This window comes from Silene latifolia, chromosome 3, assembly GCF_048544455.1.
Source record: "Silene latifolia isolate original U9 population chromosome 3, ASM4854445v1, whole genome shotgun sequence".
Lineage (NCBI taxonomy): Eukaryota > Viridiplantae > Streptophyta > Magnoliopsida > Caryophyllales > Caryophyllaceae > Silene > Silene latifolia.
This window is the reverse complement of record NC_133528.1, coordinates 7,262,286-7,334,374: the sequence shown is the minus strand read 5'-3', so window position 1 is coordinate 7,334,374 and position 72,089 is coordinate 7,262,286. Positions and strand designations below refer to the sequence as shown.

Genomic DNA, 72,089 nt, shown 5'->3' with positions numbered 1-72,089 from the left:
TTCAATTAGTGAAATTACTCATGTTGGGTCAAACCGAGCCCTAGTAGAAGACTACTCACTAATCATGGTCCTAATTGCAAAATAAACAATAAAGATGGAAACCTTGGTCATAAACATGGTGAGAAGATAAATCTTACTACTAAACATGCAACAATCCAACAATAGTTGTAAAGGAAGATAATTTAATCTAATAACAAGGTTGGTTAAGCTAAAAGACACAATCTTTAACCCAATCAACTCAAAGATTAAGTCTTTGAGGACAACTATCAAAAGATGAACAAATGAAAGAGAAACAAGGGAAAGATGAACAATGATGAAAACACCAACTACAAACAAACAACAACAACAATTTTAACATAAACAATCAAACAAACATGAAGGAAGAACAAAATGTAAACAAATGAAAATAGGGAGAGAATTAATACCAACTCAATAGCAAAAGAGGAATTTGGATAGAAATAATAAAGAAGGAGAACCTTCAATCTTCTTACAAACCCAAATTCAATTACTAATTAATTGAAGAACTTCTCTAATTAAGGAAAGATTAACAAAGAGATTAACAAAGTTTTAAACTTGAAAGGGTAAATATTCTGAATCTAGGGTTGTGTGTACAAAAGGGTTTAAGAGGGGGTATTTATAGGTTCCACAAGGATTAGGATAGAATTTGGAATGGGCTTTTGAAACACGTATTCGCACTCCCTGTAACACTACGGATTTTATAAGCTAAGTACTCGACCGAGTAGAGCCTACTCGGCCGAGTAGTGTCAGGAGTGTAGTTTGTTTGGGTTCTGCTGAGGAATACTCGGCCGAGTATGGTGAATACTCGACCGAGTAGAGGATACTCGGCCGAGTATACACCTTACTCGACCGAGTATCCGGCCTGACGGGTATTATTTCCGCGATTTTGGTTATAATGATTAGAGGTTATATATCATCGTTAAATCGCTTTCTAAAATCATTTCTCCCCAAAATCATAAACTACGTTCATTATCCTCTAATCATCTTCACCAATTCCAAGTCAAAGGTTGTCGATTGTGGGTTCTAGCATCTCATTCCGTGTCAATCGCCGTAGTAAGTGTCTTATACTTGTTCATCTATTGTCATTCTTATAAGTTAACAAACCCTAATTTGGTTAATTTGGGGATTTAGGGTTTTGGTCATCATATGTCGTTGATTGTTGATTATCGCTGTTGTAGGTGATGATGTGTTACTAGTTGTGCATTTGTATGATTGATTGCAGCGTAGCGGATTGCGAAAAGGTAGGGTTTCTCCTACTCGATCGTTAATTGATTGAGATTGCATATGTTTTATAATTGTTGTTATCTGTTGATCATCGGAGGTTGGGTGTTGTGGTGACGGTATTGGTGTGGTTGTCTTTGTGACGATTGTGGTGTTTGTGACAAACGTGATGCTTGTGTGTGTGATTGTGGTGGAGTCACTTGCGGGAGTGGCTTCACACCCTAGTTCGCCCTCCGTGGAACCCGTCACGGGAGGGGATGTGCACATTAAGGGACGAGGGATTGTTAGTCGCTCGTTGATGAGCCGGGACTAGGTGGGGATGGGCTGCGGTCACCCATCGGCGGCGAGGATTACCTTTGCGATGGGTAATGGCGGGGCTACACACTTCGGTGTGTAGTCGGTTCTTGTGTGAGATCGATGATCAACTGGTTGTATTGTTGTTGTCTTATATTGATTGAGTAGTCGACCCCGTGTTGTTGTTTTGTAAAACTGCGGTGATCCATTCGGGGATGGTGAGCAGATTGTGACAGTAATGCGAGATGTTTAGCTATGGGACAGTCATGGGGAGTCATCACGTCAAGTCTAGCTTCCGTTGTTATGAGTTTAGATGTCTTGGATTTCATTTGTATTGAGACCTTGTACGTTTATTTTGAGTTGGTCTGAGATAATGTAATCTTTAACTTTTATACTTTAATAAATGTTGTTTGGAATTTGTAAGTTTGATATACTAACCTCGGGAAACCGAGATGGTAACAGCCTTTCATGCTAGGGTAGTCCTTGGTAAGGTACCTTGGTATGAGGGGGTGTTACAAAGTGGTATCAGAGCCGACGATTCCGGCACCTAAAACTAATGAACTCAATGAACTTAGGGAGTCTAAATAAAATGAACCCGGGGAGAGTTGTTTGGAGCTACCGCAAAGACTTGGGAGACGTCCCGGAGTCGCACTAAGGCCCTTACGATCTCAAACCGGTCACATGGGGGGAAACTGTTGTATGTTTGAGTTATGTGTGTTTGATATCTATAGTTTGAATCTTGTGCATGGTTGGATTAAATGATGAAAGAAGTGGAATGTGATAGTTGTTGAAAGATGCATCGAGGATTGTTGATGTTAAACTTTGAGCATGAATATGTTGGCATGTTAAGTGTTGGAACATGGTAAAATATGAAAAGTGAATTGTGAAATTGTATCTGGTTGATATTGAGCATGAAGAATGTGATCATGTTACCTGTTTAATACAATGTTGAACATGAAGTATGGTAGTGGTACATGTGCATATGAACATGATGATTTTAATGCTTGATTGTTGGTAGAAGCATGTGATTAAGGTCATGCGTCTATATATGTGAATGTCGTGTTTAATTTTCATGTGAGTATGATAAGAGTTCACTTGTGTACTGGTTTCTTGGAGTTTTGAGTTGTTGCTGTTGCTTTATGCATGTTCAAATTGTTTTGGTTTAGGAAATTTGATTGGTATGAAGATCGATTACAGAAGGGTTGTCTTAAAACTGTCATAAGTCGAGTTCTAGAAAAGATATTGTTGTGATTCCAAGTTGAGGTGTTAGCTTGTCCTCTTACGATTCTAACGATAGGTCACACGCCCAAAATGACCAAGTAACGAGTGAGATATGATTGTTTTATGAAAACTGGACGGTGCTGAGAACTGCGCCGATACTCGACCGAGTAGTCCCTACTCGGCCGAGTATCTTTTATACTCGACCGAGTATCTTTTATACTCGACCGAGTATTCCATATTCGGCCGAGTAATCTCTCTGTGATAATTTTGTTTAGCGTCTGGAGTCGTGAACTCGGCCGAGTAGTCTCATACTCGACCGAGTAAGGTCTACTCGGCCGAGTATTCCCAATACTCGACCGAGTAATCCTTCTGCGACAATTGAGTTTGCTTCTGAGTTGAAAACTCGACCGAGTAATATAGTTACTCGACCGAGTACCTTGTACTCGACCTAGTATGTTATGTACTCGACTGAGTACCTCACTGGGCGGCCACTTTGAGTCGGTGGCTATGTTCTTACTTTTGTTTTGAGTCGGTGACTATGTTTTTACTTTTGTTTTGAGCCGGTGGCTATGTTTTTCATTGTTTTGAGTCGTAGGGTATATACACATGTATGTTTTGAGTCTTAACGCCTTCTTTCATATGTGAGACGGTCTTGATACGTAAGTTACCGGAAGTTATGACATGGAGAATGACGGCTTATGAGGGACATGTGTTGGGTAAGGAAGACATGTGTTAAAGTGGTTGTGAAGGATAGTGGAACAAGAAAAGGGAAGAATGATGAGCTAATCGAGGTAAAGAGCATGTTTTGTGAGATATGATGAGTGATATAGTCGTGCGTTGAATAGTATAAAAGTAAGTGTATATGGGCAAGGGTGATGAGTGTAAAGAAGCATGAGAATGAAAGATTAAGATAAGGGATACGAATAGGAACATTTGGATGTGTAAGGATTTATGGAGGAAGACAGCTAGGATAGGGTTGCTTAAGGATATATGTAATGGAAGGTTGTTGTAAGAAGATAGGAAAGAGAGGTATATAGTGAACTTAAAGGAAGTTATGTCGCGATGTGGATTTGTAGATAGTGGCTAAGTTTGGGAAGTTGGAATATCAAGGGGTGAGCCTAGTGTGTAATTCTTTGGACAAACGGTATGAAGTGAATTTTGGTTTCTGGAGATACGAAAGGGAGATACGACTAATTGAAGAGTAACTGTTAGTGTGTGGACTTGATGGTGACAAGGGAAGTGAGAAGAAAGATAAGAGAGGATAAATGATAAGAAGAATGATAAGATATTGATATGAATTAAGGGAATTAGAGTTGTGGAGCTATGGAAAAATAAACAAATTAGTAAAGAGTTAGGTAGGAAGAGAAAGGAGATGAATTATTAATTGGTATTATTGAGTAAAAAGGGAGAAATAAGGATGGAAGTAAGTTGAGAAAATGTTGACCGGAGTTAATGAGCATGAAGGTAAGAAATTATGGAAATGTACGATAGTCTCACTAGAGGGCGTGAGTTAATGATTATATAAGAGAGTAGGACGACATGTTAGCCGTGAGTTTCGAGGTATTAAGGGAATAAGGAGCTTGTAGAGTGTTTGCACGATCTGAGATTTTGGTGGAGAGTTAGGTAACGATATGATAAAGGATAGAATTGGGAATAGTGTTGAGGTAAATCTTGTTGATGGATTGGATGTTCGTTATTTGGGATGATAACCAAAGAGAGAAAACGGATTGTGATATTAAGAAGTGATAGTAAGAGAGTAGTCACATGAAGGATGTTGGTGCCATAGTATTGTCACTAGTAGTTGAGGATGATGTTACATTAGGGAAGCTAGTTGATCTAATGAGGTTGATTTTGTAGAGACCAGATAGATATGTATGGTTGTGAGAGAGTATAAGATGTGGTTATATGAGGCGGTTGTTAGTAGTTGAGTATTAATGGTATGGTTACATTTGGCAGGGGGTGATGGTTATGCGGATGGGAGAATATGTTATGAGGGGTGTACGAGTTAAGCTCGGGTGAGAGGTAACTTTTAACAGGTGGTAACTTACGTTATCAGGGTTGACTAGTTGGATGTGATTATGGGTCTATGATGTGTATAAATGTTTGTGTGAGGTTCTGACCTCACGAGAAGCGGTATGGTGTGATAGTCATAAAGTTGTTATATGAATGTTTGTGATATATGTTGTGTACGCCAATCTAATGGAATGAGGTTAAAAAGGTAATAATTTGATTGATCTGGCATGGATAGTTAAAATCGTAGGTGTATTGATGATACATGTATATTCCGTGAAAAGGTATGGATGATATGCATGAGATTCTTGTATGTTTATTCCGTATAAAATGTTGTGTTATGGTCGAGTAAAGCAGTTTTGAGTAAGTTCTTTTGTCCGGAGAGTTATACTGAGTCAGTGTTTGTGGGAATTATATGTGGGCGTGATGTTTATCGATGTGGTTGTTGTGCCTCGGGTGGTGATCCGGGCACGGTACTTACTCTTGTGATGCGGGTATTTTCGCACTGCGGTGCGGCTGTTGGTGGCGGTGTTGCGATGCCGCCACCGGTTGTGTGGAGTAGGTGAGATGACTATGATACGAGTTTTCGAAAGTGCATACCAGTTAAACATAGATTGTTGTTTTGTTTGTTGCTGTTCCTTGTGAGTTTTGGTTGAACATAAAGACCGTTGTTTTTTTGTTTGTTGATGTTTCTTACCGTTTCATTTTGGGAATGAGGGTAGAATATGATATGAAAGAGAGTTGTATATGTTTCCGTTGTTATCATGGTATAGTGATATTCTCGTTGATGGGACACATTGTGATAGGTTGTTACTGATAATTTTTATCTTGTTCTAGATGAGGCATTGGTAGACAGGGTAATGGCAAGTGATTCGTAGAACATGTGTGGTAATGATCTGATATATGCAGGTGGTTCATAATCCTTTGTTGAGACAGTGAGTGTAGGGTGTTGGGTAATTAGTGTCGTGTTAAGTTATGTATGAGTCTTGCGGTAATGAAAGAAAGGAACTTGAGGATATAGTATGAGTGTACGTAACAAGTGTGGATCGTGAGTTATGCTTTCGGCGATAAGAGTTTTATATAGCTTATATCGAGAGGTATGTCGTGTTGCGGTAATGTTGAAGAGTTAGAGTGTTTGTTATGATCGGGATTGTGTGGTATTGGTTAGATGGAGTGCGAAATGAGTTGAAGTATGAGAACCTTTTAAGTAAGAGAGCCTTGGATATAGGAATATTAAGTGTTTAGATTATAGGCGGGTATCTTTCACATGTGGTGGTGATGAAGATAATGAGAGGTATAGCTAAGGATCTAGTATTAGTGAGTTACGGGGACGTAACATATGTCTTAAGAGGAGTAGGATGCGGCAAAGAGAGTTGTGAGGGTTGTGCATGTCGTAATATTATTGGACGTAGAGTGTAGTGTAGCATAAGGAATGGATGGGTACATATAGTGTTTGATAGTGTTAAAAGGCCATGGCTGTGCTTGTAGTAGTTCGATGTTTAGGAGTGTGAGAATTTTTCGATAGTGTTGATAAAAGTGGATGATGATATTTATGAGTTCGAGAGTTTTGGCAGCTGGATGATGATGTTGATGAGTGTGAGTAAACTTCGAGGACGAAGTTCCTTTTTAAGAGTGGTAGAATGTAACATTCCGTTTTGATGGTTGATCTTCTTTTGTGGATTGTCTTGGTATTGAGTGCTATTGAGTGTTATGGAAGTGAGACAAGATTGGAAACATTATTTTGTGGTTATTCGATAATGTTATGGAGTCAATATCGAGAGGATATGTTATTTAGTAAGCGTGGTTAGTGGAGCTGGTGTTAGGTGTCCATGTTTTATAGGTTGGGTTGGAACTTCGGGGACGAAGTTCTTTTTAAGGGGGGAAGATTGTAACACTACGGATTTTATAAGCTAAGTACTCGACCGAGTAGAGCCTACTCGGCCGAGTAGTGTCAGGAGTGTAGTTTGTTTGGGTTCTGCTGAGGAATACTCGGCCGAGTATGGTGAATACTCGACCGAGTAGAGGATACTCGGCCGAGTATACACCTTACTCGACCGAGTATCCGGCCTGACGGGTATTATTTCCGCGATTTTGGTTATAATGATTAGAGGTTATATATCATCGTTCGTCAGTTTCTAAAATCATTTCTCCCCAAAATCATAAACTACATTCATTATCCTCTAATCATCTTCACCAATTCCAAGTCAAAGGTTGTCGATTGTGGGTTCTAGCATCTCATTCCGTGTCAATCGCCGTAGTAAGTGTCTTATACTTGTTCATCTATTGTCATTCTTATAAGTTAACAAACCCTAATTTGGTTAATTTGGGGATTTAGGGTTTTGGTCATCATATGTCGTTGATTGTTGATTATCGCTGTTGTAGGTGATGATGTGTTACTAGTTGTGCATTTGTATGATTGATTGCAGCGTAGCGGATTGCGAAAAGGTAGGGTTTCTCCTACTCAGTACTGTTAATTGATTGAGATTGCATATGTTTTATAATTGTTGTTATCTGTTGATCATCGGAGGTTGGGTGTTGTGGTGACGGTATTGGTGTGGTTGTGCTGTGACGATTGTGGTGTTGTGACAATTTGTGATGCTGTGTGTGTGATTGTGGTGGAGTCACTTGCGGGAGTGGCTTCAACCCCTAGTTCGCCCTCCGTGGAACCCGTCACGGGAGGGGATGTGCACATTAAGGGACGAGGGATTGTTAGTCGCTCGTTGATGAGTGGACTAGGTGGGGATGGGCTGCGGTCACCCATCGGCGGCGAGATTACCTGTTGCGATGGGTAATCTGGCGGGGCTACACACTTCGGTGTGTAGTCGGTTCTTCGTGAGATCGATGATCAACTGGTTGTATTGTTGTTGTCTTATATTGATTGAGTAGTATCGACCCCGTGTTGTTGTTTTGTAAAACTGCGGTGATCCATTCGGGGATGGTGAGCGATTGTGACAGTAATGCGGATGTTTAGCTATGGGACAGTCATGGGGAGTCATCACGTCAAGTCTAGCTTCCGTTGTTATGAGTTTAGATGTCTTGGATTTCATTTGTATTGAGACCTTGTACGTTTATTTTGAGTTGGCTGAGATAATGTAATCTTTAACTTTTATACTTTAATAAATGTTGTTTGGAATTTGTAACTTTGATATACTAACCTCGGGAAACCGAGATGGTAACAGCCTTTCATGCTAGGGTAGTCCTTGGTAAGGTACCTTGGTATGAGGGGGTGTTACACTCCCGGCCGGTCAACCGGCCCCCGGTCCTTTGGCCGGCTGGGAGATCTCTGGAAGTTTGAACAGACTTTGGAAGTCATCAGGTAGGCACAGCCGGTCGACCGGCTGCCGGTCACTGACCGGCTGGGACGTCTTGACTTTGGACTTGACTTTTTGCCTTTGGGGGAACTCCCACCGGCTAGCCATTCACGGCATTTGACCTACTGAGATTCTGTAACTTCCTTCAATTCTTGTGTTTTTCAGCTCATGCGTTTTCCCAGTCGGCTGGCCGGCCGCCGGGCCACCGGCTTGGGATACTCCTTCCTTGCTTCTTCCTTCATTTCCATGTATATATGTACTCCCAGCCGGCTGGCCGGCTACTGGCCTACCGGCTGAGAATACTCCTCAGCATCATTTCCTTCATCTTTCATGCGTAGCTTAGTAATCCCGTCTTTCTAGCTTCATTTCGCCCGTTCCCGCCTCAATTTACGCAAGGGGGCCACAGTGTCATAGTAAAGGGAATCGGGACAAGAAACAAGAGGAAAGGGGGTACAAAACCGCCTCAAATGGAGTCGAGTATGCATGAAAATAGAGGGAAAAAGGGTGCAAAATGGTCCTATATCAACCTCCCCACACTTGAGCCTTACTCGTCCCCGAGTAAGTCCCAAAACCAATGTACAAAGCATTATTATGATAGAAATGGAGAGCGGATGCACAATATAAGCATCACTCAACTAAACTACTACTTAAGCCGATCGAGTATTAGCGCACTCAACGCCCCTTCAACTCGCAATTTGACACCCATGAGGGGAGAGTGCCCTATTGCAAGGCAATTTGGGTCTTGCTACAAAAATTTCGACACATTCATCATGAAAGCACGTAATCAACAAATAGAATGCATCTAACAAAATGATCCACTTTCCTCATCTAAGTGGCCGAATTTTTCAAATAACAAAACACGGTCTTGGTTGGGAGTACCGTCTCAGAAGTGCCAATTGAGGTGCCAACCCCCTAAGCGTGACTAAAGCAACCCATGCGTGACCAATGCTCAAGAAACAAATTCAAGAGCGGGGAAAGGGAAGAAAGGACAAGACCGCCGAGAATTACAAAGCCGACACAAGATTCAACCAAAGGACCCATGACTAAGGGGACCAAGGCAACGACATCCTCACGGTTTCACTCGTCACTCAATGAAGAACAAGGTGATTTTTGTGACAAACAGTAACCAAAATCACTCAACTAACTCAACTAGCGAAAATGTGCCCGCAATCTAATGTGTAAGATCGTCCTATGTCCTATGAAATGCAACAATGGAAGAATGCACACGAAATGAAGCAAGGGTTAAAACGGGGCTAAGGAGAAGGTCGAAACGGGATTGGTGCAAGCACCATTTGGACAATTGGGGCTCAAACCAAGAATCGTCGACATATCACATCCCATCTCTTATTGCAACACATGAGACACGTCTATGCCCTAACATAGCAATGATGACCAAAACTATGCAAAAATTGCATAAACCCAACTCAAGTAGGAAAAATTTGATAAAACTCCTTTTATTTCAACAAATGGTAACGTCTACACCGTAACAACGGCTCGATTTTCCAAGCCATGCAAAAAATGTGTAAACCCGACTCATCATTGGAAAAACATCAAATTGCCCTTTTTATTTTGCAACGGCTTTTTCTACCCCATTTAATGATGAGGAGGGGTGTTGCTTGCCTTTTTCTTTTCTTTATGACATATATACAACATGACTCACTATTTTTTTTTTGATTTTTCACGACATTTTCACTTTTCCATTTTGCTTTTCATTACAATTTTACAACCTCTTATTTATATACAAACCAAATGCACATCGAAATCCGACCCAAGTGGACGTGCAAGCCATCCACCGTCATGACCCAAATCACCTCCTACAACACAACACAACTACAAAAACCGACCAATTCTTGATTAAGGAAGGGTGGTTATGGGAATGTAGCTATTGAGGTGGGTTTGCCAAATGAAAAGGCTAAGCTCAAAGGGGGTGAATCAAAAAGGGAAACAATGTAGGGGAGAAAACAAGGCTATTTGGCTATGTGAGGCTCATAAAAACTGATTTTTGCTTCATATCATATGCACAAAAATGTAATGCAATTTCATGGTCTAAGGACGATGCGACACACTTATGCGTAATGATGTGACACGCCTCGCGAGGAGACCTACTCTCGAACCTAGATGAGGGCAGGGTATGAATTTACCCACCCTAGGAGGCTTTACCCTTACCTTTGAGTAGCTAAGTCGAGCCAAAGGTCTAGTCTACGGCCCTAGGTCTCACAAGATCGGTCCAAACTCATTGGTCAAGCCCTCCTTCCTCGGCTAACTAAGAGGCCACGGGTGCGAGTCACGAGGAGGGGAAAGGCACAATTGGGCACATTAGCTCATCATGGGGGTACTTGGTTCCCCTCCTTGACCATGTTCTTCCTTAAAAAAATTATATACAAACTTAATGCAAACCGAAGGAAAAACAACATATATTTACATGTGAACAAATGCATGCGGAAATTTAAACAAACATGAAATGAAACGTGCAACAACTTGGCTAATCCTAGCAGCACATCAACACCAACAATCCAAACGGTCTCCCAATGAGACACCCAAGGCAACAAAATTCCCATTCTCCTTCAAAATATCCAAGATACCAAAAAGAAAGAAAAGTAAAAGGAGTAGTAGATAGGAAGGATTATACAAAGCGTTCTTCTAGCTCCTTTTGCCTCAAGTGGTCAATGCGCCATGCCAAAGGTTAGACAAAACATATACATACAATGCAAAATTTTTTTTGAATTTTTCAGAAATTTTTCAATTTTTAGGCATTTTTTCTAATTATAAGCATTTACAAATATAAACAAATATTCACAAGAGTGGATATTTCCCTCCCCACACTTGAGATGTACATTGTCCTCAATGGACAAAAGCATAGGGAGTGAATAAGAAAAAAGAAAGGAACATATTTTTTTTAATTTTTTAATTTTTTCAAAGGGAAAATGACATATTTTTGTGATTTTTGTTTTTTTGAAAAATTAAAAAGACATGTTTTTGGGTTTTTGATATAAGAACTCCCTCCCCACACTTATTTATTTACATTACTTCCAAATGGAAATAAATGTGTGGAGGGAATTCAAATGAAAAGACATGTTTTTGTTTTTTTAGGCCCTCCCCACACTTATTTATAGACATGGGAGGGCAATTTGGTGAAATAAAATAACATGTTTTGGTGGTTTTTGTTTTAGTTATTTTTCAATTTTTAGTTGGTTTTTTTTTTTTTTTTTTTTTTTTTGGAAATGCAATGCATGCTCTATTCTATATGCAAAATTTAAATGACAATGCAAGTTATGCTAAGTGGATACAATTACTAAATGTGACAATATATTACAAATTTGAAATCTAATGCAATCCTATATGAATGCAACTAAATGAATTATCAACTAAATGCATGCGAAAAATTAAACGTGAAGGAGAGAATTTGGATAAAAGGGAGAGATCGTACTTGTCATTTGGATTGAATATGGGGAGCATACCGAAGGCTTTGGATTGAAAAGGGAAGAAGAAGTGGAGCCCTCATTACTAGGCTTTACTCAAACTCGTCATCACCATCACCGTCTCCATCATCATCTCCATCATCATCATTACCATCACCATCACCTTGAATTGCCCCGAACTCGGACTCACGGATAAAATCGTCCGTGTTCAATTGGGCATCCGAGCTGAAATCCTCCATGCCCGAGCTCATGCCGACAAACATCTCCGGGTGCCCTCCGGCACCACTAGACCCGCCCTTAGTGAAGATCAAAGGGGCACTCCCGAACCACCTCATGTCATGTCCCTCCCCTTAAGTGGTAGGCGGGGTGGGGAAGACCGGGGCGCTATAGTAGTCGGGCCGCAAATTTATATCTCCGTAGCGGATGGTCCCATCTTCCGGATGTCCGCCATCCGGGAATAAATAGTAAGAGGGATGAAGCTTGGAGGGGTGTTTGTATTGGTGCCTCATCATATCATCATAGTCCGGGAATTGACCAAGAGAGTGGTCATAGTAAATCCGATCAAGCCGTTGTTGAAGCCCAAGTCGCTCACTCTCGGCGTTTGCCATATTAATCTTCATTTCCTCCATGAAGGAAATGAGGTCGGCATGTAGAGGGGGTGATTGCATTGGTTGGTGACTAGAGGAGCCCTCTTCTTGTTGGGAGGGCCCGGGAACGAATGGAGTAGATGGTGTAGCATACCGCAAGGTAGACCTCGCGGGAATGATAGGTCGGCCACGAGTATACCGAAGATTTGGGTTAATGTGTTGGGGAATAGAGGGGTCTTCAAGGTTTTCAATTTCAAGCAAATAATACTCCGAGTTAGGCACTACTTTCATCTTGTCGGGGTTGGGAAGAGGGATGGAATTTCTGTCAACACCGTCCACCCGAATTTGCCAATAGTCAAGGCCATCATTCGGGTTGGTCTTCAACCAACCGAGGTTGTGGTGGATATAATTCTTGAACAACATCGTATCACCAATCATATACCGCATCCCACTCAAGTTGACTCTCTGATTGAGTCTCTTTATCAAATGGGTGATGAGTCCACCCACGACAACCGTCGTCGATGAGGCCGGAGAGTTGCTAAGTCTTTGCAAAGTAAGGGCCAAGTGGTGGGCAATGTCAATTTTGAAGGTAGTGGGGTTGGAACGAAGATAAGAGCCGAGAATTTCCAACTCCTCCGTTCGGAAATTGTGATTTTCCTCACGGCCAAAAACAGTCCACCCCATAAACCGATGCCAAAACCGAATAGCCGCGTTATGGACAGTGTTAGCGGCTCTCTTGACCCCCGGAACATCATCTAAACCCGTAATAGCCTTCCATAAGGCCCCATGGTCAAAGGTCTCGGGTGCCTTGTGAGGAGGGCTTGTGTCAAGCCCGAAATGGGAAGCAAAGGTCGCAAGGGTCAAGGAGTAGTCCTTGTTCATCAACCGGAAATGCAAAAAGGCAACCTTTTGGGTTTGGCGATGCTTGTCAAGACGAAGGGAACTCAAAAACTCCCAAGTGAGACGGGCATAGGTTTTCTCATGTATCCCGTACATCAATTTCATTCCCACCCCCTCAAACAAGTCAAGGGTAACTTGGTCTAGCCCTAACTCCCGCATGGATTGTCTATCAATAAATCGGGTGGGGGCAATGAGGCGTCTCTTGAATAAAATAAATTTACCTTTCATTGTGATGGAAACGAAATGGACATCCGGGAAGTCGGGATCGGTGCTCATGTCGGTCGCCGCCTCCGCTTGTTGAAGTGCCAAATCCCCCCTTCTCACTCTTTTCTTAGGGGCCATTTTTGTGTGATTTGATGGAGGGTTAAAGGTAGGAAAGAGGTTGTTGTGGTTTTGTGGGTGGTAGTAGGGGGTGGTGGGAGTGGTTGGTGGTGGGATTGAAGGATGGTGGTTAGGGTTAGAGTGAGAGAGGAGAGATGAGAAGTGTCGAAAAAAATGAGGAAGTTTTGGGTGACTTTGTGTTAAAAACACGATCAGAATACTCCCAGCCGGTCAGGAGACCTGCCGCCGGTCACCCGGCTGGGAGAACGGGTGATTTTCAAAATCCGTAAAAAAGTATCAGAATACTCCCAGCCGGTCAGAAGACCGGCCGCCGGTCACCCGGCTGGGAGGTCACCCAATCTCCAATTTCTTCATAAATGCATTCCCAGCCGGTGGACCGGCTGCCGGCCTGCCGGCTGGGACTTCTCCCAAGGCACAAAATGGCACAACTCCTAAGTATACGTACTCCCAGCCGGAGGACCGGCCGCCGGCCTGCCGGCTGAGACTACTCTTCCTTGTGAATTCGTCAAAATTCTTTTGATTTTACAGGAACTTCCCAGCCGGTCAGAAGACCGGCCGCCGGTCACCCGGCTGGGAATACGCTCCATCACATTTTCTCCAATATACCCCTATTCCATTTCCCATCATCTATTGGCCTCGATTTCCGTGTTTTCGACTTTCAAACCCGACTCGGGATGTCGGATAAAGGCCAATAAATGGTCAAACGCTTGTTCATCATACAAAAACCCCAAATCTTCAACAATTGTGACCGACAACAATCAAAATGACAAGTAGCATCCGTCCAAAATTCCTCAAATTCTACCTAAATGCATGATATTTACAGAGTTGCATGGGTTGCCTCCCATGTAGCGCCCTTGTTTTATGTCGTAGGCTCGACGAAGTTAAGAATCACAATCAATAATTTGGAAGATAGGTGGCGATGGAGCTCACATTCTTGATGATAGGGGTTCCGGCAACATAGTGCTTGAGCCTTTGCCCGTTCACCTTGAAGGATTGATCTCCATCGGATATTTCAATAGCGCCATGTGGAAAGACTCGGACCACGGTGAAGGGTCCCGACCACTTAGACTTGAGCTTCCCCGCAAACAACTTGAACCTTGAGTTAAAGAGGAGAACTAACTCTCCCTCCTTGAACTCTCTCCGAATTATGGCCTTGTCATGGAATCATTTGGTCCTCTCTTTATACAATCTAGAGCTCTCATAGGCCTCTAGCCTAAACTCTTCAAGCTCATTGATGTCAAGTAGTCGCTTCTCTCCGGCGCTCTTCAAGTCAAAGTTAAGGAGCCGGATTGCCCAATGCGCCTTGTGCTCCAACTCGACCGGCAAATGACAAGGCTTCCCGTACACCAACCGGAACGGTGAAGTTCCTATTGGTGTTTTGAAAGCGGTCCGGTAAGCCCACAATGCATCATTGAGCTTGGTTGACCAATATTTCCGTGACCGGCTCACGGTCTTCTCAAGGATCATCTTGATCTCGCGGTTAGAGATTTCGGCTTGGCCGTTAGCTTGTGGGTGGTAGGCGAGACTACGCCTATGTTGCACCCCATGTTTCTTAAGTAGAGCATCAAGAGTCCTTTCCCGAAAATGAGTTCCACGATCACTAATCACAATTCGTGGAACTCCAAACCGCGGGAATATGATCGTCTCCATGAGTTTGGTCACCGACTTTGCATCACAAGTCTTTGTCGGGATAGCTTCAACCCATTTGCTCACGTAGTCCACCGCTACAAGGATGTATATTCCCATTTGATGAGGGGAAAGGGCCTTGATAGTCAATGCCCCATACATCGAATACCTCCACTTCAAGTATGTAGTTCATTGGCATTTCATGCCTCTTTGAAATGTTACCACTTCTTTGGCATTTGTCACACCCCTTGACGTAGGTCGCCACATCATGAAAGAGGGAAGGCCAAAAGAAACCACATTGGAGTACCCTTGCGGCGGTTTTTCGTGAACTACCATGCCCTCCACTTGGCATGTCATGACAATGAGAGATTATGGGTTTTACCTCTTCATTCGGGATGCATCTTCTAATTATCCCATCCGCACAAGACTTGTAAAGGCACGGTTCCTCCCAAAAATATTGCTTAAGATCGTGAAAGAATTTCTTCTTCTTATGGGAGTCATAACCATGTGGGATGACCCCGGATACCAAGTAATTGACATAATCCGCGTACCAAGGGACATCCATCAAAGCAAGTGCGAATAATTGATCATCCGGCAAAGAGTCATCAATAGGCAATCCATCCTTACCCTTGACATGGAGTAGCCGAGAAAGATGATCGGCTACCACATTTTCCACACCCTTCTTGTCTCTAATTTCAATATCAAACTCTTGTAGCAAAAGTATCCACCGAATCAAGCGTGGTTTTGACTCCTTCTTGATTAGCAAGTGCCTCAATGCCGTGTGATCGGTGTGTACAATTACCTTAGAGCCCACCAAGTAAGAACGAAACTTGTTCATGGCATATATGACCGCCAAAAGCTCCTTTTCGGTGGTGGTATAGTGCGATTGAGCTTCATCCAAGGTTTTGCTTGCATAATATATGGCATGAAGTTTACCATTCTTCTTTTGTCCAAGCACCGCTCCCACCGCTACATCACTAGCATCGCACATCAACTCAAAAGGTTCTCCCCAAGTGGGAGGTTGCATAATTGGAGCGGTGATGAGAGCTTCTTTCAACCTATTAAAAGAATCCAAACACTCATTAGTAAATTCAAATGGCACATCTTTTCCAAGCAACAATGTTAAAGGTCGGGCAATCAAAGAAAAATCCTTGATAAATCTCCGGTAAAAACCGGCATGCCCAAGAAAACTTCTAACTCCTTTGACATTAGTGGGAGGGGGCAAAGTTTTAATCACTTCAATCTTGGCTTGATCAACTTCTAAGCCTTTACTTGACACTACATGATCCAAAACAACCCCGGATGTCACCATGAAGTGACATTTCTCCCAATTCAAGACTAGACCGCTCTCTTGACATCTTTTCAATACCTTACCCAAATTAGCTAGACATCCATCAAATGAGGTCCCTACGACGGAGAAATCGTCCATAAACACCTCCATGATATTCTCAACATATTCGGAAAATATAGCTAACATGCATCTTTGAAATGTGGCCGGCGCATTGCAAAGCCCAAAGGGCATGCGCCTATAAGCAAAGGTGCCAAACGGGCACGTGAAGGTGGTCTTTTCTTGGTCATTAGGGTGAATCGGGATTTGGAAAAATCCCGAAAACCCATCAAGGTAGCAAAAATGAGAGTGTTGGGCAAGTCTTTCCAACATTTGGTCAAGGAAAGGGAGGGGGAAATGGTCTTTCCTAGTTGCCTTGTTGAGGCGTCTATAGTCTATACACATTCTCCACCCGGTTGTGACCCTTGTTGGAATTAGCTCATTCTTGTCATTGGTGACTACCGTGACCCCGCCCTTCTTTGGCACAACATGCACCGGGCTCACCCATGCACTATCGGAGATAGGGTAAATTATGCTTGCATCATAGAGCTTCAACACCTCCTTCCTAACCACTTATTTCATAGCGGGGTTAAGGCGGCGTTGAGGCTCAATGGAAGATGCACTCTCAACCTAGATTATATTAGCTTAATCCTTCCATAATTATTAGATTCATCCTTCCACAATTACTTGTTAATCTAGTTTTTGTTATTGGATTTCTTGGGTTTTATATCGAAGGTCGATGACAAAATCTTCATTCTATTTAAGATTTCTTCTTTAATTGTTCATCTATTCCTTAATTAGTTGGTGTTATCTTTAATATCTTTTTAATTACTTGTCAATCTTTGTTTTAATTACTACTTGTCATAATTAATCATGTTTAGTCTTAATTTTTTTCTTTGTTCATCCATGTTTTTTTTTTTGTTTTTTTTTTTTTTATATGGCAAGGAAACTAGATTGATCGGAATCAACCTATAACACCCTTTCGGATGAGAGACATGCAAGAAAATCAATGATTTTCAAAACACCAAGTGAAACATAATAAAAGGACAAAAGAGAGACTCTCAATCGACAAAAGAAAGTCACTGCAAACAAAGTCCCAACAAAGAAATAAAGAGTGATAAAATAAATAAAATAGTCTTCTAAAGAAATAAATGCAAATCACTCTAAAGTAGGGATGTCAATTTCACCCGTACCCGCCTAAACCCGATCCACCCGAGCAATTTAAGTGGATGAAAACCCGAACTAAATGGATGAAAAGTGGGTTCGGGTGATTCGGGTGACGGACCGGGTCGGGTTCGGGTGAAGATTTTTCACCCGTCACCCGATCCATCCACCCGGTAAGAATTAAAAATAAATAACTTTCACCCTCCTTTATATACCCTTCTATCATTATACCAAAACCCTAATCATATAATCTGTCATTTTCTTCTATTTACAGCCCCTCTTCTACTCTCTTTCGCTTTCTCTTTATTTCCGACCAAGGCAAAGCTTCGAAAAAGACGCTCTTCTTTGACCTCCTCCAACTACCACCAGTCACAAACCTCCTTCTAACCCCTCAAACCATCGACCCTCCCCTGGATGTTTACCACCATCGTGCTCCGTGTTTCACCACTCTATTGCCGACATAAGGCGTTCAACCTTGAACTAATACTCCGTTTGTGCAGTCAGTGGTGGAATCAACCACCAGATCTGCTTTTTTAATACAATAAATACTCCGTTTGTGTAATAAAAAAGACAAGTAATCAACTTGTTCATCTTATAATTGGTGAAATTCATGTGTTTAAACAAATTTTTATGCATCTAATTAGTTTGTACAGTACTAGTTGTATTTTTTTTTAATATTTTTCTCATCCGTTTGATCACCCGATTCACCCGACTCACCCGCGGATGACGGATGGGTTGGATTCGGGTGGAGGGTTGGTCGGGTGACGGGTGGGTCGGGTGGACTAGTTGGTGTCGGGTGATGGATTCGGGTGAGGCTCCACCCGATCCGAAACTGACCCGTTGACATCCCTACTCTAAAGGGGAAACAAAGAGATCCCAGAATGAAGAAAACTTCAACAAAAAAAAAAATTCTTTCAGATTTCAGTAGAAATCCAAACATAAAAAAAAAAGCTCCAACCACATTTGTGGCATCACAAATGAAAAAATGCTCCTAAAATCCTTGATTTACTCCTTCTTTGACTAAGATAAACTCTCCTAGGCTAAAATGGAGAGTAAATCAAAATCTAATCTTTAAGAAGAAGAAAACCAAGAAAGAGATTCGAAAATTTTCAATTAAACGGACTTAAAAAACACTAGCAATCTTGATAACCATGGATGTAGATGGAAAATGATTGTTATGAAGGAAGGGACTGAAGAGGAGAGAAGAAAGACTGAGAAGGAGACCAAAATATTTTCTAAATCTCATTTTTCTAAGAATTTGAGAGAGTTTTCTCTCTCAAGATTCTCTCACTACTTTCTTTCGATGATGAGTGATGGTTTAATTAGGAAGGTTTTTGTTCATCCATGTTTGTTATGTTTACCATGGTATAAGTGAGTAGTGATTAGGCTAGGGTTAATGGGGTTATGAGGGTTATTAGAGACTAGTCTATATATGTTGGGTTTAAATGTTGATTAGTAGTTATATTCTCAATACTAACACTCTACATGTTTGTTGAAACGTGTAAATGATTGTTTGCATGTTTTCACCACTTGTTAACCACATTTATAAGATCGCGAGCTCTGAGTGATGCTAGAACCGTGCTTGTATGGGTAGATTGACTCGGTATACGCGAGAGCTAACCCTAGTTATCCAGGTAGGATCATTAGTTCGAGAGACTCGATCCATTTATGTAAATATAAGGAGGAAATTAGGGTATTATTGTCAATTTACAGTCCATTTATAGTATGTTACCTTTGAATTGGTACGGACACTTTATGCAAGTGTTACCTTTGAATTGGTACGGAGGGAGTATCATTTTGTCTCATTGTTTGTAGTGTCTATTAACTAATGGGTAATTTTCTAAATTTGACGAATAAAATACGAATTAATATTTTAATAAAATGTGGTGATTTACTTGTATGTTTTAAAAATTAACTACTTCTATTACCCGTAAATATTAATCGATACGTATATTGCCATATTATGTCGTCAATGTATATGACCATAATTTACTAAGTTTTTGTCACGACTTATTAGTATTTTTTCATGAATATTGTTATGTTTATTAGTATTTTGCCACGGGTATTATTATTGTTGTTGTCATTGAGTTTTTTTTCTTTTATTTTATTATACTTTCTCCGTCTCGGTCATTTTTTAAATTCAACTTAAAAGAAGTTTCCAAAATAGAAATTTCTACATTTTTATTTGCGAATTATAAATCAAGGTAAATTGGACTGCAAGACATTCACTGCTGCAACCTTATTAGCTTCATGTAAGATTACATGTGCATAAACAAGCATATCACTTAGATTCTGAGCCTTTCACTGTTTACTTAAACATCATTATGTGAAAGGTGTCTATTTGTGCTGTTCTGCCAACTGTGGTAGGACGGTTTCTACTGACCGGGTTCGTGATCATGAGCATCAACCTCTAGGGACGATAGTTTACAATCTTGGAGCTTAATTTAGAAAGCCAGCCTAATCAGTTTAAGTTTTCAACATGAATTTTATGCAATGAAATATATGTATGGTTTGGTTTAAAATTTTAAGTGCTATTATGATAAGTGTTCAGTTTAAGTTTTCAACATGAATTTTATGCAATGAAGTATATGTACTGAGATCCTGACATGCAAATGTAATGCCATCTTGTAGAGCGCCAGTAATATAAAGACATTTTGCTTGGTTCCTTCCACAGAAAGATTTAGGTTGAATCTTCTTTCTGCGAAACATACAAACTGCTGACAATCTACAAATGACCATCGTTTCTCTCTCAATTGAAGTAACTAGTTAAGTTGGAAAAAAAAGTAAAATTAATTGGTAAATAAGAGTAGGAACAATCAAGGCCGTATTTGGGCCTGTGCGGCCCCTGCGGCTGCACGAGGTCGCAAAATTTTGGGTCCAGAAATTAGTAAAATGAGTTAAATAAAATGGAGCGCGTAAATAGATCAATGAAAAATGAGTGCCTCAATGATCAGTAGGTAGACTTCCAAGTGCTAATGCGCGGGTTCAATACCCAATACTGACAATTAATTTTTTTTTTTTTTTTTTTTTTTGAGAAAAAGATTGAGCAAGTATAATTGTACTGTCTTGAGCTAAACCCATTTCTCTAATATTTTTACAAGTAAAACTACGCTTAGAACAACACCAAAAATACGGGAAATTACCTCGAGTTTGGGCAGCAAAATTAACTAATTTTATGTTTTTGCGTAGGAGCCACTGCCTTGAAAACTAATTTCCCGTACGACCGTGGTGGCGATCAGCAATTGACCGGTAGTTCCCCAAAGATTTACACTACTGCAATCAGGCACGCCCACTCGAGACTAACAACATTGGAACGACTGAATTATTTCTTTACCCAGAAATTATGAGAGACATAGAAGAAAAGGAGAAGAGAGTTGTGTTATTGTGTATTGTTAACAGTGGTCAGACTCTTATTTATAGCCAAAAACATAAGCAGCAGAAGCAGTTTTGTTAGCAAAACGTGCTCCTAATAAGTTGCAGTCAATGACACAAAACGTGGAGCATAACCCTCACCTGTTAACAGGCACAATTGACTGATTCCGTCTTTTGAACAAAATAAAGAAACAACACACACAAAAACAAACTCGAATGAACCTGCCCCAAAAAAATAGGCACAACCCGCCGCATCCCGAATCACCAATCCGGAATCTCGAGCCAGGCCAGGCCAGGCTGGGTCGGGCTCGGGCACAACGCGCGCGCACGTGTGCGGGCTGAATTAAGCACCTCGCAAGCCCTCCACAAAAGGCTCCCTTGACCCACTAGTGATATGGTAAGGAGAGTGGGTACATATAAACCTACAAAACTCCCTTTTCCTCACCAATGTGGGACAATTGGAAACACTCCAAAGGCAAAAAAGCCCGACCAAGTAGACCTGTAATCGACTGAAGACCCAACAACTAGACCCTAATCTACCCTATATGAACTCATTTTCCCTAGTGTCCTTTCTTATCGATTTTATCTCGTTTAATCTAGTTTATCGTTTTATCTCATTTTATTGCTTTCATTTCTTAGCTTAACTTATAAACCCAAACCCATTTTGTGACAACCATATATAACACAACTAGTTTAGACTTCGTCATTTTTAACACCCGCAATCCTTGAGGATCAACCTCGACTTACTTGATATGCTAAGTTGAAATTATAAATATGTGATAAACGAAACGACACCTACCAAGCATTGCTCGTCGCCGTCTGTTATCGGATGCGAGGAATTGCATGACATGCTTTTGACTGACGAGCCCATGGACCTAGGAATAATGTCGCATCATAGCTTCACCAAGAATTCACAACATATAACCAACATTTGTTCTACCAAATGCCGTCCAAATGTCTTTTTAGGGGTTGTTTGGTTACCCATTCTAAAACATGTGAATTACAATTCATGGGATCTGCAGAATGGATGATCAATTGTTTGTTTGCCCCAAATCACATGAATCGAAGTTTCATAGGAACTCCAATTCCTGTGTGAGGTAAGTGGGAATTCATATGAAATTCACTTTCCACATTCTAACCAAACAACTTTCTTCCATTTCATGTGATTTACAAAATCATGGGAACTCTTATTTATTTGAAACTTCAATTTCCTTAGTGAACCCAACGACCCCTTAAATTATGGAAACGTTTCCTTAGCTTATTGAACCTTATTAATTAAAGAACTCTCTTATTATTGAAACTCGTAACAAAATAGATTTCCACTGTTATTCTTACTAGTTTAACAAAAAATTATGTATATAATCCAATATTATCTAGTAAAACACTAAATAACACGCACTAGAAAAAAATTATGAATGCAGTTACTAAGTGGGGGAAATGGCAACGTCAACGATGACAAGTGATGATTGTGGTGACGATTTCTACGACTTTCTATAAGGTGGGACATGTTTGTTGCCATGAAATATTGTTTACTCGAGTCCTAAAAATTATAAATGAAACAATTTAAACCAAAGCAAATATCTATTGTGGTGGATACCATTATGTTAAAAAAACTTATTCTAAAGAAAAAAAACACAGAAATTATAGTCTAAGACGGTTCATTTCTATAAAAGAAACATTCATTTATTAGTACAAATAATAAATAAATTGTGCTTTTACATAAAAGGACCGTTTCACGGCATAAAACCGTCTCAACCGAAAAAAATATCCATTCCTTATTTTGGCGCTAAACCCCATTTCCATTAGGTGGGAAAAAAATCGAACAAAATCACAAAATTCCTCACCAAAAATCCTACAATTTGTTCATTTATTTTAAAAAAAAATCACACACTCATATACATCACGTACCACATAAACGCCAAGTTTCAGCCTACTACTGTAGTATATACGCACGTTATTCACACGCTCTTATATCGAGCGTCAATTTTAATTTTTATTTAATTTTAAATTAAAACAAAACTCTCTCCTTTAATTCGTGCCCTAATTTTTCCGTTCATTTTAACAATCTCTTCGATTACAAATTTCAAATTACAAATTCTAAATTCGAAGAAATCGAGTTTTTTTCCAGAAAAAAACGTCGATTTTAATGCAATTTTTGTAAGTTATTTATCCAGGGTTTTGATTTCTGGAAAAATGATGAATGTTAGGGTTTTTAGGGTTTAAGGAAATTTCAATCGAATTTGTTTAATTTGCGAAACAGGTGAGTGATTTAGTTGTGTTTTATCTGTTTTTGTTGTGTTGATGTTATGAATTTGATGATGAATGTGTTTGATTGATGTGCATTTGATTTGGTTTGGAATTAGGTTAATTAGGTGAATTTGTGCTCTGTTTTAGGGGAATTGAATTGATTGTCATGCGATTGAATAAGTTGTCGGAGGACGATTCTCCGTCGAAACGAGGGGTGAGGAGTAGGAAGAAGCATAAGAGGTTAGATGCTATAAGTGAGGATGTGTTTAATAGGAATAGGGAGGGTGGATTTGGGGATAGGGTAGGGAATGAGGATTCGGAGCTTCGTCGTAGCTCTAGGGTGCGTAAGGCACCTGAAGTGCTTGATTCCTCGCCTCCCCCAAAGAGGACGAGGCGGAGAAATGAGAAGGTTGGGAGGGGAGGGGGTTTGATGGGGAAGGGAAAGGGGAAGAGGGAGGTGGAGAGTAAGGAGGATAGTTCGGAGGAGGAGTTAGGGAGTTGGAGGTTGAGGTCGAGTTTGAGGACGAAGAGGAAAGGGAAGGTGAAGAAGTCTTTTGGGAAAAGGAAGTTGTTTAAGGGTGTTGAGGACGAATATGAGGATGAGGATGAGGATGAGGATGAGGATGAGAATGAGGATAAGGACGAGGACGAGGATGAGGATGGAAGGGCTATAAAGGAGTTTTCGGAGGAGAAAGAGATGAATTTGGATGGTGAGAAATCGGGGGATGAGGAGGGTAGTGGGGATGATAGTGTTGAGGGGACGAGGGATGTTGGGGAGGAGATAGAGGATGATCATTCTCCAGGGGAAAGGGTGGCTGGTGGAGTTGATGAAATGGGAAATGAAGAAGCTGGTGATTGCACGCGTTCGACGAGTAGAAGAGTTAATGTGAATGAGGAGATAGGGGATGGTGGTTGTGCTATTCCTGCGGTAAAAGAGAGGGAAGTTTCTGCTGTTACGATGATACAGGAGAAAGCAGACATGAATGAAGATCACAACGAAGTTCCTGTTGTTACGATGATAGAGGAGAAAGTAGATAGGAATGAACATATGGGAGAGACTAGTCAAACTGATAAGCCTGTTAATTCGTCCGAGCGTGTAGAGGACGCAGAAACTCAGTCCCGAGCTATGGAAATCGATCCACTGCCTACTGATTTAAATGAAGTTGGAAACGATGATATGACAAAGGACTGTAATGTAGGAGAGGAGGTACGACATAGGGAACTTGAGAATGGTTTAAAAGTGAAAAGTAACAACATTGCCACTAGTGAGATGCCCAGACCACGAATAAAGGAAGGAAGGCGATGTGGTTTATGTGGGGGAGGGACTGATGGAAAGCCTCCCAAGAAGTTCGTTACTGATTCAGGTGGTAGCGAGCAAGAGGCGTACAGTGGTTCATCTGCATCAGAGGAATTCACTTATGATCCATGGGACGGGTTTGGTGATGAAAGTGGTTGGCTAGGAAAACTGCTTGGCCCTGTCAATGACCGGCTTGGGATAGCAAGAATTTGGGTTCATCAACATTGTGCTGTATGGAGTCCTGAGGTGCGTCTCATTGAACGTGGTTTTAATTTTTGTTTTGCTTAACATGCCTTCTATTTGTATACCAATGGCTCGAATGCTTTTTATGAGCGTGATGCAACACTGTGTGTACGTAGAACTATGACAATGGTATGTTTTTCCAACTGTTTATCAACAGTTTAACTTATCACTGATATCAATTTTGCTGGGGTTTCTGTATGACTGTATATATATGTATACTTTCGCATTTTTAGTAATTGAACAATCTCCAACTGCTTCTCAGAAGTTTAACTTATCGCGGGTAGTAATTTTGTGTGGTTTCTATAGTTTTGAATACTTTTGCAATATTGGTAATTCCTTGTAGTAAGGACAATCTTCTCTCATCTCTGTAGTTTTGATTATCTGGAAATTTTAATGTCAATCGCCACACTGATTCAAGACTAAATCATCAAGGTTTTGGAGGTACTGCCACTACATTTTGAGGCGATGTTGGCGAGAATAAGCTGCTACAACCTATACCATGCGACTGTGACCAAAATGCTGTATAAATGTTTGCAATCTTTGCATCATGATTTATTTCTACCAAACTTTGAGTATATAAGAATAATATAACAAATGGCACGTGGTTCTTACATTTTTTTTGTGTGTGAAAGGTCTTGTAATAATATTCTTGGGAGTAAGAATCACTTCTTCTTTAGTGTAGTCCATATATAGTGTTTTCGGGGAGCACATCACTTAATAGCTGTTTGATTTCTTTTAAGAGCTTTTTGTTAATTTAGTTCCCAAATTTTAATTTTTATTTGATTGTGTTGTTTATCTTATGTATAGGTCTATTTTGCTAGCGTAGGGTGCTTGAAAAATATTAGATCAGCTCTTTGCAGAGGAAGGACATTAAAATGTACCCGCTGTGGGAGACCTGGGGCAACTCTTGGTTGCCGTGTGGATCGATGTCCCAGAACTTATCATTTGGTGAGTAGTCTTTTTATTCTTTTGCTGCATATTGTAGGTGCACTTACAGGAGTCAAATGAACACTTTTTCTCCGAGTCTCATTGACACCTTTGCCTCTACTTTGTTTTTTTTATTTGCCTTGAATAAATCGACATACAACCGTGTGTGCTGGTTTAACCAGTAGTGAGCCTATGCTTTGTAATAGCAAGCTTTCTCATACTTAAGTCTATTGTTTTGTATCTCTTACAGCCTTGTGCGCGTGCTAGTGGCTGTAATTTTGATCACCGCAAGTTTCTTATAGCCTGTGCGGATCATCGGTATCTCTTTGAACCAGAGTATTCACAGCGTATTAAGAAACTGAAGGCAAAGAAAATGAAGTTTGAAGTAAGAAAGCTTTCGAATGATGCTTCACGAAAAGATCTTGAAGCAGAAGAAAAGTGGATGGATAAGTGTGGAGAAGATGAAGAGTTTTTGAGACGTGAAACAAAAAGGCTTCAGCGTGATTTATTAAGAATTGCTCCTGTCTACATTGGCGGGTCCCATTCTGAAGGAGAAAATCCAATTGGAGGCTGGGAATCCGTTGCTGGACTGCAGAATGTCGTGCAGTGTATGAAAGAGGTGGTCATCCTCCCACTTTTGTACCCGGATTTTTATGGGAATATGGGGATTACACCACCGCGAGGTGTTCTATTGCATGGTTATCCTGGTACTGGAAAGACACTGGTTGTGCGAGCATTGATCGGCTCCTGTGCTCGTGGCGACAAACGGATAGCTTATTTTGCTCGCAAAGGTGCAGATTGTTTGGGAAAATATGTTGGTGATGCCGAACGTCAGCTTAGGCTTCTGTTCCAGGTTGCAGAGAAATCTCAACCTTCAATAATTTTCTTTGATGAGATTGATGGACTGGCACCTGTTCGTACAAGGCAGCAAGACCAGACTCATAGTTCAGTGGTTTCGACCTTACTTGCCTTAATGGATGGTTTAAAATCTCGAGGCTCCGTTATTGTTATAGGCGCAACAAATCGTCCTGATTCTGTTGATCCGGCTCTAAGACGGCCTGGTAGATTTGATCGAGAGATCTACTTTCCACTACCTTCAGTGAAGGATAGAGCTGCTATTTTGGCTCTTCACACGAGAAAATGGCCGAAGCCAGTTTCTGGTCCTTTGTTGGAGTGGGTATCTACGAAAACCATAGGTTTTGCTGGTGCTGACCTTCAAGCTCTCTGTGCACAAGCTGCTGTTATCGCTTTGAAAAGGAATTGCTCTTGGCACAAGGTTTTATCTTGTGCAGCAGAAAATCCCGTGAAGGGAAGACGTCCAGAGCTTCCTTCTTTTGAGGTGGAAGAGAGAGATTGGCTAGAAGCCCTTTCTCTTGCTCCTCCTCCGTGTTCTCGTAGAGAGGCAGGGATGGCTGCAAATGAGGTTCTGGGTACTCCCCTCGATGTGCATCTCATTCCATGCTTGCTTCAACCACTTTTGAGCTTGATACTTTCTTTTTACCTTGATGACCGTCTATGGTTACCTCTTTGCCTAGTTGCTGCCGGAAGAGCCATTGAAAAGGCTGTTATTTCTCAGATGGGGGAGAGGAATTTGCAGAAGGATAAATGGGCGTGTCATGCACAAAAAATGGCTCAAGACCCAAACAATGCAAGAGAGATAGTGAGGAATCTTATTAGTGTTGGCATCGTGAAAGGAGATGCATCTCTGACTGGATTTGATATTACAAAAGATGCTTCTTTTGAGGATGGTGGAATTCATCAATATAGTTTTGGAGATAATCCCTCTGGTTTGCATAGAAATGTACGCTATGCACCATTGAAGAATACAGGGTATAGAGTAATGATTTCAGGAGCTCCAAGATGTGGCCAAAAGTATCTAGCTTCTTGCCTTCTTCATTGTTTTTTGGGAAACCTTGAAATTCAGAAGATTGATTTGGCTACAATTTCACAGGAGGGCCATGGCGACATGGAACAAGGCATCCTGCGTATTTTAAGTATGCTCTGCTTTAGCTCACCAAGTCATTATATTCTAAAGCGTGAAAGTAAAATGCGTTGCCTGTCTGAAAATCCCTACTCCCTATCGTGTGTTTGACATTAACTAATTGTGTGCTTGACTTTATTTTGGCTGGCAATGAACTTTTATGCACCGGAGAGGCCGAGGAGGACTAGAAGTTGTTGCGCTAGTCTTGCATTAAAGATTACCGTTTCCTTTTTATTCGAGTTACTTGGGAAGAAGAATGGACATTTGAAAATTGTTCAGTGCTTGATTTCTGGAATTTTGACACACCTGACTATTTGAGGATGAAATCTCTTTTTAACGCTGGAATTACAATTCTTTTTACATGGAAATGACCTAGGTGTTTGCTATAAATTTAAAATTGTTTTACATCATATTCATAAATGGAAAGTACGATTTTTTTGAACTATTGCACACTAAAATATCCAGGATAGCCTATCCATGGCTTATGAGTCTGTTTAGCCGACTTCTATGTCGTACCTTCCACCTACCAAAAAAAGGCTCTCTTTTCCTTAGTTGGCCACGATTGAAGATTAATATTCTGATGACTTTGCCTTTTCATCATCTCATTTGAGTTAATTTTAATTATTGACGTGGTTCTCACATCTTTCTTTGTCGCAGTGAAATGTGCCAGTCTGAGAATGTGTGTTATCTTTATGCCAAGAATAGATTTTTGGGCCATAGAGTCACACAGTCAAAGCGTCGAGCAAGATGTTGAGGTTTCCCCAGTTCATGAGCCACCAGTAGACACCTCTATGATGCCTTCTCAAGTCACTCGTGAGGAGTGTAATTCCAAAACATCTGACTTGGTGGGAGTATCAGATACTGTAAATGAAATTTGCTGTGTCTCCAGAACATGGAAAATTTTCAGGGAGCAGCTGGAATGCCTCTGTGTTTCCTCATCCTCGATCATACTAGTATGTTTCCCCAGTCTTAAAGCTAGATATGTTTCAATTTTTTCTCTTTTTTCAGCTTTCTTCGAGCTAGCTTCTGCTTGCTCAATTGCTGCCTTCCTGGATATATCTGTCTGTTTGTCCATTGGCAGTTTATATAGGTGAAGCACTATGAGATAAAAAGTTTCTGTAAATTGATTGTGTCTTGGGTTTTCCCGTGTCCTTTCCTTAGCTAAACCTGTGCATGAAAATATGTAATTCAAGATGATTGACATTAAGTGCATCATCAGTTGCCTTCTCTATTGTCAAATTAAGTTTAATTGTTTAAGCTAGGTGCGGTCTTTAGTTACTACTAGCAATCGTAGTAATATGGAAATCAGAATTTCCCATTAAAACGACTGCAGATTATATTTAACGAGAATAGCGAGGGTGAATGGCGAAATATATTGCAAAACACACCAAAAAGTATTCAAAAGTGCAAAGAAATTTGAACTACGTGTAAAAACTGCTCTCTCCATCATTGAACCCCAGTCAGCGAGTACTTTTCAAGTTTTCCATCACTTTACAAACTTATCATGAAATAACTTGGCAGTTTTTTCTGTAATGCAAGTCTCCCCCCCTTTCTTTCCATTTTTCTATGGAGCCAAAGATGCATTACTCTTTGGTTCAGGATTATGACGGACTAAAGCAAAATGGCTCACTAAAGTGACTGCGCTTTTCTATTGTGAAGTTCCAGTCATTCGTTGTAGTTTTTCGATGCAATTTTCATCTTAGGTCATTTGAAAACTGTATCTTTGTGTTGCTAACACAAGGGTAAGACTAACTTACGACCCCCCTTGCCCTGCAATTTGCAGGAGCCGTCGAGGCACTTGGGTAATGTTGTTGTTATCGATCCCCCTTTCTGGTTATCGATCCTGAAGACTGAAAGTTGTTTTGTTTTTATGAACAGGCTACTTCAGAGCTTCCATTTGCAGCTCTTCCTTGTGAAATTCGCCAGTTTTTTGGAAGTCAACAGTCAGCATCTGAAGGGCCGTGTCTTATAGAACATGGAACCCCCCGGTTCTCTGTAGAGGTTAATGGAGAGTTAGACCAGAATGAGTTGATCCATCTATCTGCAGTAGACTTATCAAGGAACTTGATACGGCAATTTGTTCATGTTGCTCATCTGGGAAGTCATCAAAATTCTGATCCAAGCATTGTACAAGAAAATCAATTTGATGATAAGAAAGACACTTCAACACAGGATTCTGATCTTATTGTGGAGCCTGGGGCAAGTACAAAACCGTCTGAAGATTCAGTTACGAAATTACTGGTTCCACCTGGTTATAGAAACTTGAAAGACAAATCAACCTTGGTGGTGGCTGTGACTACGTTTGGCTATCAAATTCTAAGGTATCCCCATTTTGCTGAACTTTGTTGGGCCACTTCCAAGTTGAAAGAAGGCCCAAGTGCAGACATTCGTGGACCTTGGAATGGCTGGCCTTTTAATTCTTGCATTATTCGTCCTGGCCAGTTGATGCAAAATGATGATGTTGCTTGCAATTCTCGCAATATTAGTGGGAAGGACAAATTTAAATTAGTCAGAGGGCTCATAGCGGTTGGCTTGTCTGCATACCGAGGAGTTTATAAATCTTCCAGAGAAGTTTCTTTGGAGGTTAGGAAGGTGCTTAAGCTTCTTGTTGGCCAAATAAGTGCTAGGATTCAGTCAGGGAAGGACAGATATCAGTATATCCGCCTTTTGTCACAAGTAGCTTATCTAGAGGACATGGTTAACAACTGGTCACACTCATTAAGAAGGTATTGCTGTCATTCTTATGCCTTTTAATTTTATCAAGTTTTTTTTTGGGTTATGCTCATTCATGGACATGATTTACTCAATTGTGGACATGAATGACCATTATATCCTTACTGTTTTTAATCCTCCCAAATTAATCAATTCAACACCGTCCAACAAACCACCAGCCATCCCCCACCGCCGCCACCCCTGCACAACTAAACCACCAGACCACCCTGCCCACTCCTCTCCTGGACCACCGTAACAGCCACACAACGATATTACCGGACAACCCCCTACACCGGACAACTTTTGCACCCGTCTTTGCACACGACATTAGTTATAACTAGTAGACAATTAATGATAACTATGCTGATCAAATGTACAATGCACTTTAATAAATGTCCTAATTTCTTTGATTGATCTCTTATTAACACGAATAAAACTAATCCCATGTGCAAAGATTTGTCAACGATTCAATTTGTGGGCTTTATTTCCGAATTGAAGGAAAATTCAAGTGCATTAGAGGCCAGCGTCCATAATTTCATCAAACCCTAATTTGACTAATTTCATCAAATCCCTAGTTCATTAGTTTAAATTAATTTATGCTCCCTAATTTTATACTTCTATAGTATAGTTAATAAATTTAATAGATTAGAATTATAGTAATTTGACGGATTTGATTAATTTGTGAGGAGGAAAATTAGAGAGAATTTGTTAGTTTGTGTTTTGGGGGAAGAGTAAGGTATGGAAAATTAATGACAAAAAGTCCATAGAAGAGTAATGTTTGTCCATGAATGAGCAACTACGTTTTTTTTTTTGTAGTGTTTCCATTTTAGATAGAGTCAAACGCCCACTTGCCTTTGAGCTGGATTGTAATGAAATGAAGCAAATGACTCATTAATGTGGCTGCTGATTATTGTTAATGCAAAGCAGGAGTCAAATAATAGTTCTTGACTCCATTTTCATTGTAGTTTTATCGGAAGCACCCTCTATATGTTATTAACACAGGGGTTAGGCTGTGTACATCCGACCTCAACCCTCCCATTTTCAAGTGCACGAGACATTGGAGTAATGTTGTTTTTGTCGTCGTTGTTTACGTATTTTACGTGACATAGATTGTTTTGGCTTTCAGTTTAGAGCCGGAAGATCAAACACCAGTGACGATCTGTAATCTTAGTGGTGCATCATCTCCAGAGAATCGACAGGCTATAACTGTTGAACCTATGGAAGTTGAAGAAAAGCCAAATACCGGAGGTAGTGGTTTTCAGGAGTTACAGCATGCGACCGGAGGCTTGCAGGGGCCCACTGCCGCAAATTTCGAAGATATTAATCTGGATGTGCCTGCTGATAGTACTCAAGGTGAAGGCTTTCAGAAAGCAGAACTTGTTGAAGGAGGCTCCCAGATATCCATGGCTGAATGTTCTCAGCTTGCTGATTTACCTACAGCAGTCGATAATGTTGGAGTTAATAATCACACAGATTGTGAAAGTACTGATGAAATGTCTCCAGAGAAAGCTGCTCATGTTAATGTTGACAATCAAAAAGACATTGAAATCACCGATGAAATGTCTCCAGAGAAAGCTGCTCATGTTAGTGTTGACAATCAAAAGGACTTTGAAAGAACCGATGAATTGTCTCCAGAGAAGGCTCAGAACCATGGGAATGATGTACATCTTCCAGGTTTGAACTCGTCTTGTGAGACCAGGGAAATGCCATCAAAGTTGGAGGTTCTATGTTGTTACACGTGTTGCTCTGGATGTATTAGTACCCTTCAAGAATTGGTGAAGAAAATAATCATCCGGTGCACGGAACATTCTGGGTCCATTTGTACAGTGGAAGACATCCATGATCTAGTTTCAGCTCTATCTACGAATCTATGTTCGGCTGTTAGAAATCTGTACATCACGGGAGAATCCCCAAATGCCATTTTCGAAAAGCTGAATTCTGGAATTTTCAGGAATCTCGATTCCCAGGAGTTATTTGCTTGTCAGTGTGTAAGTTCAGAAAGTAGTCTGACCAAGCTCATGGACTGTGGTTGCCACTCGGAAAAATACGTCCCGGAGGAATTGAAATCACCATCATCTTATTATCAACCGAGGATCCCATTCCGATATATTTTCAGAGACGGTGTGTTGGTGTCAGCTGATCCCGACAAGGAGTCTTCTTTCCATTGTAAATATGACACCTTGTGCCTGTGTTCTTTGATTAATTTGATAGTGTGCAACAAGCTGCCTGTAGATTGATCCTACTGCTGGTCCGAAAAAAGCAATTTTGTAGTTTTGGTTTACGGGCTCATTATGGCACTATGGTGGTGTATAGCAGCCAAATTTTGCCTATCATCTTATCTTCTCAATTGCGATTGGTTGATTTCACTGACAATTATTGGAGGAATTCTCCGTAGCTTGTTTTCTCGGCACAGTTCCATGTAAGTTCTTATCTCTAAACTTTTATCTGGCTTTATTGAAAATCTGCAGAGAATGAAACGGGTATACAGAATAGTGTTCATTTTAGAATAGGACTTGAGTAATGTAGGCCGCTTATGCGCACATAACTTCAATTCTACCTATGTGAAAGTTGAATAACTCTCAATTACAATTTTGAAATCAATTACGCAATAAATTCCAAGAATTTTAGAGATGAAATGAGGTGCTCTTTTGAGTACATCCCACCCGTTTTACCCACCACAGTTTGTGGGAATTCTGGAGGCTTAAAACATTGGAAATTTGGAATAATGTTGTTATTGTTGTAGTGTTTGAGGAGCCAATAAGTCCTGTACTTCAATGCTTAAAGCCATTGGGCCAATACTTGATCCTACTATAGTAGTAATTTGTAATCCTTGTTAATACACTCCGTCCGTTTCATTTTATATGAGTCATTGTAGGATTTACACAAGAATTAAGAATAACCCTTAGAAATGTTAATAGCTACTCCCTTCGTTTCATTTTATATGTCGTTTTAGAGAAAAAAATTGTTTCTTTTTGTTTGTCGTTCTGCATTTCCAGTGAAGTTTTATCTCTGACTGGAAATTCCCATGCAATATTCTAAAATAAGACGTGATACAAAGATTGTGTTTCTTTTTCAATTTTCAAGAGGCATTTATCATGCTTAATTTTAACATTTCCATTCTTGTGAAAAATCCTAAAACGACATATAAAACGAAGGAGAGAGTAGTTAAGTACGAAGTACTAATTATCCCTTGGAAATTGAAAAAGAAACGCTAATTTTTATACCAGTATTATTTTAACCATAGAAATTAACCTTGGTTTGTACTCCCTCTATTTTTTTTATATATGACTTTCTCACATTTCGAGACATTCCTTCTCTCTTCAATATCTCTTAAAATATAAGACTAAATATTATGATATGTATACTCATATGAAAGAGTTTTTCGTAAGGCATTTAATGGTACCATTTTTATATTTTTTGAACAAATATATTTTTGTAAATATTAAAGTCAAAGGCTTACCTCGTAAATGCAAAACGTCATATATAAAAAAGTGGAGGGAGTAAAATAATGCATCGGAATTTGCACTTCAATGGGGAAGTTGTGGGAAATGAAAATTGACAAACGATTTTTTTTCTTTTCCGAAAATGACTCATAAAATGAAACGGAGGGAGTATTAATGATCTGTAGACATTGTAGATTTGTAGTTCTAATTGAATATCCTCTTATGGACTTACAACTTCCCATTATGAAAGTTGTGGAAGCAACGCATATTTGACTTAGTATACTCTTACTAACTTTGTTCTTGGACTAGTACACTTCCAACTTATAATGTGAGCGATAATTATTATTACGTATAATCTTACATAATAATTATCGCTAACATAATATGATCATCTTTGCCTCACACTTTAAAACGGTTATTCTATAATGTGTGTAATGTTATATATAGACACAGTTCGTCTTGCTTAAGACTGTCTCAACTTAAGGCCTCACACAACATGCTTTTCTTTTCACTTTTATTTTAATCGGTGTGAGAGCCGTCTTAAGTTAAGACGGTTTTAAATAAGAATTTGTGATATATAGACAATTTCAGACTCAACTCAAATCAAATCTCTGTGATTTCGTCAATCATATTGAAAAATGACAGTTAGCATCATTCACTTCTTTATGATATTTGTTTTTGAGTTCTGAGCTGAAAACAGCTATTAATCCCCTAGAAAAACCCGAAGAGACTACTAGTCTTCCGAAACCAGCTTATTAAAGCTGATTCTGCAAATGACACCTGAAAACAAACCCGAAATCTTCTCATGTATGAAAAATACTCTTATTAACATAAGAAAGTCCCAAAAATGGCCACTTTACAACATTTCACCCATCTGCCTCATCGACTTTGTGAAACGTCGGAAAACAAAGAGTTCAAATGCGACGGGTGTGAAAGAATTGGTATAGGAAAGAGATATCAATGCAAAGAATGCAATTTCAATCTTCATGTGCATTGTGGCCAATGTCCTGTTGATCTTTTCTCATTTATACACTCGAAACATCATCTTCACTTAACCTTAATTCAAAGGTCAAAATCTGTATTTTCTAGAAAACCCGTCTGTGAAGTCTGTGGAGATAGTGTAGGCGGTCTCTTTTATCAATGCAAGCGATGTGATCTCTATGTTCATCCATTATGCACCCAATTGCCTCGATACGTTCACCACACAACAGATAATAAACACTTTTTGGAGCTTCGACAGTTAGAACAATGTCCTTGCACTGTCTGTGGAGGGCAGTGTAGCGGTTGGTACTACAGATGTATTGCGTGTGCTGTTAGTGTACATATCGACTGTGTAATGGAAAAGTTTGTGTCTTCTGTTAATGACTTGACAGAAAAGAAAAAATCGGTCTTCAGAAGGCCGAGCATGATGCATTTGTGGATTGGTTGTATGTCTTTTGTTTTGATTTTGGTTTTACTCCGATTAATAATGGGATATAGAGAGTCCGATTCGTATGATGTACAGATTGCTTCTAATAATTGAAATGAATACTCCGTTCAGGCATTCAGTACGGAGTATTTGATTTGTTTTGTGGATTCAAGAACGCAAACCCATGTTCTTTTATGAGACGGTTTTTCAAGAGTCTTTGCGCCTTCTTCTACGGTAGTCGTATTTCCACGGCCTTATTTGCTCTGGGGAATAGGATTTTGTGACTAGGGGTAATTTTATTTTGTTTAAACAAAATATTCAACCCTTTTTTGAGTGAATGTTTTAAAAATATTCACGGTGACAACATTGAGTGAAAAAAGCTATCGACTACTTTTTTAGATATTTTGATTTGCATTTTTTGGTTTAATTTGGACTTGAGCCGGATAAAAATACAAGTACGAAAATACGGAATACTAGATATGATTTGTATGTAGTACGAACTACGAAGTAGGTGATTGTGAATACTCTATAACTAGTTTTATACCCGTACAAAAAATGTACGGGTCGTAATAGCAGACGCTATTATTAGATACATTAGCATATAATTGAGCGTGAGTAAGTGTTCAACAGCGTGACAATATAAATAGTCAGATTTGGAGTTTCGAATATTTGATAAATATTAGATTTGAATATCAGATAATATACAACCGTATTTTATTAGAATTATATTTTAGGTATTTGACATATTAAACCCGTTGAATATATGTAAATTGCAACATTTTATGTAAATTGTGACATTTTAACTTATGTTTTAACACAGATAGTTAAAATAGGAATATGAGATACAAATAAGTGGAATTTGGTTGAGGAAAGAGGGTAATTAAATAGAATAGAAAACATGGGGAGAACCATATGTTGAAACTCAACAACCAATAAGAATTCTTTAAAAAACTCAGCTATTATATTATGTAGATACACTAAAACTAACGGTTTATCTTACAATTTAATACTCTCATTCTCGTATATCATTTAAAAAAACTTCCATTCAAAAAATAACTTTTGCAAATCAATACAAGAAGATCAATACACTTGCCAAGAAGAGGGAATGATGCGAAAAGGTTTAAAAGACAAGGTTGATCACTTGATCTTCAATCTTTTAATGACAAAAAATTAAGAGAACTGAGTGTGCAATTTAATTGCCCAATAAAAAATTCTTCACACTTACAATAATTTAACGTAATTTATTTTCGCAGTACATATTTTACTTAGTACAGTACTTTTTGCACATTTGTTTCCATTTACGTACCCTTTAATTAAAAACAATCTACACCTCATTCTCTCTCCACGATTAACCCTAAAACATCTAAAATTAATTAAATCAACACCTTTATCACACTATTAAGGATGATAATTTGAAACTAGAACACATTATTTGATTCGTTATTGCAATTATCGATCCAATTAATATTGTCTTTATGTTTTGTAAGGATTTTTTTTTCTCTGCTAAAGCTTTTGTATTTTTTAATGTGAGATATCGGTTGTTTGTTAACGGCGGGGTGGGGCGTTGGTGGAGGATGGCAGGGGAAAGGCAGCGCATGGTGTGGACGACGGCAGGTATCAGATTGTGATGGCAGTATACTTGTGTGGTCATGGAGAGCTAGAGAGGAAGGAGGGGCGATGGCAGATTCACCGAGCGAGTGATGATGGTGGGTCGCCGGTGCTATACGGGGATGACTGGTGCTCGGGTGGGAGATGGTAGTGGATCGCCGGAGGCCGGCGAGGTGGTTGCCGAAGGTCAGTTCGGTGGTTTGGGAGGATGTGGAGAATGTCGTACTTTTTTCGTTCTCCTTTTCCTCTTTTTCTTTGCACAGTACACCCATAATCATTTGAGTTGGAAATGGGAGGGGTAATTTTGTCAAAAGTGTACTGCGTTGAGTAAAATGTGTACTGCGAAAATCAGCACCCTAATTTAAATAAATTATTTTTCTTTTTTTATTTATGACTTTTTCACATTTCGAGACTCATTTCTCGAGTTCTCATTTTAATATCTCTTAAAATATAAGATTAAATATCATGATATATATACTAGACTATATAAAAAGACTTTCGAAAGGAATTTAATGGTAACATTTTTATAATTTTTGAACAAATATGTTTTTTGTAAATATTAAAGTCAAATACTTACGTTGAAAATGCAAAATGTGACAGTGTGAGCAGACGTATTACTAATTAGGTCCAGGACCATTTTCAGCTTTGCTATGTCAACCACATGCCCCATGATGGTGACCTGGTTGGCTGGCAGCGGCGTGTCTGGTATTATCGGCATCCCGAACTCCGGTTGGATTACCCCGCCGGTGGAGGGCTGCACGACTCCAGAAATGTTGAAGGTATCATCTTGGTGGAACGCGGTTTCGTCGGTCACGACTGCGTCTTGTTGTTTCGACATCTTCTTGGCTTTTTGGGTGGGTTTTTGTGTGTTTGTTTTTTTTGTTTTGGGAATGAATGTGACTAGCTTCTAGTGTCTTTTCCCACAGACGGCGCCAATTGTTCCGGGTGTAATTCCAGAGCAAGTATAGTTACCACCCGTGGCTTGTTGAATGATGTCTTGGGTTGGATTCTCCCTTGGCCTTAATCGTTCCTCTCGGCCTCTCCCCGCAACAATGAACGAGCCGAGGGCTTGGCTTTGAGCCAAGCGTACCCACTCCGACGCCCAAGTCGGAAACTTAGATGTATAAGTTGTATGCTAATTGGCTAGGAGTATATTGTAGAGAGAGATAAGGAAGATTATACCAGATGAATAGTGTATTTAGGTTAAGTTGTGTATTTCTGGATTCGATTCCTCCTCAATGAAGGTTGAGGAGTATTTATAGACTTCACCTTTTGTCACGTAGTGGCCAAGTGGCCAAGTGGCTAGCAGGTGGAAAGACTGATCTACCCCTCGGCCGAGGGACCTATGGCTGGCCGGCGGGCCCTGGTGTCTCACCGCCGAGGGGTCTTGGATATGAGTACGCGGGTATGTGTTCCGCCGGCGGGTTGTCATGCCGGGACCCAGTTAGCGGGCAGTCGATGGGCCGCATCGGCTAGGTCGTCTAAGTCGTTGACTTCATCGTGGATATCTTTGACCTTGCTCAATATGTTGACTTGGTCGGCGGTGCGAATATGCCCCATCAATTTGCCCCCAGCGTAGTCTATGCCGTGGTATGGGCTTCGATGTACGTCCGAGCGTATATTCTGCGCAAGTAGTTTGTAGAAAATTTTCTCGCATCGGCTTCTTTCTCACGGCGGCTTCTTTTGCTCGCCTAGTATCTCTTAGGCCGTACCATATCCCCCTCCACATGGATGTGTATTGGGCATCCGATGTGGATAAGAAAGGGACGCCGCCGAGACCGGGTTGAGATCGGGTTATTTGTGATTGCCCCCGGCCGGCGGTGTCCGCTTGGTCGATCATGTGGCGTGGAGAGCAGATGCTTGGGAATTTGTTGAGGAAGGTGAATAGGCGGAGAGATTTGAATAGGCGTGTTGAAGACGTTTGATCACCGTTGCATTGATTGACACAATCGCTTTGCAACGATTGACATCCCGTGGTTGCATGTCCGACACGTGTCCGCACGCCGATTGGTTGACGTTTCATGGGTCATTTCTTGATTGGTCCTTCTTCATGGGCTTTTCCCTATAAATAGGGCGGTTGCTCCGTGAAATTGGTCACCAATTTCATTCTCCAAAATTTTTCTTCTCTAAACTTTCAAGGGCTTCTTCATTCGAGTTGTTATTCCTAGTGTTTTTCTTCAAGGTAAACAAACAAACTTCTTCACTTTTTATTTTGTTAAAATAATTGTTGCTATTATGTCCGCATCGGCGGGACTAGTACTTCACGCGGAGGATTCCCCGTTGCGTCTTGATGGGGAGGAGATACTAGACGCCATTCCGATAAGGTTTGGGGGCCCTAGGTCTCCTTCTCCCGTAGTCGATCCACCAATTCGGAGGGACGGGAGGATGAGGGTGAGGATGCTTGATGAGGATGAGGGGACCCCTTCGATGGTGGGAGGTCATGCTGTCCCGATCATGGCGAGCCCCGCACGATCGGTCTTGAACGTGGTTGGTCCCATAAGTTCGCCAGTTGTTCCGGCGAGTCATTTTTCGGAGGCCATTTCTCGTTCGGTGAGGGGTATAAGATCGTTATTCCTAAAAAGGGTCGCGGTCTGTTGCCCTCCTCCGGTCACACCGGCGTGTACATCGACATCCGGAGTATGGGTGCGGTTTCCCCCGAATAAATACGTCGTGGCCATTATCGTAGCTATGAACGTCGCGGTGGCCCAACTACATCCGCGGGCCATGAGGACGATAGTTGGCTTTGTGTGGCTTTGTCTCTTTAGGGGGAGATCCCGACAAATCAACTTATTCCGCCGACTCCACGCCTTCGACCGTCAATTGCTTCTAAAGTGGGGTGGTACAGCGTACGGATGGAGCCAGCTATGTCTCCGTGAACAAGCTTACCTCCCGCAAAGACCGGCAACGGCGGTGGGTTTATGTCCAAGTGCCGGAGGATTACCCATTGCCCCGGTCTTTCCAGAGCCCTGTTTACTTGCGGTGTGAGAACCGGGAAGAGTATGAGGAGTGTACCTCCCGGGGTAAGGTGAAAATGGACGCTTCGAAGGTTCCTCTTGCGAGGATGAGGAGCGGGCGATGCAAATGCTCGATCTTTGAGAAGGGATGGCGCCCCGACTCGGATTATTCTTCAAGATGAGTCGCTCTGTCACGTCGGCCTCATACCGGCCCTCGGCCCGGGGTGAGTGGGGTCGGTGTGAGGCCTATTTTTGCTGTTATGCTCCCCGTTTTTAGAGCTATGTTCTATTCCCCGTCGTGTAATTCTTGTTTGGTTTTCTTTTTGCAGACCGGTTTGGCCAGGATCTGTCCGAGAGTACCTTGAAGCGGTTAGGCCTTGATAAGGACGGGAAGGTCGTTGAAAGCGACATCCCACGGGCCGAACCGCGCGATCGTAGACCGTCCCTCAACGAGCTCATGGATAAGCGATTGAAAGGGGTAGATCCGGTGGCGGCCCAAGCAAGGGTTCTCGGAGGCGTGCCAAAGAGAACGAAGAAAGCTGCGACTGTCGGCGGCGGCGGCGTGCCGTGCCCCCCTCTTCGACCTTGGTGGTTCAGAAGGAACCTGTGGAGGTCGTTGATATTACTGGGGGGTCGGTGACCGTTGCTAAGGAGCCACCGCTTGCTTCCACCGTTGTCGGGGAGAAGAGGAAAGATCCGCCATCTACCTCCACCGTTGGCGGGAGAAAACGGCCCTCGAGCGAAGAGGGTCCAAACTGTACGGATCTAACTTATGGTTCGGATTTAGGCCGTTCGTTGGATATCCCGGATGACCGCTTTCGATGTGTCAATTCAAGGTGACATGGATGCTTTGTGCAAATTTTTTGCAGATCCTCCCTCGGCGACCGTCGTTCTTATTGAACGGCAATCGGGGAAGCGGCACTGAGAGGGCTATCGAGAAGGCGGGTGACGAAATGTCATTGTTGACTCCTCCGCTCGGAAGATCTCGCCTCCGAGCTTGTGGCGGAGGGTGTGAAAATGTATAAGAGGCTGGCGAAGTGGACCCAACAAGCCGGCTCCTATATCGCGGAGCAGGAGAAAACCATGGCCCAAGCTGCGCCGCTGATGGCGAAGCTTAAACTTGACCTCTCCGCCGCAAAGGGGGAAGCCGCGAAGTTTAAACTGGATCTCTTTTCTGCCAAGAAGCGCGTGGAGGAGGTTGAGACGCTGCTGGGGGCCGAGAGGGCCAAAGTTGAGGAAGCTGATGGCGCTACTGCCAAGATGATGGAGGAGCGGGATAGGTACAAGGGTGCTTATGACGCCGTGGTTGCCAAGAGGGATCAGTGGAAGGATCTGCGTTCGACAACCAAAGTGAGGCGCTCGAGGACGCGCAGTGCGCCGTTGCCCAAAAGGAGAAAGACATTGCAATGCTTCAAGATGATCTTCTCCCTAGAATGTGCGCGCAATTCCGGGATCGGCCGAGGAGGCGACCGGGGAGGCATAAGGAAGCTCGTCCCCGAGGGCTCTTTCCGTGGGATAAATTTGAGCGGCTTTTGGACGAGATGGCCGAGGCTCGCGAGGCGGCGGCGAGAAGACGGAGGATGCGAAGGCGCTCGATTGCCGAGGCCAAGGCGGTCTATGATGCCAAGGTGAAGGAGGGTGACGCGCTAAAGGCACTTGAGAATGTCGAGCCCTCTTCCGAGCCGCCCACCGAGATCGCCGCTCGCTGATGGAGGACAAAGAACAGGGCATAGGGAGACGGGCGGTCGTCACCGACTCACCGGCGTTTCGGATAGCTTTAGGCGTTCGGGGGCCAATTATTGAGCCTTCTCTCCCTGCCATCTTTTGGCGCTTCAAATCCCCAAGTCTGTAACCTTTTGTTTTTTTGCTCCCTTGCTTTTTGTAAAGCTTTGGTAGGTAGAGTTAAGGCTGTCCTTATGGGGACGGCCGTCGTCTGTACTCTCCTTGCAATTATTTTCAGTAAAGTTTTATCTTTTGGTCCTTGGCTTTGGCCGGGACTTTGATCATCAGTCTTCACTTGCGTCTCAACTGCACTGAGTATACGTTTCTTCTAGCATATCGGTCGTTGTGTCCCCGTCGCTCTCGGCTTTGGCCGAGGTAATCGGGGTTACGGCTGGCGATAAGCGATCGGCATTGTGTCCCGTTGCTCTCGGCTAGGGCCGAGGTAATCGGGGTTATGGCTCGATAGCATTCGAATCGTAGGCATATTGACCGCCAGACTTGCGTCTCAACTGCACCGAGTATACGTTTCTTCTAGCATATCGGTCGTTGTGTCCCGTCGCTCTCGGCTTTGGCGAGGTAATCGGGGTTACGGCTCGATAGCGCGTATCGGCATTGTGTCCCACGCTCTCGGCTAGGGCCGAGGTAATCGGGGTTATGGCTCGATAGCATTCGTAACTGTAGGCATATTGACCGCCAGACTTGCGTCTCAACTGCACTGAGTATACGTTTCTTCTAGCATATCGGTCGTTGTGTCCCCGTCGCTCTCGGCTTTGGCCGAGGTAATCGGGGTTACGGCTCGATAGCGCGTATCGGTCATTGTGTCCCCGTCGCTCTCGGCTAGGGCCGAGGTAATCGGGGTTATGGCTCGATAGCATTCGTAACTGTAGGCATATTGACCGCCAGGCTTGCGTCTCAACTGCACTGAGTATACGTTTCTTCTTTGGGTGACTGACCGGTGGCAACTTATGGAGGGGACAAGCACTTTGATGGAAAATTTGGGTGATTCTTCATTTGTTATGATTACGCATTGGGGTGTCCACAATGGGCTTGGACACCTCCGCCGCTATACAAAGTACTTTCTTAAGTTGTCGGTGTTCCAATGGCTCATCAAAGGCACACCCTCCATGTCCGTCACCGGTATGTACCCGCCTCATCTCTTCAACCACCTTGTAGGGACCTTCCCGCTTGGCCGTCGCCTTACCGTGAATGTTTCCCTTGTTAGTGGCAGCCGACTTTCTTAGGACTAGGTCTCCCACTCTTAGGTCCCTTTTGTGGACTCTTCGGTTGTAGGCTCTTTTCATCCGGTTTTGATACACCGCCAAGTTGGCGTGTCGTATCTCGGCTTTCTTCGACTACGTCTAAGGAAGCTCTCGTGCCTTCCTCGTTTTCAACCGGGTTAAAGGTAGCCGTTCGAATGTTGGCACCGTCGCTTCAATTGCGGGATCGCCGGAACCGTAGACTAGGTGGAAAGGGGTGTAACCCGTTGCTTCTTTCTCCGTGGTTCGAAGGGACCATAGGACGCCGGGTAGTTCATCGGCCCACCTTCCCTTAAGGTCTTCGACTGTCTTCTTCAAACCGTTGAGGATCGTTTTGTTGGCCGCCTCTCCGTCCGTTGCTATGTGGGTGGCAGACGGAGGAGTATGCAAACTTGATGCCAAGCTCTTCTAACCAATTCATTATCGTGTCACTCCAGAACTCTCGGCCGTGGTCAAATACTATAACTTGGGGTAATCCGAAACGAGTTATAACATTTTCCCATTACTTTTCCGACGGCCGCCGTGGTCTTCGCCGCATCGCTACAACTTCAACCCATTTGGTGAAGTAATCAACAAATGACGATCAAGAACTTCCTTCCTCCGGAGGCTGTTGGGAATGGCCCTAGCATGTCCATCCCCCACTGTGCGAAGGGAAGAGGGCTAAGCACCGGTTGTAGGTCCCTGGAGGGAGCGTGTATTACGGGCATGCATCCGACGCCGTGCACTTCTTGGTCTTTGTTCGGAATCTTGAAGCATGGTGGGCCGTAAGTAGCCGGCTCGTAGAGCTTTGTGGGCTAGCGTTCTTGCCCCCATGTGGTGTCCACAGATGCCTTCGTGAATCTCTGTCGATCGCCTCTGCAACTACCGGACCGACACACTTCAAGAGTGGTCTTATTACGGACCTTCCGTACGCTTCTCCTTCGAACACTAAGTACCCGCGCGATCCGTTTTATTTTGGCCGAGGGATTGCGGCCCTCCTCCAGAATTCACCCGTAAGTTTGTATTTCATTATCGGAGTCATCCACGTTGTCTCGGCCTCTACATTGCCCACCATGCCGTCGGTCTCGGTGATGCTCTTCGCATTCCTCGATATCTACCAAAGACGGTTGGTGACGTTCTTGATGGTTGGTGGCAAGTTTGGAGAGGCGTCGGCCCGTTGTTCTCGGATCTGGGAACGCATTGGATTTGGAAAGACTTCAATTTCGCTATGTCGGCCTTTACCCTTTCTAGGTACCGACCATTCCGTCGTCCCGAGCCTCAAACTCCCCTCCGATTTGGTTAGTAACCAACAAAGTGAGTCCGTCTTGAACACAATGTGCTCTCTCCGTGCTCTAGCTAGCTCGACCCCGGTTATCACCGCCTCGTATTCGGATTCGTTGTTCGAGGCCGAGAAGGTGAATTTCAAGGCGTACTCGAACTCGTCCCCGTTTGGGCCGATGATGAGGATGCCGCTCTGGAGCCGTTCGTCGTGGAGGAGCCGTCGATGTAGACCTCCCATACGCCTGGGTTTGGCTCTTCTTGATACGTGCATTCGGCCAGGAAATCTGCAAGTGCTTGCCCCTTTATCGAAGGTCTTGGTTTGTCTTGAATGCCGAAGCCGAAGAGTTCCACCGCCCACTTGATGAGCTCCGCCGGATTGTTCGAATTTTTCCAAAGCATTCTCTAGCGGCTGATCGGTTAGGACCGTCACGGGGTGCGCGTCGAAGTAGGGTTTTAACTTCCTCGTGGCAACGACGACGGCGAAGGTCGCTTTTTCGATTAGTGGGTAATTTCTCTCGGCGGGCAACAACGTATGGTGACAAAGTAGATTGGGTGTTCTTTGTTTGTCTTCTTCCCCGATGATCACCGCACCGACCGTGGCCGAGGTAATCGCTATGTATGTATAGGTATAGCGTCTCCCCAAAGATCGGCCGGACAGAGTTGGGAGAGTCGAAGATGAGCTTTCGATTGTTTGAAAGCCGTGCTCTGTTCCTCCCCCACCAAGTCTTTATTCCCTTTCAACACTTTGAAGAATGGGGTGCTCTTGTCGGTGACCGAGAGAGATGAAACGGGCGAGAGCCGCCATCCTCCCGGCCAACATCATAACCTCTTTTCGATTCCTCGGCTCCGGCAGTCCAGATTGCTTGGACTTTTTCGGATTGGCATCAATTCCCCGGCGCTGACAAGCACGCCGAGGAACTTACCTGACCGGACACCGAAGTTGCATTTCATTGGGTTAAGTTTCATCTTGTATTTCCTTAGTGAACAAAATGTCTCGTGTAAATCGGCCAGGTGCTCGCTGTCGGACTTGCTTTTCACAATAGCATCGTCGACGTAGGCCTTAATGTTTCGCCCTTTTTTATTTTGGAACACTTTGTCCACCAGCCTTGTATACGTTGCGCCGGCGTTTTTCAAACCGAACGGCATCATTTTGTACATGTATGTGCCGTTAGCGGTGATGAATGCGCATTTAGGCATGTCTTCCTCAGCCATGAAAACCTGGTGATATCCCGAGAAGGCGTCCAGCAGGCTCAGCATGGTGTAGCCTGTCGTGGCGTCGATTAAGCTATCTATCCGAGGCATAGGGTAACAATCTTTGGGGCATGCTTTATTAAGTTGGGTAAAGTCTACACACATTCTCCATGCCCCCGATGATTTCTTTACCATCACAACATTGGCTAACCACTCAGGGTAAGTGCAAGGCATAATAAAGCCCGCCTTAAGCAGTTTATCTACCTCGGCCTTGATGGCCTCATCTTTCTCGACTGAGGAGTTCCTCATCCTTTGCTTGACAGGGCGAGCGGTGGGGAGTACGTTCAGCTTGTGAATAATTACCTCCCGGTTCACACCTGGCATCTCGGCCGCTGAGTAGGCGAAGACGTCTTTATTTTTCCTTAGCAGGTCCAGGAGTTCGGCTCTGAACTTTGGTTCCAGGTTGACACCGATGGTTATGGTGCGGCCTGGATCAATCTCCACCTCCTCGGTCTCTGCTCCTTCGACCATGCTGATGGTTCGGTCGTTCTCGGGCCTGGAAGTATCTTTGTATCTGGAAGGATTTTAATTTTGAAGCGCCGCTCTCACCCTCTCTAGATACCTTGTCGTCCCCATAGTCCCGAGCCTTGTACTCTCCTTTGATCTGGTTGGTCACTAGGAGCGAGTCTGTTTTCACTACGACGTGCTCCGCCCCGGCGGTTCTGGCTAGCTTGACTCCGGTTATTACTGCCTCGAACTTGGATTCGTTGTTTGAGGTTACGGAGGTAAGTTTTAAGGCGTGCTCAAACACGTCTCCGTTTGGGCTAAAAATAACGATGCTGGCTTTCGAGCTACCCGTCGTGGAAGGGCCGTTGGTGTGTATCTCCCATACGCCGGGTTCCTTCTCGTTCTTTGAGGCGAGCTTATGCGCTTCCCCCCGGTCCGAGACGTATATCAATGTCAAGGCCCGGATGGAAATTACGGTGTCGGTCTCACTCAAAGTGACCCGGCCTATGAGCACGTTGTGGGCGATCTTGCCGTCGATGACTATGAATTCGGACATAACATTCCCGGGCTGCAGTTCCTCGCCGAACCTCACCTAGCGATCGACCGACCCCGTGGGTACCAGGCCGACCCCAGGAAAAGCTATACAACGGGTTGGTGCAGGGGCTCAAATCTTCGACTCTCAGACCGAGGCCGAGAAAGCATTCTCTGTACATAATGTTTGTGTAGGCGCCTGTGTCAATCAGGCACCTCTTCACCAAGTGGTTGGCTATGTCTAGGTGGACCGTAAGTGGGTCGCTGTGAAGAGCGACGACTCCCTCGTAGTCCTTCTTCCCAATGGTCATATCGGGGATGTTGGAAGCGGGGGTGGCTGTGTTGGGCACAAAGTTGATGGTCTGGCACGGTTCATTCAGGTGCCGTTCGTGCCCATGAGCGGACCCACCATTCCCGTTGCCCTCGATGATAGCATGGATTACTCCTATCCGTTCAAGACGGATTTGCTTTGTTTGACCCGCCGCATTCGGTTTCGGCCTTTGGCAACATATTTGCCGAGACTCCCCTTCCGGATCGCTCTTCAATGGCGTCCTTCGGATGTCGGCGTCGTTGGTTAAGTGTCCGTGTGGCCGTGGTACTCACGATCGGCTCGTGTCACCGTCACTCCTCGGCCTAGGGGGCCTTTCCCACTTCCGGCCTTCGCTCTTGCTCAGAGCGAATACCTCGGCGGCCGACACGACTAGGGGGTGTGATCGTTGTACCGTTTTTTGTAGTACGCTCCCGAACTCCCCGGCGCCCGTCAAGTCCCGTCTCTGGCGGTTTGTCGACCGTGGCCTATTGTTGTCACGACGTCTTTCATCGGGGCTGTCCTCCCGACGGCTCTTCTTTTCTGAGTGCTCGGCCTCGTTGGGGCCTAACCACGTCTTGTGATAGTCTTCTACTTTGATGGCCTGTTCGGCCATTTTCCTGGCGGCATCCAAGCCCAGGCCTCCGCACTTGATGAGCTCATTTTTAAATCTCCCCGGGAGGCCCTTCATCGCCGCGAAGGCCGCCGATTCGGATTAATCTCTCGAATCTGTTGGACCTTTCCGTCGAACCTCTTCATGTAGCTTCGTAGAGACTCGCCTCCCTCCCGTTTGATAGTTAGGAGGTCCGATGTCTCCATGGCCCTTCTCTTGTTGCAAGAGTACTGGGCTAAAAAGGCGTCCCTTAGGTCGGCGTAGTAGTACACCGAGCCGTCGGGAAGCCCCTTGTACCAACTTTGAGCCATCCCATGCAACGTTGTCGGGAAAACTCGGCACCACACTTCATCGGGCTGCTCCCATACCGACATGTGAGACTCGAAAGCCTCAGCGTGGTTGGCCGGATCACCTTCCCCTTTGTATGATATGGGCGGCAACTTGAGCTTAGTTGGCACCTGGACTTCTAGGACGTAGGCGCTGAGGGGCTGTCTGATCACATGCCGGATGACACGTGGCGATCGGCTCCTCGCATTCCTATCCCGGCTTCTCTCCTCGTAGCGGGAGGGGCTCCTTCTTCGACTTGGACTTCTTCTCCAACTCTGCCGAGTCGGACTCCTCCGCTCCTCCGGGGTATGCCTCGTTCGTGTTGCGGGGACGCCGTCCTCCCACGAGTACGGGAAGGACTTAGGTCTACCACGCCCACTTTGGGCTCCCCCAGCGACTTTGCTTTGGGTCGGCTTCTCCTAGTGCTCCGTTCAAATTTCTCGAGTCACATTTTGGGCCCCGGTCTCCTGGATGCTTTCCGCCGCTCTTGTCGGCGTGACGGTGTGAGCGACGTATTACTAATTAGGTCCAGGACCATTTTCGGCTTTGCTTTATGTCAACCACATGCCCCATGATGGTGACTGGTTGGTCGGCGGCGTGTCCGGTATTATCGGCATCCCGAACTCCGGTTGGATTACCCCGCCGGTGGAGGGCTGCACGACTCCAGAAATGTTGAAGGTATCATCTTGGTGGAACGCGGTTTCGTCGGTCACGACTGCGTCTTGTTGTTTCGACATCTTCTTGGCTTTTTGGGTGGGTTTTTGTGTGTTTGTTTTTTTTGTTTTGGGAATGAATGTGACTAGCTTCTAGTGTCTTTTCCCACAGACGGCGCCAATTGTTCCGGGTGTAATTCCAGAGCAAGTATAGTTACCACCCGTGGCTTGTTGAATGATGTCTTGGGTTGGATTCTCCCTTGGCCTTAATCGTTCCTCTCGGCCTCTCCTGCAACAATGAACGAACTGAGGGCTTGGCTTTGAGCCAAGCGTACCCACTCCGACGCCCAAGTCAGTAAACTTAGATGTATAAGTTGTATGCTAATTGGCTAGGAGTATATTGTAGAGAGAGATAAGGAAGATTATACCAGATGAATAGTGTATTTAGGTTAAGTTGTGTATTTCTGGATTCGATTCCTCCTCAATGAAGGTTGAGGAGTATTTATAGACTTCACCTTTTGTCACGTAGTGGCCAAGTGGCCAAGTGGCTAGCGGTGGAAAGATCGATCTACCCCTCGCCGAGGGACCTATGGTGGCGGCGGGCCCCCGTGTCTCACCGCCGAGGGGTCTTGGATATGAGTACGCGGTATGTGTTCCGTGCCGGCGTTGTCATGCCGGGACCCAGTTGGCAGTCACGGGCCGACGGCCAGTCGTCTAAGTCGTTGACTTGCTGTGGATATCTTTGACCTTGCTCAATATGTTGACTTGGTCAGCGGTGCAGAATATGCCCCATCACTACTGTTTACCAAACACCCCTTAAATCTGACAAAATTGTCCTAACGTCCTAACCAACACCTAAACTGAAGACCCGAATATGACTCCTAATCCCAATAAACTCGAATCAATATAGTCCGATTCAAATATTTATTGTTCCAAATTTATTGTTTCCCTAAAAAACATGAATGATGCACACTTATAAACCCTAAATTTTACAAACCCAAAAAATACCCGACTCAAACTGACCTGACCCGAAACCAACCCGACCGTTTGGCAGGTCATTTTAAACTAGAAAGAGGGTCTCTCGAGTAAAAAAAACACACGAGTGAGCAAACCAATCCCCCTTTCTTCCTCAAACGTGAAAAATTAGGGTTAGGGTTTCCTCAACACAACAACAATGGCTTCGCAAAATCAAAATCAACAACAAACAACAAGGCCACCATTAAGGAAACCTACGTTCATAAAAGTCGATCAAATCAAACCTGGTTCTACCGGCCATACCTTGACCGCCACTGTTGTCTCATCCACCGCCGTCCCTCACCGCGGCCGCGGCCGTAATACTCGCATCGCTGAGTGCCTTGTCGGTGATGAAACTGGCACTATCATCTTCACTGCTCGTAATGATCAAGGTTCGAAAACCCTAATTTTATCGATTTTCTGATTTGTTTTGTTGTTTATTCTAAAAATTGCTGTTTATGTACTATGTGGTATAGTATCATTTTGTTTAAAAACCCTAATTTTGTTACAATGTGTAGGAATTTGCAATATCCTGTTATTCCGTTCGTTTTGACCAAAAACCCTAAATTTATCGCTCTTTTCATGTGTTTTGTTGATTATCCTAAAATTGCTATTTATGTACTATGTAGTATAGTGTCATTTTGTTGTTGTAATGTCGAGGAATTTGCAATATCCTGTTATTCTGTTCATTTTCGACCGAAAACCGTAATTTTGTTCTCTTTTGATGTGTTTTGTTGATTATTCTAAAAATTGCTGTTTTTGTACTATGTAGTATAGTATCATTTTGTTCGGAACCCTAATTGTGTTACTGTATTGTTGAATTCGCTTATTCTTCATGTTCTGTTTGGTAATTTTATTCCTTTTGTAGAGGTTACTGTTGGTTTTACTGGAGTTTGCGGTGATATTTGCTTGCAAGTATTGTTGTGTGGAAACCCTAACTTTGTTTAGATACAGTAGGTAATCGTGGTGTCCGCTTTTTCTAGTCTGGGATGATGGTTTTGCATTTGCTATGTTTGCTAGAAAGCGGAATTTTCGGTTGAATATAGCTATTGATTGTTGATTTCTTGTGTATCTTCGAAATGTTGGAGCTAAGAGTACTGTGGTTTTTGAGGAGTTTTTTGACCAAAAACCCTAATTTTATTCTTTTTTAGAGTTACAGTTTGTTGTAGTTGAATTGTCTGTGATATTCCTTGCAACTATCATTTTGTGTGGAAACTGTAACCGTGTTTGATATAATAGGTAATTGTGGTATTCGCTTGATTCTACTCTCCAATGATGTTTTTGCATTTGCTGTTTAGCTAGAAAGGGGAATTTTCGGTTGAATATAGCTAGTGACTGATGATTTCTTGTGTATTTTAGAAATGCTGGAGGTAAGAGTATTGTGCTCGTGGCTTAGTTGTTTTGAATAGTTGTATACTTGTATAGATTTCAGTGATATCTTCTACACGTCGAATGTTTTTTTAATGCTTAGTTCTTTTATTGATTTTCATGTTCTATGTATCTTGCTTGCTTTTACTTGTTTATATGATTAGAACTCTAATTTTGATTCTGAATTGAGTGTTTTTCTGTTGAAATTTTGTCGGTGTAGCTATTATTGCTGCTATGCTACTCTGTTGATTTTACTGTGTTTTACTTTATTGGAAAAAGCCACACTTTTCAGTTTTGCTAAGTATGGTCCTAAACACCATTTAACCTTCAGTTACATTTCAATTGTTGTTTAACCTCCGGATATTTGTTTTTTATCTGGAATTAAATGGATGTTTTTTCCTGAACGTAACTGTAGTGGTGGAAGAAATATTGTCAAGGGCTTGCACATAGATTTTTGTTTTTCTTCTTCCTTCTATATGAAACATTTGATATTTTTGCAAATTTTAGAATGTCAAATTTTTGCAACATTTGATATTTACATTGTTGCTAGAGTGCCTTTAAATTTTAAGAAGAAAGACATGTCTTGTGCTCTAAACTATCAAGTTATGGCATTTGTTGGAAAAATGAGTTTTTTTTTTTTTTTTGGTACGCATGTCGTACTTGTAGCCTCTGGGGCTTTCTATAATTGGGCATATTATATTAGTGCTGTGTTTTGTTAGATCGTCTTATGGTGCGACCACATAAAAATGACCATTTTATGGTAAGAAGTAACCATTTTATGTTGTGTCCACTTTTCATTATTATAAAGTGACCACCTTTAAAAGTGGTCACTTTTTTAACATAAAATGATCACAATTTATCATAAATTGGTCACTTTTTATCAATCGCACCATATGAAGATGCACACAATAATTACTTATTCGCTAAACATGGCCAGTCATAAACCTTGCAATTACAGAATTCGGAGGTATTTAACTTTTTGAGTATTAGAGGGGTAAAGGCTCCTTCAGTTAGTAACTATTAGCAGTATATTTCTGCTGTTATGTTGGAACATTTGTATATGGCATGTTGAACATTTGTATATGGCAGTGTACCTTTCTGAAGTGTGTATGGCAATGTTTCTACTCTTCTACTCATCTACTCATCTGTTTAGTATTGCTCTATTTTTTTTCTATCTTTTTAACTTCTTTCTTCTGTTTTTTTTATATTTATTTTATGTTCTTATTTGTTTTGATGGCTTTGACCATCTGACGGGTCAGCTGGTGTAGCTATTGGCCTTCATCAATCACAATGAGTTTGACACTGTTTCATCAAGCACTGGGATGTATATGCTCTATAGTCTTATATGCTTGTATATGGGGAACTGTCCCCATCGAAGGAATTTGTAGTATTTTACTCATGTTACTATTGTTAAACTAATACTCCCTCCACACACCTATTTTCACCCCATTTCAATAAAATACTCCTCACATATATTGGAGAAATGGAGTGAAAACTGAAAACTTCTGCGTGGAGGGAGTATTTGGTACACCATTTTCAAAAATAGGGAACTGTCTGCTTGTTTTCTTATATCTCAATTGCTATCCCTTTTTTGTTGGGTGTAAATGTCTGAAGTGGTGACAATGTACTTTATCAGCATTTACATGGAAGGAGAAGTAAGGAAATTGTGTCCGTCAATGTTCAGTTGCTGATAATACGACTATCAATCAAGTGAACAAATTGAGCAGTTTACTTGTGTGTTGTGGCAGTAGGGCTCTGCTTGTTACGTTATCCTTTGTTAATTGAGTATCGACTATTTAGTTTATAGGTGGGTCACTTTTATAAAATACGGAGTATAGTTTTGTTTTGGTGCGGATCATCATGGTTAAGACAGCTATCATACTTTTATGTTGGACCACATAACAAACACTTGCCCAGACGTACAAAACTGTTTCTCTTGTCAATGTGTTCAGGACAGGGGAAGGAGAGTTTTTGTTGATTTTAATTTTAATTTTAATTAATACTCCGTAATTCCGTATTGTACAATAAAAATGATGAATCAAGGTTCGCCCATTTGAATCTAAACCTATTAAGAGTAGTTGTGAACTAGTGACAATTATTGAATGACCGAGGTTTTATCCAAGGTGATACTTTGTTTATTTCGTTTCGTCGACATCTGACTGATTCATTGTTTGCCTGCCTGTTGCACAGTTGACATAATGAAGCCCGGAACAACTGTGAATCTCCGAAATGCTAAGATTGATATGTTCAAGAATACAATGAGGCTTGCAGTTGACAAATGGGGTCGTATTGAGGTTACTGAGCCAGCTAGGTTCACCGTGAATGAAGAAAACAATGTCTCTCTGGTTGAATATGAGCTCGTCAATGTCACCGAGGAAGCACCATGATCTTTCAGCAGTATATACCCGTATCCGTGGAGTGAGTAAGTTTTTGGGCTAGTCTAACTATCAGGTAATGTTTGCTTTAGCATCTGTGAAGGTGCTCTTTATTATTTATGAATAGTAGGGAAAATTGGTAAATCGACTCGTAAGTTCTAATATTTCGGAACGTGGATGTTTATTTTCTATTGCTATGGTTGTTGCTGGACATGGTTTGTAATTAACTATGGTGTTGGTAGTTAATGGTTATGACATTGTTAACTTCTAATCGAATGTCTACGATTGTGTTGGCTTCGTAATCTCTCTGCAATATTTCCGTCTTAAATCCGATGCATTTCCCTTGTGTGCGGAAGTGGGTTTCTATCAATTCTATGTATCGGATAGATTTCAGTTCGTCTTTTCCAGCAAGACGGACCCATTCATTTCCCTCCATTCCGAATCCCCCTTGGCCCGTGATAACGACTTTAATAACTTGACTAGGTCCACAAATATCTTTGTTTGTTGAAGCCTGAAGGCACACGAAATTAGAGATGTATATTTAATGTTCAAATTTTCTACTACTACTACGATAAAGACAATTCTTATCCTTGTCGTTTGCGAGTCGCGACGTTGCGTCTCGCAGCGTAAGTTGTGTCAAAGTATTTATATATTTTTATTTATAAATAAACGAGTTGTGCTAGTTTAACTTACCATGAACTTTCTATCAATAGCTTAAATTATTTGAAATAAATAACAAGATTTGTACGACATGTCAATGAGATAAAATCGACACGTTATATGCTACAGTATATTACTCCATTGGGATGTATAGTTGTCCAACTTGAAGGACAACTATGTTCTTTGCAAAATACTTCATCCAACTTAAATAATCTTTTTATTTGAGTTCGCACGGTTTTTAAGATAGTTATTTAACTTTATTTTTACGACATGTCAAATGAGATAAAATCGACACGTTATATGCTACTTCCTCCTATTCCAGATAACCGTCCCATTGTTCATTTCCGTCTATTCACAATAATGTCCCATTGTCCATTTTTGGTAAGTGTTGTGTGGTCCAAATTCAATTCCATTTCCGTCTATTCACATAACTGTCCCATTATCCGTTTTGTGTGGTCTAAACTCACTTTCTTAATTCTTGTATCATCTTCACAATGGGACGGTTATCTGTAATAGGAGGGGGTATATTACTCCATTGGGATGTATAGTTGTCCAACTTAAAAACAACTATGTTCTTTGCAAAATACTTTATCCAACTTAAATAATCTTTTTTTATTTGAGTTTGCGCGGTTTTTAAGATAGTTATTTAACTTTATTTTTACGATAATGAACATGGGTTACTTTTTTTTTGTTTATAAAAAAAATACTCTTGTTACGTAGTTTAGAATATTTTAACACTTATTTAGATCGGTTTTTGAATTCAGACACTGATGCTTAAATGAGATGATTATTTCCGAGTTTGAGGGAGTACTTTAAATTCACATCCACATCCACATCCATACTAGTTCAATGCTATAATCTATATTATCAAATAATGACGATTTGTAAGAGAATTATTAAAGAAAAAACGTAATTACTATCGAGAGATGGCCAATTCAATGTTAGTATACATATATATACACTTTCATTGTGGTCATATAAAACATTATATGGTATCGAAATAAATCTAAAAAACTAGACAGTAATTGTTTTTAACGGTATGAAGGCAATGAGGGCGCGACAACTTCAAATGCTTCTTGTTCATAAACAGCATTCCTTTGGCAGAAATTATTAATTCTCCGCAATGCTTCTTCAAGAGAGGCAGGCTCTACGGCGAACGTGACTCTTAGCCAATTTTTCATTCCTACTGCTACTCCTGCAAGACGCGATGCGTTTTTACGGTTCAGTAATGTGACGATTATATTAGAACCCGAATGAATGTGGCCATGTGGGATTCATTTATTCTGATGCAGGGTATTCTTACCTGGAAGAATGATGATGCATTCCTCTTTCGCCAATTTAAAACAAAAATCAATATCGTCTGTGACGTCTCTTAGCAACGACAAATCCAACTTCACCTGTAAAATTTTAGCAAAATCTAGATTATTTACAGTTGATCGTAGCTAGAAAGCAGTGACGGATCTACTAACAACATTCCAGGGTGCGCAGACACCGGAAACGGAATTTTTTTTTGCGTATTTTGTCTAATTTTCAGGCTAAAAAATAAATTTATAACTTTTTGTATGTGTATATAGATTTTAAATATTAATCAGGACTCCGGAAAGAAATTTTTCTGGATTCGCTATTGCTAGAAAGTCGAGAATATTAATCAGTACTCGAAATTTAATACTCCATCCGATCATATTATATTCCGTATCATGATATAATAAAAGGAAACAAATTACGAGTATAATTTACCATCACAGACATGGACCCTTCTGGTTTGTGAGGACAACTAAGGCAATGTATCTTATTGATACCCTCATAACATAGATCTGCTGTTTGTTTTAAAATGTTGATTGTTTTCTTGAAGAAAACTTCGTCGGTTTTCTCTAAAATTTCCGGTACTGCTGCCTGAATTTAATAAGAACGAACGTCAGTAAGTTTTTGTCACGAGACGAAGAAAACAACTCAAGGACAGCAGAAAGTGATCATCAAATTAATAAATAAGGAGATTAAACCTGAATAAACGTAGGCGGTCCTCCATAGATGTCAAAATACTTTTTGAGCCTCTCCAAAAACTAAGACGAAAACAAAAACCGTGTTAATAAACAATAAAATCGTCATCAAAGACGACAAAAATTCGTCCCGTGACTAAGTGGCCAATATAAAAGTCGGATTTTTTTTCATTGCTTTCAGGCGGCAACACCTGCTAGCCCCCTTTCATCTGTAACGGTGGAGTTAAGACCCGAAGTTTGGTTTAGTTCATGCTAGTGAGTCCAGATGAAAGGGGGCTAGCAGGTGAAAAAAAATGTTTCGGGTCTTAACTCCACCGCTAGTGAATTTTTTTTTTCCCAACTGATAACCGCTCTGCAGTCTATGTTTAGTTCCCGAAACTTCAAATCCTGGCTCTATCTAGTATTTTACCAGCTAAGCTAGCTGATATATGCATATTAAAGTAACGGCCACTACATATATCGAATTTTGACAAACTAACCTTAGGCTGCTTGAACAAACTGTTCGGATCAGTGATAGCAAGCCAGCCGAGTCTCCAACCCGGGACAAGCCATCTTTTAGACAAAGAGCCAAGTGTAATAACAGGAGCAATTGATCCAAATGTTCCCATTGCAACAAATTTGTTTTTCCCAAAAACAAGATGTCCATAAACTTCATCTGCAATTACAAGTATCCCAAGTTTCTTTGCTACTTCTGCTATCTGCATCAAATTACATTCTTCCTTCATTTAACTCGGTTTTTTCAGATTTCATCGACCATGTGTCCAACTCGAAAACAACTAAGTTACTCTACTGTGTCAGAAAACTAATTAATAGACATACTATACATCTAGACAGTAGCGGTGGAGTTAAGACTCGAAGTTTGGTAGCTCTGGAAAAAGTCGATTTTTTTTTTCACTAAAAGCGTAATTTTTTTTCATTTTTTTGGGGCTTGAACAAAAATCAAGCATATAGCTTGATAGAGCAGGTGTAGCTTTCAAGCGGATCATAATTTTCCGTCTCTAATGCTTAGCAACTTGCTTGAAATTTTTACAAAATTGCAAGCAAGTCCTTTTTTGTAACCATTGGAGATGCTCATACTGCCTCTATTTCTTCACGTTCTTCTCACGTATCTTAAAAAGTGGGAAAAACCCGTTGAGACGGAGGTTATTCTAAGCTTGCTTGGTCGCATGCATGAATGACAAATTAACAAAGCGGAAAATTAGTTGGAAAAAACTAACCTGTTGTAAATGCTGGTAAGAGTATACATTTCCACAAGGATTCCCTGGATTAATGATAACAATTGCAACAGTTTTATCATTAACCAAATTTTCGACCATATTAAGATCAACTTCCCATCCTTTTTCCGGTACAAGGTTATAATGTTTAACCTCAATTTGTCTAAATGAAGCACAAAGTTCATAAATTGGAAATCCTGGTTTCGGAATCAAAACATTTGAACCCGGTCGAGCTATCATCGATAATGCAATATCTATTGCGTTTGTGCAACCGGATGTTACAAAAACATCATCCATTGCTAATTTGTATGGTAAATCACGAGACAGATAATCCGCTATTGCCCTATATTCCACATAACAAAACACATGCATTGTTATTATCTACCTTATATCAAACCGTCAAATTGAACTGAACTGAATTAAACTGATTAATAAAAACTTCCAATAACTGAATCACAGAATCACTAAAGACCCTCCGCGTCATTGCCCCTCCAGATGTCATAGCATGTGAGGGGCATATCCGCGTATTAAGGTATAAAACCATTGACTGAGAGCTAGCAGAGGCGCTCACCTCACTGGAGGATAGAAATTTCAAAACAACAACATCAGAGCCTTAATCCCAAAATGAATTGGGGTCGGCTGACATGAATCATCTTTTAGAACCGTCCCTGGTGAACGCACACCTCAAAATGCGAATAGAAAATGGAAAAGTGAAACACAAAAGGGAGAGCGAGAATGTAATATAAAGTTAAGGTAAACTCACAGTTCTTTTTTTTTTAAAAAAATTTCATATTTTCTAATTAAAATTTCCGAATTTTTTTCAAGTTTACCTTATACTATTACGCCCCTGCTGAAATTTTTCAACTTGGCCTCGCCCCCACTGAATTTAAATTCTGGCTTTGCCACTAAACTGAACTGAACAGAATATTTGAATAAAAACGTAAAGAATAAGTTAAGTCGGAGGAAGTAGTAATAACTTACTTTCGAGTTTGAGGTAGACCAACAGTAGGAGCATAACCATTAAAGTTAGTAGAACATAATGTATCAACAACAGATTTCTGAGCAACATGACAAGTAGTAAAGCAAAAATGACAAGTTGGATCTCCCATTCCTAATGAAATTACTTTATCTTTCTTATTTTCATCAATTTGTGACATAATTAAACCAATTATTCCTTTAATTGTAATCATATTTTGAGAATTATCATTATTATTATTATTAATTTCTTGGTTTGATAATATTCCTGACATTTTCATTTTTTTTCTTGGTGTTTTTTTTTTTTTTTTTTTCCAAAGATGGGTTTTATTTTGTTTTTGTTTTTGTGGGTCTAAAAGTCTTGTACGTGTTTATATGGTACGTGTTACTTGTCGTGCCAGGATTACTAAATAATATTTCTGGTGGTTATTGAATTTATACTATGAAATGCCAAAAAAGGTGTATGTATTTGTTGTTTTCACGTGTATCTCTGTACGTATTGTTTCAAATGTTTGTGGTCCAATGTTCGAGTATGGTCGGGTCAAATATCGATTAGATTAGATTTGATTTGTATATGGTATCTTGATTAGGAAACGAAGATGATCGGTTTTCTATATTGAGATGCTTGTGGTCCAATGTTGAATAGGTTAGGTCGGTCGAATATATATTCGATTTGGTTTGTACTTGTATATGGTATATTCGATTTGGAAAGAACAATGATCGGTTTAACTATATTCGAAGTATTAGGCTCCGTTTGGCACGACACTTTAGGTAGCTTATTTGACCAAAGTAGCTTATTTGAACAAAATTTCAGGTACCTGATTTTTTTGCAAATGTTTGGCAAGTAGCTTATTTGGTCAAATAAGGTCACGAAATGAAATCTTCTACCTCGGGTAGCATTGGAGAAATCAGTCGCGAAATGACTTATTTTCCATTTTGTATCCCTTTATTCTATAATATTAAATAATTTTCATATCCTTTTACGTCATTTTACCAAAATCATTCATACCTTTTCAAATTTTGTTTGCCAAACACATTTTTATATAATCGATTCCTTATTAGTTCCTAATTTCCACTACCTTATCAGTTAGCTTTTTAGGTTTCAGTTAGGTTTTCAGTTTTCAGCTAACTTTTCAAGTTTCAGCTATCTTTTCAGATAGTTTTGCCAAACAGAGCCTCACATTGAATATGATATCTAGATGTGGATGTTACAATATCCACTCCAATCTTAGAGGAATAGTGTCTCCAAAATCTTATATATATATATATATATATATATATATATATATATATATATATATATATATATATATATATATAAGCTGGGTTGAAGCGTTGTGGATGCGCCATGTGTCATCCCAACTTTAAATACAAGTATTAATTACACTTTGAACATTAAATATAAACACATAATAAATGTCTTTGTATAAATCTCAAAGAAAATATTAATTACTGACTTAATAAATGTTATTATAAAATTACATTAAATAATTACGGTGATTTGATTCTAAATTTATTAAAAAATTATTTTGATAAAAATCCTAAAATGTAAATAATTACGTTTATTGCGAAAAATGCTTCAAATTGAGTATAATTTTCATTATATTTATTGAAATATTTTGATCTGTAGAGATGCTTAAAGTGAGTGTCTCATAATATTTTATGTTTATGTAAAAAAGAAATTTTGATAAAGTTATAAAGAAAACTACAAAGAGGTAAGTTTTTATGTGGGAATGAAAAAAATTATATTGCGAGAAATTGAATACATATGAGATTTTGATAGGTTTAAATAGTGTGATAACGAGTATGTGTACGAGTATGTATGTACAATTGTACACAATGATCACGAATGCATTTAAATAATCAAAACATAAGTAATGATTATTAAATAATATAGTATTATAAAAAATATAAAAAAGTAGAAAAAAAGGTTACATTTTTCTTTAATATCTTCAATTAAAATACGCATACGTCAAGTATAAATATTGATTATGACTAGATAAATATTACTTTTAGTTAAATATTTTATATTATATTTTAAATACTTTGAAGTTAAACCTCAAAAAATATTATTTGAGAAAGTTTAACCTATTTTATTTATAGGTAAACTCTTAAATATCATTTATATATAGTTGTTTAAAAATACAAAATGTGCAATTTTTATAGATATGTTTGACACATATCAGGTGCAAAACACAATCAAAACATTTGAATAAGTTGAGTTTAAACTCTATATGTTTGATACATAAATATCACACGCTATACATAAAAAATTAAAAATTACATAAAATTTTATTCACATCATTTTGAACAAATATTGATTGATTTGGAACCTAACGTATTGTAAAATGATATAATTTGAGAACTTAATGTTGATTGTTGCATTATTCGAATAAATTTTATTTTAATTTAGATGATATTTGATTAGTCACAAAATAATTTATAAAACTTGATCAGCATAATAAATTATCACTTATTAGTTTTAATTAAAATTATATATATTTTATTTTAAAATATTGAAGATAAACCTAAAAAAAATAAATTTGAGAAAAATTAATTTATTTTTATTTAGAAGTAAAAACATTCAAGGTCATATATAAACTATGTTATTTTTCTTCAATTATATACTACCTAGTATATATATAAAACTGGATTGAAGCGTTGTGGATGCGTCACGTGTCAACCCAGCATTAACTACAAGTATTAATTACACTGAACATTAAATATAAACATAATAAATGCTGTATAAATCTCAGCAAAATATTAATTACAGCTTAATAAATGTTATTATAAAATTATATTAAATAATTACGGTGATTTGATTCTAAATTTATTAAAAAATTATTTTGATAAAAATCCTAAAATGTAAATAATTACGTTTATTGCGAAAAATGCTTCAAATTGAGTATAATTTTCATTATATTTATTGAAATATTTTGATCTGTAGAGATGCTTAAAGTGAGTGTCTCATAATATTTTATGTTTATGTAAAAAAGAAATTTTGATAAAGTTATAAAGAAAACTACAAAGAGGTAAGTTTTTATGTGGGAATGAAAAAAATTATATTGCGAGAAATTGAATACATATGAGATTTTGATAGGTTTAAATAGTGTGATAACGAGTATGTGTACGAGTATGTATGTACAATTGTACACAGTGATCACGAATGCATTTAAATAATCAAAACATAAGTAATGATTATTAAATAATATAGTATTATAAAAAATATAAAAAAGTAGAAAAAAAGGTTACATTTTTCTTTAATATCTTCAATTAAAATACGCATACGTCAAGTATAAATATTGATTATGACTAGATAAATATTACTTTTAGTTAAATATTTTATATTATATTTTAAATACTTTGAAGTTAAACCTCAAAAAATATTATTTGAGAAAGTTTAACCTATTTTATTTATAGGTAAACTCTTAAATATCATTTATATATAGGTGTTTAAAAATACAAAATGTGCAATTTTTATAGATATGTTTGACACATATCAGGTGCAAAACACAATCAAAACATTTGAATAAGTTGAGTTTAAACTCTATATGTTTGATACATAAATATCACACGCTATACATAAAAAATTAAAAATTACATAAAATTTTATTCACATCATTTTGAACAAATATTGATTGATTTGGAACCTAACGTATTGTAAAATGATATAATTTGAGAACTTAATGTTGATTGTTGCATTATTCGAATAAATTTTATTTTAATTTAGATGATATTTGATTAGTCACAAAATAATTTATAAAACTTGATCAGCATAATAAATTATCACTTATTAGTTTTAATTAAAATTATATATATTTTATTTTAAAATATTGAAGATAAACCTAAAAAAAATAAATTTGAGAAAAATTAATTTATTTTTATTTAGAAGTAAAAACATTCAAGGTCATATATAAACTATGTTATTTTTCTTCAATTATATACTACCTAGTATATATATAAAACTGGGTTGAAGCGTTGTGGATGCGCCACGTGTCAACCCAGCATTAACTACAAGTATTAATTACAGCTCAACATTAAATATAAACATAATAAATGTTATATAAATCTCAGCAAAGTATTAATTAGAGTTTAATAAATGTATTATAAAATTAGATATATCAATTACGGTGATTTGATTTTAAATTTATATAAAAAAAATTTGATAAAAATTCTAAAATACAAATAAATAAGTTCATTCCGAAAAATGCTTTCATATGAGTATAATTTTCATTACATTTATTTAAATATTTTGATATGTAGAGATGATTAACGTGAGTGTCTCACAAAGTTTTACATTTACGTAAAAAAAATATTTTGTGAAAGTTATAAAACTTAGACCATTAAATCCATTAAGAAAAATATATTTGTAAAAGTCATTGTATTTATTAAAAACAGAACTTAAAGAAAACTACTAAGAGATACTCCCTGAGAAAAAGGATTATACATCTGAGGTACTACCTCAGACCTTATAGTTTTTGAGTATATACACATTTTTTCTGAGCATATTACCATTTATAAATATAGTTTTTGAGCAATATTATATTTTTTTAGTGTAATGCTTTAGTAAATATGCTCAAAAACTTTATACTAAATCAGAACTCAAAAACTTTAAAATAAAGCTCAAAAAATAAACAATAAGAGGTACAACCTCAGATGTATAGTCTATGAACTCATGATACTCCCTCCATTCAACTTTTATCACCCCACTTCAATATAATACTCCTCCTATTTATTAGAGAAATGAGGTGACAATTGTTGAATGGGGGGAGTATGTTTTTATAGTATGGGAATGAAAAAAATTATATTGCGAGAAATTGAATACAAATGATCGAGATTTTAGTAGGTTTATATAGTGTGATAACGAGTATGTGTACGGGTATGTATGTATGTGTACAGTGATCGCGGTTGCATTTGAATAATCAAAACAAAATAATAATTATTAAGTAATATAATATTATAAACGACACATGATCGAGATTTTAGTAGGTTTATATAGTGTGATAACGAGTATGTGTACGGGTATGTATGTATGTGTACAGTGATCGCGGTTGCATTTGAATAATCAAAACAAAATAATAATTATTAAGTAATATAATATTATAAACGACATGAAAAAGTAGAAAACACTTTACAATTTTCTTTAATATTTTCAATTAAATATGTATACGTCAAGTATAAAATATTGATTATGACTAACTAAAATATTACTTTTAGTTAAAGATATTATATGTTATCTTTTTAATACTTTGAAGTTAAACCTCAAAAAATAATATTTGAGAAATTTCAACCTATTTTACTTATAGGTAAACTCTTAAACATCATTATATAAGTTGTTTTTAAAAAATAAAAGGTGCAAATTTCTTACAATATGTTTGACACATATCACATGCAAGACACAATCAAAAAATTTGAATAAGTTGAGTTTGGACCCTATATATTTGATACATAAATATCACATACACTTTATACATAAAAAATTAAAAATTACATAAAATTCTATTCACATAATTTTGAACAATTTTAATTGATTTTGATCATAATGTATCATGAAATGATATAATTTGAGAACTTAGTGTTGATTGTTGCATTATTTGAGTAAATTTTATTTTAATTAATATGATATTTGATCAGTCACAAATTTACTTATAAAACGTTGATCATGCATAATTAATTATCACATATTAGTTTTAATTAAAATTGTATGTATGTTATTTTAAAACATTGAAATTAAACCTAAAAGAAATAATTAGAAAAAAAATAATTTATTTTTATTTATAAGTAAAAATAATAAAGCTTATATATGAATGATATTATTTTTCATCAATTATAATAATAAAATTATAAAACAGGCCGCGCGAAGCGCGGGATACTACCTAATTTATATTTTATTTTTGAGTATACAATTTCAATGTGCCAAAAAAAAATGAGACAATTTCATAACGTCATTGCTCATTCATGGACATTTTTTACTCAATCACGGTTTTTTTCTCATGGATGGGGGAGGCGAGCAGGGGTGGGGGAGGAAGTACGGGTTAGGGCGGCGCAGATATGGGTTGTGGGTGGGTGTGGCGCGCGGTTTGGGGATCGTTGGTTTGGGGATGGTAGCGAGAATGGGAGGCGGGTCTCGACAGCAAGGCTGGCCGGCGGTGCACAGGGGTGGAACGGACTGTAATATTCCGAATAAAATAAATTTATATACTACGAGGTATAAATAAAATGTTACCAATTTTCTTTTTTTTTTAAAAAAAGAGACATATATGCTATGTAACTTTATTTAGTCATTCCTATTTTAACTTGATCTACCTTACCATATTAATAATTTCTTAATTCATAATAAGTATACCAACTAAAACAAATAACTTTTTTATATAAATAATAGTATGGGAAACATATATATGTATGTATAAAAATGTTAACTAGTATTAAGTATGTAGTAGCTAGCCTTGATTGACCTTCTAGAATAGTGGACTATATATTAGTAGATTACTACATGCATAAACCCACGCAATTGGTCTCCCTTGTGACGGGTTACCATTTGTGGCGGATATTTTGTGAGTTAAAATGGTAACAAAATGGGTTAGTGGAGAAAGGGGACCACATGAATAGTGTTGCAGAGAGAGAAAAAGTGGGTACTTTGTGAGGTAAAATGGTATCCGTCACTCAAGAGTGACGGATATGTGCCGTCACAAACAAGAATTTGTGAAACCCACGTAGTACATGTTTTACACCAAATTTTTACACATCTAAGGTCTATATAGGGATCTAGTAATGATTAGTAAGCAAAGCTATGATTTTAACCGACAATGAATAGCTATAAAAAGAGGAGTTTGGCTAATGATTCATGCACACAACAAAAAACCTATCATTATATAAAGAATAAGAAAAGGGACAGTTAATGCATTATACAACTGGTTGTATATACAACTTATTTAATTTAGTTGAGCTTTGTTATAAAGTTATTGAGCTTTACTAACAAAGTTATCGAGTTATGATACAAAGTTATTGAGTTTAACAGAATAATTATTAAGCTTAATAACTTCATAAAATAGCTCTAACAACAACTTTGTGTAAGAGCTTAACAACTTTGAGGCGGTTGTACAATGCTATTATACAACTGGTTGTAGGATAGTATTTGTGGAAAAGGGAGGGGCACGTGAGGAAAAAGGAGGATATAATTAAGGAGATCTTGAGTGCGTTTGACAATCCCGACAATAAGGTATGGTTTCGGGACCCTTCGTCGTAGTAATTATTATATTATCGTCATACCGTTATATTACTAAGAATAATATAAGTTAACATGTCATAATAGTAGTAGCTATATTTTCGTTTTAATATTGTCATATGACTCACATGTTATATAAATTGTCTCATGTGTTTTTACTTATGTTGGTACTGTTATAATGTACATTTAGCCATTTGTTCATTTGTATACGTTTACTGAGGAGAGATGACATTATTATTTATCCTGTGTACACGGAGGAGGGCATAGCCCAAGGAAACAATGGTTCCAGATATACCTGGTAAAAGACCAGGGAATTTCAAAAGTGGTTACATTATCCCGTGTACATGGAGGAGGGTTTAGCCTAAGGGAGTCTTGGCTCCGTAATGTGTCTCTTTTCAGTAATAGTATACCATGGTTATTAAGGAAAACTGTTTATCCCAGGTAAGATATATGGGAATGTCATTAGGGGCCGGTGGAGGTTACTGGAGCCATATTCAGCCGGTGGTTGGCTGACCCCATACTGTTCATATCTTTTTCAGGTGTTAGAAATGGGGAAGGGCGTGAGTAAGGAAAATTTAAAGGATGTCCGATATGAAGAATTGTATACGAATAATAATGTTTCGAGTAAAGAAAAATCATGGTTAGGCGAGTAACAAGTTTTTCTTTTGTAATTTAGTCTAGTATTTCCTACAGGGGAGATACGGCAGTAACGCTATTGTAATTTTCACCGTTATTTTATAAGTTTCCGCTGAAGTTTTAATAATAAAATATTATGCTATTTTGTTACTCCCCGCGTTTTCGGGGCGTTACACGGACGTTCAGGGAGGGGAAGGGGAAAAGTCTGGGGGGGGGGGGGGAGCGTGGTGCATAGTGGGTGGTGGTGGGGTGTGCGTGGTGGTAGGACGAGTAAATTAAATGAGTAATTTAATTGAAAACAAAATTGTAAATGTGGGTGTTTGGGAGGAGTAAAAAGGTAAATTATGTTCATAATTAAGTAAATCATGTCCACGATTCAAGCATAACCGTTTCATAAAGCTAAAAGTTTAATGAGTAAAAAGTAAAAACTCAAAAGTCTTGGACCGGGATAAAATAGACTCACACTTTTAATGTCGCACTAACAGTTGATAGTTACAGAGTATTACGTATTTTGTTTTCGTTTATAATTACTCTTTCATCTAATAATCTAGTATTCTGTATTTTAATTGTGAGCCCAAAAATCCCAAATATTTTAGGGTTTTTTGGTCAAACACAACCTTTAAAAAAAAAATTCTTCCAAACACCACCTTTAAAAAAAAGTTTGTAACACACAACCTTTAATACTCCCTCCATACCACACCAATGGTAACATGGACCCACTTTTTGTGAGGAGAAAAGTGGGTCCATGTTACCATTGGTGTGGTATGGAGGGAGTAAAATTTTTGTTGTCAAACACGACTTTTTGCCCCAAGGACTTAACACTTTGCAATGGGGTAACTTTCAGTCGATGTTTGGGATAACAAACAATGTCGGTTTGAGGCGTTTTTGGACTCGTTGGAAAGGTGGAAATACAAGCTTTCCAGGGGTTATAAATACGATGGTCAAAGGTGGCCTTATGTGGGGTCTATTGATGCGTAAAGTAAGGCTGGTCGGAGAAGTGGTCGGAGATTTTTAGTGGGTCTTTTAAAGAGGTTATGATGCTTTGTTTGGTCTGAAATTTGGTATGTAGGTAGCGGGGAGTGCAAGGTAGGCCGTAGTTGTTGTGTTTTTTGTGGTTGTTGGTTACAAGTGGTGGTTCGAGGGGAGTTAATTTGAAGGTAAAAAACATTCAAATTACCAAACTTTTTTTTTTAAAGGTGGTATTTGGAAGATTTTTTTTTAAAGGTTGTGTTTGACAAAAAACTCAATATTTTATTGTGAGCGGATTCTTATATAAGCAAATACGACCTACACTATTTCTCCTTCGTCTAAAATTTGGTACTATTTTCATTTATGTTCTCATTTCTATAAATTACCAAACTCAATGTCTTTATTCATGAAAGGGGAAATAATTATGTTCACAAATTTATGTTATGGCTGCAGAGATACAAGAGGTATGCATTAATTTCTTCACCAAATTTCTTTTTCCAAATTGATACACTACCATGTGTTCTGTTAAATGTTTACCCTTGTAATCTTGTACTATGCGTTGAAACAATGTGGTAGGTACTCGCTGACGCGCTCCACGATTTCGTATCAATAATTCTTATATGAAACGGTTCATGTAAAATAAATTTATTAAATTATTTTATATTTTACATGTTATTTTTATTGGTTTCTAGTTTTATTAGAGTTATATATGTCTCATATTAATTTTGAATTTGAGGCCGTCTTTAGTAAGATTGAGTGAAATTTCGTTGACCGTAAATGTAGTAGTCCCAAGACAATATATGTCTTAAGATGAAGCAAATATCTTCTTAGTCCCTAAACATTTTACTTTTATTTGGGTTTTAAACTAATGGGCTAGTCTTATGAATAAAGTGGTCTTACACAACCATTTGTGTATTTAATATATTTGGTCCGTTTTAAGTTTAAGACGGATATTTCTATTTTAAACAAGACTTTGTGCAACTCTTTAGCGGGCCTGATCCTACTTGTTTGGTAAGAAAGGCCCAGTTCTGTATATCAGAGTCAAAGCCTAGTATGATTAGTGGGCTAGGAAGCCCATTGGGCTGACGAACGGAACAAATCAGGCTTGTGGCAGCTTCCTAGCAAAATCTACGCTATGTTGTGAATTTGTGATGGCTCGGGCCGGGACTTTATAAATTTCCACCTTCATCCGACCAACCCACGGTTCCTTCCCTTGCTTTTTCCCTCATCCTATATTTCAGCAAGTCTCTCTTGTATCCGTCACTAGTTTGTGACGGATCAAGTAATACCATGTAACAAATTGTTATCCCTAGACATTCTGCTTTTGTCTTATCCACCCCACATGGATAATACTTGACCCGTCACAAGCTTGCAACGGATATGTCTGTCACAAATGAAAATTTGTGCCTAAATTTATTTGTGAGCTAAAACTTTCCAATTTTTCTAAGGCACGGTCTTACTGCAACTTTGTCTTAACCTTTGAATCGAGCAATGTTAAAAACTTATATTGTAGAGGCTTAGCTTTCAAGCAGTCCTAAGTGAGGCTCTTGCGGACTTTGAGTCAGCTTTGAAGCTTGACCAGAATAATAAAGATGTCTGTCCTAAGCTTCATTATGTGGTTGACTGTTTAACACTAAAACCCAATGACAAGCGGGTTGCTTATCAATTCGACCCTTTGGCCACACAAAAGAAAGGTAAGAAACCTTTGATTAGTTCTCCCGTTCCGGACAAATGTGTACTTCCTTGTGAAGCGGGGGAAGTTTCTTGCAATTCTGTTCCGCCTTGTCCTCGGATATAAGTTGTGATCAAAATGGATTCGGCACTAGCTCAACCATGATGGACTCTGTTTTTGAAAATTGCCCATCTTTGTTTGTTGGAGCTGAAAGTAGTACTCATAGTAATCAGTCAGGATCATCTGTCCCACTTTTATGTCTCATTTTGTGTTCCGCTCCATACACATTTTGGCACATCACTTATTGCAAATAAAAAATACACAATAAATGTGGTAATGCGTTGATGTGTCAAAATGTGTATGGAGTGGGACACGGAATGAGACACAAAAGTAGGACAGATGATCCTCACTGGATACTAATCCCTCAACTGCTTGTACCCCGAAACCTGCCAAATATATCTTCTCCAACAAAAAATATGCTCGCAGAAAGCTACATCTCTCGTTGCATGACTATAACAGTTTGCTGCTCGGTAAAAAAAAATCGGTAAAAATTTTTAAGTATATGAGGAGCGATAAAAATATTCATCCTAATAATAAAGTAATACTCCCCCCGTCACACATCTGTTTACCTTTAGTTGAAAAACTATGGATGATAAGATAATACACAATATCTCCAAATATATTATTTCAGTTTTGACAAAAAAACCAAAGAAAGAGAAGAGGATCAATTACACGATGAATGGACCAAATTGGGTGAGGAGGATCAAATTGTTTATCACAAACATTCTCAAAATAAAAAGTTAAATGATTGACTGAGACACCTTAAAATAAAATAGATAAATAAATAATCGGGACGAAGAGAGTAATACAAATGAGCTTTTTTTATGCTTTGCAGCTAGCTTGAATGCGATGCTAGCTATAGCCTATATAGAGGATAAATCTGTAAAACGGTGTATGAAATTCAAGATAAAAAATTTGGGTTGATCATTTGTACACAAATTTTTGTTTACGGCCTTTTTAAGTCAAGGTGACAATATTTATAATCGATCTAAATAAACAAAAATAAAAGAAATGATGTGAGACGTCTTAAATTAAAGACTCTCTTAATAACTAAAGACCACTTATATATATATTTGCAAGGAGGATTTTAACAAGAGGAAGAAGAATGTTGTTGATTTTATGTAGAGTGGTGCTTATAGATCATTTTTAAATTATTTCATGGTATATCTTTGTTATAATTTTGTTATGAATATTTATTTTGAGAGGCGTTTTAAAATAAATGGAAATTTTCCGAAAAATGAGGTTCTAAAAGTATAAATTTAGAAGTGTACTATAATGAAAGGTGTTGATTGAATTACATCAATAAGCTTGTAAGTTTAATAACCAAATCCGAAAGCCGGTTCCCACGCACGCTCGTGGCTGCAACGGGGGCCTTAGATGCCTCTGCGTATTCTTGATGTTGTGTTTGTTTATTCCAAATTGTAGTTAGTCTCATTTGAGTTGTCTAGAAGAGTCTTTAGCTTCATTTTTTTGTTGTGTTACTAGCTGAGATCCCGTGTTAAAACATTGTATTTGTGAGGTTTAAATTAATTGAGCTTTAATTTTTACATAAATAGATTGTAATTATAATAGTATATTGTAATGTAATGATTATAATGTTAGTAATATTATATAAAAAAAAGTTTATTATTCAAAGGATTTTTAGATTAAGTTATTTTAGTGTGAAACTATTTTTATTATTAAAAATATTGATAGCATCCTAGATCTTTTTATGAAGAGAATATATAAAAAAGCACAAATAACAATAATAATACCACATTTTTATATTGGACATCAAAACATGTTAGCTTGTATAACATGTTAGCTTGTATAGTTGTATAAGATGAAAAGATTAAAAAGAGCGAAGTTGACACGTTTTATTTATATAATCAGTTGTTTTTTTTTACTTAGCTTTAATCAAACTCAGTTTCAATGTCAAAATTTATTTATACATCATAGCTAATTTTTGTACTTTATTTAAAAATGCAAAATTTATTTAGGGTGCTGATTTTCGCAGTACACATTTTACTAATCGCAGTACATTATTGACTGTTATACCCCTCTCATTTTCCCTCTCTAACTTCTCTCTAATTTATTCTCTCTCATTTCACATGCCTATGGTTAATAATCAAAATTTATGTTAATCATGTACTCCGAACTACATTGAAACAAAATCATTGTTAATGAATATGTAATTATGAACTAACTAACATGGTTAGTTAGTTAGTTAGTTAGTTAGTTAGTTAAGATAAGAGTTTGTTAGAAAGTTGTTACAAGGTTGTTAGGGTTGTTAGGTTTATTCTTACCAATCATACAACTATATATACATGTAACCTCATAATGTAATACTTACAATTTCAGTTGTATACAAATCTAATTCTATCAATATTCTCTCTAAAATTCTCTTCTCCATTTCTTCTCTTTATTTGTTTGTATAGAACTTATAATCAGTGGATCAGGTGTGATCTTCTTGTTCTCAGGTGGATTCTTCATTTCATTTCTCCACCTCTTCGTGAGAATCTGCAGTATGCTGCTTCTGCTAAGAATCTTTGGTCTGAAATCGTTGAAAGATATGGCCAGTTGAATGTCTTGGAGTTGTATGAGCTGAAGAAAGATCTCATTAATGCTAAACAAGAGAATCAACCCTTGATTGATTACTATAGCAGAATGAAGAATCTCTGGGAAAGTATTGATCAAATGGATCCAGTTCCAGTTTGTGTTTGTGGGGCTATGTCAGCTTGTACTTGTCAGTTACTGAAGAAGATTTTGGATAGAGAAACACATTCCAAGCTTATTCAGTTACTCATGGGTTTAAACTCCAGTTATGAGCAAGTTCAGACTACTGTATTGTCTATGGATCCTCTTCCTTCCATCAATAGGACTCTTGGCTTACTTCAGAAGATTGAGAAGCAAAAGGTGTTGAATGATTCTGCTAATGAAGCTTCTGTTGCAACTGCTTCTTATGCTTCCAAGAAAAGACCAAGCAATACTTCTTTTCAGGGTCAAGCTTTCAAGAAATCAAAGGATTCTGATGCTGCTGTTGATGTTTGTGATCACTGCAATAAACCAGGGCATGTTATTGCTGATTGCCACAGGCTCAAAACTTGTACTTTTTGTAACATCAAAGGCCATATTGTTGAGAGATGTTACAAGTACAGGGCTTTTTTGGCTAAGAAGGGCAAGGCTAAAGTTGCTGATTGTGTTCCAACTGCTAATAATGTTGTTACTGCTACCCATGATCAAGATGAAGAGTATATTGATGTTTCACCATTAGAGACCATTGTGCCTTTTAACCAGCCTATTCACTATCCTGGTATGCCTGCCAATGTATCTTCAGATATGGTTCAAGGGATTATCAATTCAGTTATGCAGCAAGTCTCCAAAGCATACTCTGATTCTTCTCCTTTAAGTTCATCTGTCAATTTTGCAGGTATGTTGTTTAATCCAGTATCTTTTCATATTGATTCTGATTCTAATAACATAAATGCTGAATCATGGATTGTGGATACTGGAGCATCTGAGCATATTGTTTGTGATGAGAGTTTGTTACATAACATCAGGATACTAAATAAACCAGTGTATGTTGCATTGCCTGATGGTACTTTAAAAACAGTACATAAAACTGGTCATGCTTATTTTACTAGTACAATTATTCTCAGACATGTTCTCTATATTCCTGATTTTAGACAAAATCTATTATCTGTTGCTAAGTTAGTGACTGCTACTGGTTTAACTGTTTGTTTCTTGGAATCAAAATGCTTGTTTCAGGACCCTTCAAATAAATCAGTGGTTGTTGTAGCAAAGAGAGCTGGCAATTTATATAGACTTGCATTCAATAATGTACCTTGTTTAGTTCCTACTAGCAATGTATCTACTGTTTTCATTTCATCTAAATCTAGTTCAGCTGATACACATTGTAATTTGTCTCTAATTCATGCAAGGTTTG

The 72,089-nt window shown here is 39.5% G+C and overlaps 4 protein-coding genes across 5 annotated transcripts in view; 3 read left to right on the top strand and 1 right to left on the bottom strand.

Annotated features, from left to right (window-relative positions):
* The first annotated feature begins 22,620 nt into the window (after positions 1-22,620).
* On the top strand, positions 22,621-32,832 carry LOC141646995 (uncharacterized). 2 transcript variants are annotated; one of them, XM_074455023.1, is made up of 7 exons: positions 22,621-23,072; positions 23,207-24,602; positions 25,407-25,547; positions 25,777-27,520; positions 28,165-28,460; positions 29,386-30,233; positions 31,346-32,832. In XM_074455023.1, exons 2-7 carry the CDS (start codon positions 23,226-23,228, stop codon positions 32,454-32,456), a joined length of 5,517 nt encoding a protein of 1,838 aa, XP_074311124.1. In that variant the 5' UTR covers positions 22,621-23,072; positions 23,207-23,225; the 3' UTR covers positions 32,457-32,832. The 2 variants fall into 2 exon arrangements, with proteins under 2 accessions (XP_074311124.1, XP_074311123.1); XM_074455022.1 differs by having other exon boundaries at positions 23,176-24,602.
* A 16,236-nt stretch (positions 32,833-49,068) lies between these two features.
* Positions 49,069-53,055, top strand: LOC141647028 (uncharacterized protein At4g28440-like). The gene is made up of 2 exons (XM_074455060.1): positions 49,069-49,405; positions 52,572-53,055. The coding sequence occupies exons 1-2, from the start codon at positions 49,174-49,176 to the stop codon at positions 52,766-52,768; spliced, it is 429 nt and encodes a 142-aa protein (XP_074311161.1). The 5' UTR covers positions 49,069-49,173; the 3' UTR covers positions 52,769-53,055.
* Positions 53,056-54,309: 1,254 nt separating this feature from the next.
* On the bottom strand, positions 54,310-58,006 carry LOC141647027 (putative aminotransferase TAT2). The gene is made up of 7 exons (XM_074455058.1): positions 57,609-58,006; positions 56,631-56,970; positions 55,893-56,111; positions 55,417-55,476; positions 55,154-55,309; positions 54,720-54,813; positions 54,310-54,611 (listed from the first exon to the last, which is right to left on the bottom strand). Exons 1-7 carry the CDS (start codon positions 57,881-57,883, stop codon positions 54,448-54,450), a joined length of 1,308 nt encoding a protein of 435 aa, XP_074311159.1. The 5' UTR covers positions 57,884-58,006; the 3' UTR covers positions 54,310-54,447.
* Positions 58,007-66,875: 8,869 nt separating this feature from the next.
* The window catches only part of LOC141648597 (uncharacterized), a 5,259-nt gene continuing 45 nt past the window's right edge, over positions 66,876-72,089 (top strand). The window contains exons 1-5 of the mRNA XM_074457325.1: positions 66,876-66,896; positions 67,946-68,126; positions 69,000-69,054; positions 70,624-71,573; positions 71,912-72,089. The exon at positions 71,912-72,089 is cut by the window's right edge and continues 45 nt beyond it. Of these exons, the coding sequence (XP_074313426.1) occupies positions 66,876-66,896; positions 67,946-68,126; positions 69,000-69,054; positions 70,624-71,573; positions 71,912-71,925 (1,221 nt within the window). The 3' untranslated portion in view covers positions 71,926-72,089. The remainder of the gene's footprint in view (positions 66,897-67,945; positions 68,127-68,999; positions 69,055-70,623; positions 71,574-71,911) is intronic.

Coding starts and splice junctions, on each gene's coding strand:
- LOC141647028 (XM_074455060.1), top strand. CDS start 49,174: ATGGCTTCGCAAAATCAAAATCAACAACAAACAACAAGGCCACCATTA. Junction 49,406..52,571: donor CACTGCTCGTAATGATCAAG/GTTCGAAAACCC, acceptor CCTGTTGCACAG/TTGACATAATGAAGCCCGGA.
- LOC141646995 (XM_074455023.1), top strand. CDS start 23,226: ATGCGATTGAATAAGTTGTCGGAGGACGATTCTCCGTCGAAACGAGGG. Junction 25,548..25,776: donor GTCCCAGAACTTATCATTTG/GTGAGTAGTCTT, acceptor TATCTCTTACAG/CCTTGTGCGCGTGCTAGTGG. Junction 30,234..31,345: donor TGGTCACACTCATTAAGAAG/GTATTGCTGTCA, acceptor TTTGGCTTTCAG/TTTAGAGCCGGAAGATCAAA.
- LOC141647027 (XM_074455058.1), bottom strand. CDS start 57,883: ATGAAAATGTCAGGAATATTATCAAACCAAGAAATTAATAATAATAAT. Junction 56,971..57,608: donor GGTCTACCTCAAACTCGAAA/GTAAGTTATTAC, acceptor TGTGGAATATAG/GGCAATAGCGGATTATCTGT. Junction 55,477..55,892: donor GTTTGTTCAAGCAGCCTAAG/GTTAGTTTGTCA, acceptor TTTTCGTCTTAG/TTTTTGGAGAGGCTCAAAAA.